This window comes from Ursus arctos, unplaced genomic scaffold, assembly GCF_023065955.2.
Source record: "Ursus arctos isolate Adak ecotype North America unplaced genomic scaffold, UrsArc2.0 scaffold_2, whole genome shotgun sequence".
In the NCBI taxonomy this organism is placed as follows: domain Eukaryota; kingdom Metazoa; phylum Chordata; class Mammalia; order Carnivora; family Ursidae; genus Ursus; species Ursus arctos.
This window is the reverse complement of record NW_026622874.1, coordinates 40144170-40214155: the sequence shown is the minus strand read 5'-3', so window position 1 is coordinate 40214155 and position 69986 is coordinate 40144170. Positions and strand designations below refer to the sequence as shown.

General features: G+C 41.9%; 1 protein-coding gene, 2 non-coding genes and 1 pseudogene across 7 annotated transcripts; 2 read left to right on the top strand and 2 right to left on the bottom strand.

Moving 5' to 3' along the window:
• Positions 1–17717: 17717 nt before the first annotated feature.
• Positions 17718–61112, bottom strand: MDM4 (MDM4 regulator of p53). Of its 5 annotated transcripts, none has more exons than XM_057314971.1 (11): positions 60949–61103; positions 45003–45115; positions 43445–43519; positions 38915–39048; positions 37626–37681; positions 33700–33767; positions 32871–32970; positions 30511–30671; positions 28896–29045; positions 27334–27414; positions 17718–25346 (listed from the first exon to the last, which is right to left on the bottom strand). In XM_057314971.1, exons 2-11 carry the CDS (start codon positions 45078–45080, stop codon positions 24771–24773), a joined length of 1479 nt encoding a protein of 492 aa, XP_057170954.1. In that variant the 5' UTR covers positions 45081–45115; positions 60949–61103; the 3' UTR covers positions 17718–24770. The 5 variants fall into 5 exon arrangements, with proteins under 5 accessions (XP_057170954.1, XP_044233612.1, XP_057170955.1 ...); XM_044377677.3 differs by lacking the exon at positions 60949–61103 and adding an exon at positions 60266–60773; XM_057314972.1 differs by lacking the exons at positions 17718–25346; positions 28896–29045; positions 30511–30671 and having other exon boundaries at positions 27333–27414; positions 60949–61112.
• Positions 60815–66519, top strand: LOC113242444 (60S ribosomal protein L10a-like; annotated as a pseudogene).
• Positions 66520–68887: 2368 nt separating this feature from the next.
• On the top strand, positions 68888–68960 carry TRNAK-UUU (transfer RNA lysine (anticodon UUU)). Its single transcript has one exon. It is a non-coding gene; the product is annotated as a tRNA-Lys (tRNA).
• Positions 68961–69235: 275 nt separating this feature from the next.
• TRNAK-UUU (transfer RNA lysine (anticodon UUU)) lies at positions 69236–69308 on the bottom strand. Its single transcript has one exon. It is a non-coding gene; the product is annotated as a tRNA-Lys (tRNA).
• Between the last annotated feature and the right edge of the window lie 678 nt (positions 69309–69986).

The following is a 69986-nucleotide window of genomic DNA, read 5'->3' as shown; positions in this document are numbered from 1 at the left end:
GATTTATGCAAGAGGATGTTCATTGCAGCTTTATTTATAATGGTGAAAAACTGAACCAACTTGGGTATCCAACCACGGCACATTGGTTACATAAATTGTGATACGTTCATATCACAGAATAATATATGTAGCACTTAAAATTATGTTTGGGAAGATTATTTAATAACAGGGAAATGCTCATTTGGTCAACTGAAAAAGCAGAATCTAAAAATTTTGAACTATATATAAGCACAGAAAAAAGGCTGCAGGGAAATTTATCTAAACTTCCGCTGTGGCCATCTCGAGGGAACAGCTAGCTTCGGTTTCCCAGCCTTAGAAATTGTTTTCTAATTTTTGTGTAATGAACACGTATTGCTTTTATAATCAGGAAAAGAATTAAGACTAAACAGGAATCCTAGAATCAGAATTGAAGATAACATAGATTTATTTCGTCATTCATCCAAAAATAAATACAGTAGTCCCACTCCCCGCCTTATCCGTGGGAAATATGTTCCAAGACCCCCAAGGGACGCCTGAAACCACAGATAGTACCAAACCCTATGTCTCCTATGTTTTTTCCTATAAATACATACCTTGATAAAGTTCAATTTATAAATTAGGCACAGTAAGAGATTAACAACAATAATTAGTAACAAAATAGAACAATGGTAACAGTGTACTGTAATAAAAGTTATGTGAATGTGGTCTCTCTCTCAAAAGCTCTTGGTGCGTTGTACTCACCCTTCTTGTGATGATGTGAGATGATAAAATGCCTTCATGGTGAGGGGAATGAGGTAGACACGGTGACCTGACATTAGGCTACTGTTGACCTTCTGGTGATAGGTCAGAAGAAGGATCACCTGCTTCCAGACCACAGAGAGTGAAACCACGGGTTGGGGGGGAGGGTACTACTGCATGTACATGAAGGGTCGACCAAGTGCCAGACATCACAGACAAAAGATAAGGCCCCTGCCCTCATGGGGTTTCCACTTGAGAAGGGAAAGCACTTTGGAATTTCCACCCACTTTCAAATTCATGATCACAGAATTCCTTTGAAGAGGCTTTACTATGAATAAACAGCTACATTCATTGACAGCTTGCTGTGTAAGTACTAGATACCTTACAGTTTGGATCTCGTAATCTCTGCACAACACCTCAAAGAAACATAGTTAAGTCTCGGTCAAGGTCACACGGCTGCGGGCAGTGGCCAAGCCCCAAATCAGACGACCCTAAAAACCACTCCCTGTCTACTCTGCTCCCTGCCTCAGTGGCTGAGGATCTGTGAGCATGAGTAGACATAGGATTCATTCCAGAACCATGTGAGGTGAAACATGGGGGTCACCAGGCAAGATTTTAGGGTTGACAGAGCCAGATGGCAGAAAGGGACATGCAGAGGGCAAAGTAGGCCACAGACGGGGCCTCCCACTGGAGGGCTGAGGGTTAGTTGTTTGTAGTTACAGGGAAGGTGGTGGGGTCAGGGGCCAAGGGCACCGTCCCAGTGGTGCTCTGAGCAACCCCTCGGAAGGAAGAACAAGGGAGGAAGAGAAGGAAAAGCAAAGAACACTTCAGAAACTGGAATTCGAAAGAAGAGGACTTTGATACAGGCTGGAATAGCAGCAGCTGTGGCCACAAAGAACATTCCCTCCCCAAAGTAAGTCCATTAGAGAAGGTTCAAAAAAGGGAGAAGAAGATGGAGAGGCCTGTGCTGATACCGCAGACCACAGCCCAGGGAACTGGGGGGATGGAAGGAAACCCTCCCCTGGCCTTCACCAGCCCCGGGGGCCTCCGCTGCACATCCTGTGGTTGTCTGTATTTCCAGCTTTTATTTTGTTCTGTCTCTTTCTCAGCCTCTTGCCTTTGCCCAGCAACACCCCCGCCCCACCATGAGCTCCCTGTGCAGACAGGGTGTCTGTCTTTGCACCCCGGATTCCAGGGAAGTCTAGGCCTGTTATTAGAGGCCCAGTAAGCGCGTGTAGTTTGAATGAACGGGCAAATAAGATAATGTACCTGAAATCACTTTCGACAGTCTTCAGAGAGATCACGATTAAGAGCTCATTCCACAAATACTCATTGATCACCGCTCTTCGCAGGGCCTCTGCGAGCTGCCCCCAGCAATGCGTGGTGAAGTCCCTGTCCCCAAGGAGTTCGCAGGGTAATGAGGGAGAAGCCCTGGTGTAACTTGTCTCCTACAAACTACAAGAACATAAACATTAACACAAAGATATGCTGTCAAAGAGGCCAGGGCGAGGCCCAGGAACTGCTCCCCGGGGGCCTTCGAGAAGGCTTCCTAGAGGAGGGGCTGGCTTCAGAGCTGCCTTGTCGAGGGGCCTTGGCAAAGCCTGGGGCAGCTCGCTGCCTTCCCCTTCTCCTCCCCCCGCCCCCGGCCCCAGGGAGCCCTGGCCCCGAGGCCTCCGCAGCGCCCTCTCTGGCAGGGCCGCAAGCCCAGCAGAGTCAGAGGGCGGAGAAGCTGCGGGGAGCCAGGCTTGGGTCGGAGGCCTGACTCTGCCGGTTCCTGGCCAGGTGACTCGACACGCTTCCATTTTCCAAGTCTCAGTGTCCTGGGGTATAAAATGAGGACAAGGGCAGTGACTAACGTTGGTGGTGACACTTCAGTGAACTGACATGCACGGAGAACCAGGAACATAAAGGAAGAAACCTCTCCATGAATGTCAACTCCCTTTACCTCTGGGATCCGTCACACAGCAGCGCCTCTCACATAGGGCGGGGGTACTCCCCGGCCTCACGGCTGCGGCCCTCAGCCAGCCCCTCCCTGTGGTCTTCGGGTCCTGCCTGGTTCCCAGAAAAATGATGGGGGTTTAGTGAAGCCTAGACCTCCGAAACTTTACAGGGAGAGTTCAGAATCTCTCCCAGGGGGCTGGGTGAAGAACGGGTCTGTAATCAAGTCGCAGATGTCTGAAACAAAAGCATGGTCCCATTTGAGCCTCTGACCCCATGAAGCACAAAAGAGCAGGTGTAATTACCCCAGACGAGGAAACCAGGCCTAGAGAAGGGAAAAGATTTGGCCAAGGTCACCTAGGGAACCAGGGGCAGAGCCCAGACCAAGTCTATTCTTGCCTCTGCTGTCTAGAGTTAACATCGAATAGGCTTGATGTCAAGGGCTGGGGGCCCCTGCCATCAGGAGTCACACCCGAGGGGCGCCTGGGTGGCACAGCGGTTAAGCGTCTGCCTTCGGCTCAGGGCGTGATCCCGGCGATCTGGGATCGAGCCCCACATCAGGCTCTTCTGCTATGAGCCTGCTTCTTCCTCTCCCACTCCCCCTGCTTGTGTTCCCTCTCTCGCTGGCTGTCTCTATCTCTGTCGAATAAATAAATTTAAAAAAAAATCTTTAAAAAAAAAAAAAAAGGAGTCACACCCGAGCCCCCCTACCTTATTCATGGACTGGTTAGGACTGGGGGAGACACTTCCGGGAGATGATCAGAAATGTCTGAACCGCTCAGTGAATAGATGAGCTCTCAGCTCCACAGTCCCGGAGCTCGGGACCTTGAGCAGGGCCTTCTCCCTCTCCTGGTCTGCCCTTCCTCATTGTGCAATGAAGCAGTTGTCCTTGAGGTCTCCAAGACCCATTCTCCCCGATTCTCAGGAGCTCCCAGGCATTCAGCAGAGGAGGTTAAGGCCAAAAGTCAAGCCAAGGCCTCCTTGTCTTTCACAGGACACAGGCCCCACAGATATCCAGCTGATGACACTGCTCTCTGGCCTGCCCCTCCCCTCCGTCTCCTGCTTTCCCGAACAGATCTGTCCCCTGTCCATCTGCCCCTGGTTGTTAGTGCAGCCGCTGGCTAGAGAGAAGGAAGAGGCTGTATTCATAGCATCTTTGTCCATATCTACCAAGTGTGTTGGCCCAGAGCCTCCCCTGACCCAACTTGTTCTGACACTGTATCCTCTCCAGTCTGCGCTCTCCTCCCTGCACCCATGCCCCAAACTCAAAGATGCCAAGTTAAACAGCCAGAAGCTACTCATAGCTGGACTCTTTGCTGGGGCAATGGGAGCCCTCTGACCTGCGTATCCTAGGGGGAAGACAAGCTGGGCCTCTCCTCACTGGCTGTCCCCTCTGTTCCATCTGTCCTGTGGCCACTCCCTGTATGCGAGGTTGGAAGTGGCAGTCACAGATCACCTTGCGTCTCACGTTAGAGCTGCAGAAGCCCGGAAGTTTCAATGGCTTGCTCAAGTTCACGTGCAGGAGCAGGGGAAGGAAGCCACTCACTGTCTAACAGGAGCTTGGCCGGGCCATTAGGCCACCTTGTCCCCTGACCCCCATGGCCACATCCAATATGGCGGTCGGGTAGATAGATATGCAGGAGAAGTGCTCTGTCTTCTAAGCCAGTTCACCGAGGAGATTCAGAGGAAACTCAAACTGTAAAACTGGCAGGGGTGGGAGCGCAAAGGGGAAAAAGATAAATTAAAGACCACAGCCCCTCAAGGAGGCAAGAGGGGGATGGGGTGGGGCAGGGGCTAAGGACATACATTCTGCTACAGCATCGAACAGCGAACGGCAAACAGCATCACGAATGTGTGAACCAGCACAGTCCGTCTCTCCTGCCTGGTTACTCGGTCAATATTTGCTGAATGAATGACTGCTAACAGCATGCGATTCTGTCTTTCCTGCTCTGGTAAGTTATAAAGTCCACGCAGCCAAATCAGCATTCAACCTGGCTTCCCCGCAGTCTTTGTTTTAGGACCCCAGGCCAAGGTGAAAATAATGTTTGAAAAGACGTGAGATGGTCCATTTGGGACCATTCAATTTCTATATTTGGTAGGGGAGGGGCTACGTGGTTTGGTGCTGGGATTGGAGGGCGAGCCCCCCCTCCTCCCCCTGCAGGTCTCCGGTTCCCAGACAAATCGGGGTCAGGCTGCTTTCCTACGTGGAACTGCCTTGGGACCTCACAGGCAGTGCCAGTGAACGACCGCCGTGCGGGAATTCGTGACTTTCTTGCTGAGGCCAAAACCGTGCAGGGGAAAATGGAGCCAGGCCTGCAGCGTAGATTCTGGCCTCGGCGGGGCGCTGCTTTACCCACTGCAGATACGCAAGTCTCTCGCTAGTGCTGTGATTGGTCTGTCTCTTCTGGTTTTGAATTCTGCAGGGGAATCACACGCAGCCCCTGGTCACCACCTGTACACCCAGCATGCTGAGAGATTCTAATTTCTGAGTAAATTACCTGAGTGCAGAAGGGTCCGCCACAGGAGCTGGGGGAGCATAGAGCAGGGACAGGAGGTGGGAGTAAATGACTTGTGCATTAATCACAAAGCAATCAGTGGATGACAAGGGGCCCTGGAGCCACTGGGTCGGTGCAGCTGGACTCAGCAGAGGGAAAGGTCACCCTTGCCGGGGAACCCCCATCCATCACCAAGACACCCACTTACCTGACTTCCGTGTGCCCAAGCCTCCTGTATGCCAGCTCGGCAGAGAGGCTGTACGGCCTGATTCATTGTCCTTCATCCACAGCGTCAAGGGCCATCCCAGCACCCTCGAGCCCTGCCACCCCTGGCCGGGGCCACGGAGCCTCCTTGGCCCAGCACCCTGCCGAGGAGGAGCCTTGGCTGGTTTACCTTTAGGAAACCACTGACTCGGTTTGGCCAGCTCCCGAGGCCTGCCGACTTCCCTTCCTACGCCCTGTATCTTCCCTAGTTACCAGGGTCCAAGGAGAGAGGGACTAAGTGCTCGCTGCTCTCCCATCAGCCTACTTGTTTGACCCTCCCTGGCTTCTTCCTCCTGTCCAATCTACCCTCCACTCCCCACTCCCGCCCACTTCAATCCCTCCTGAACACAGAGGCCCCGCTGGACCCAGCTCACCTGCCCCTGCCCTTCTCTGCCTGTGCCTTAACCCTGGGATCAATTTGTTTCTGAAAGTATTTTCATTGCACATGCGCTGTGCCTTCCAAGTCATTTCCATTTGAACGGGAGCAATGTCTTGACCCACGAGTAACACTTGGCAGCGGCTTTCAGCAGTGGTGATGGGTTTGGGGGAGGGAAAAACATCTTGACCAGACGGACCATTCTCTGGCCCAAATCCATAGCTCTGGATTCCGACCCTGGATTAAAATCCTGGCACGACCTTGGGCAAGTCATTTAACCTCTCCTAGCTCTTCGTCGAGAGCAGGAATAAACGCATCCACCTCACGGATGTGAGGAGAGGATGTAATACATGTATATTTTAAGATCCTGGTTACAAGGTTGAAACTACCCTCCTTAGCATGGTAAGGCTGGTGCTTCCAACACGGGAAAGGGGATGAGGGGCGGAAAATCAAACTGTCCTGAGCAGCCGAACCCTCGGCAGGTGATTTTAAAGGCATCTGGCCCTGAATATCCACAGCACCTGTGCACCCATCCCTCTGGGTAAAGGATTATTTTCTTTACATTTCTTTACCATTACAGCCATTCCTCTGGGTAAAGCATTATTTTCTCCCCCCCAGGGTCCTCTTTGGACATGTAAAAATCTTTGGGAAGTTAAGGTCACTAATATTGTAATGTGAAAAGTTTATTTTTTTAAAGATTTTATTTATTTATTTGAGAAAGAGAGAGAGCACGTGCGAACGCGAGCAGGGGGAGGGGCAGAGAGAGAGGGAGAAGCAGACTCCTACTGACCAGGTAGCCCAACATAGAACTGGATCCCAGGACCCCAGGATCACAACCTGAGCCAAAGGCAGATGCCCAACCGACTGAGCCACCCAGGCGCCCTGTAATGTCACTAGTCTAAGCAAAAGATTTTGTTTATTTCATCTGTGAAAACGCGGGGTGCCCTGGGGCTCTGAAACCAGGAGGAAGCATGGATTGTGTGAGCTATGAAAGGCCAGGTGTAGGCTTACCCATGACCTCATTCCACCCCTACAACTGGGGTAGTTACTGGTGAAGGACAACTGTTTCAAAGGTCAAATCAAGACCCTTAGGCAAATGTGGAAAGTAACACGTGTCAATGATTTCATCGCACTCGGCAGTTAATGAGGGACCTAGTGAGACGTCACAAGTGCTCAGAGAATCCAGACAGACACATACGCAAGCCATCAGGAAGGCTGCACTTAATTCACTGAACAGAGGCAAACTGGTCAATATCTGCAGGGCAGTGATCAGTTGCATTTCTGCTGGATACAGTTTGTATCGCTAAGGGCAAAATCATTTGCATTCTTATCAGTTTTCTTTCTTTCTTTTTTTTTTTTAAAGATTTTATTTATTTATTCGACAGAGATAGAGACAGCCAGCGAGAGAGGGAACACAAGCAGAGGGAGTGGGAGAAGAAGAAGCAGGCTCCCAGCGGAGGAGCCCGAGGTGGGACTCGATCCCAGAACGCTGGGATCACGCCCTGAGCCAAAGGCAGACGCTTAACCGCTGTGCCACCCAGGCGCCCCTCTTATCAGTTTTCTACAGTTTTGCTCAAAGACAAAGGAAGACAAAGTTAATCCAGAAGGAGACCAGACAGGACAGCCAATAATCATCTTTTCTGCCCATTTCAAAGTCTCTCGCAACTTTTCCTAACATGATGATTATCTTCCTCATGACAAAGCAGAAAAGACGAAGACGGGCACAGCATGCGGGAAGGGGGATTCTATCCAGTGCCGGCCCCTTCTGAGGGCGGAGGAAGTCCAGACAACAACGTCACACCTGGGATGACGTCAGGAAGATAGGAAGGAGGTAACTCTCCCCACAAAGTTCTAGGATGTCCTTCAAAGTCTGTCCTTTATTGGAGATTACATCCTTCATATATTTATGGCATTCAAACATCCTTTCTGAAAATATGGTAATCATAGATAGTACTACCACTATTGTTGTTTAAGATTTTATTTATTTGACAGGGAAAGAGCGAGCACAAGCAGGGGGAGAGGCAGAGGGAGAAGCAGGCTCCCCCATAAGCAGGGAACCCAATGTAGGACTTGATCCCAGGACCCTGAGATCATGACCTGAGCCAAAGGCAGACGCTTAACCGACGGAGCCACCCAGGCGCCCTTACTAGTTGTTTTTAAAATGTGCTTATTTGAGGAGATAAAGGCTAGCACCCCTGTTCTGTGTTTTTTTGGTTTTTGTTTTGTTTTGTTTTTTAATTCATCTGTGATAGCCGAAAGTCTAGAAACCCGATCCTGGTAACAATTCTGAAATGTTGTTCCAGGTAAAGTGGCTGAAGGGTAAGTCCTGTGCACCCGGGTCCACGTCCCCTAGCCAGTCAGAGGTCTGCTGGTCCTGGTGCAGGATGGGCAGCCAACCTGGACAGGGCCTCCAGACACGAGGCTGCAGCGAGAAGGGAGAAGAACATGAGACTTACAGACTGACTCCCCGGGGTGCCAGAGGGAGGCTGAGACAGTAGAGCTGGAAAATCACCCTGTCTGGGCCAGGCCTCCAAATTCATCGTGTGCGTTGTGCTACGTGGCTTGTCGACAGCCTTTCCCTACACCATCCTCCCTGTCCATAGCACAGAAGACTCTGAGACCCAGTAAAACCTGGTCTATGCCGGCACCTGGGCCAGAAGGACAAGCAACGGGGCATGGGACAACCTCCCTTCCCGAGAGCCAGCCCCAGTCCCTGGATGTAGGGATGCAAGCAGCAAAGCCAGAAGGAGAGGGGTTACAGACTCAAGACTGATTAGATCTGGAGAACTGGAACAGATGCTTCTAGCATGTTCCATATTAACATTTGCAGCCTGGCTTTTTCAACTCCTCCATAGGAGGAGTGGGGTTGGCAAAACCCTGCCCCCTCCCTCACATCTGACTACCCCCCTGCTGCGAAGGAACTGCTTCTAAAGGCACAGGGCCACCTGGCCCCCCAGAGCAAGACCCCTCCCCAGAGAGCAGGGAGAGCACGGGAGCTGGAGTTGTGTCATTCCAGCGAGATGGCCAGCCCATCCTGGCCCTAAAGGGGCAGGTGGGGTGAGGGCAACGAGGATCTCTGGGCACCAGCATTCTGTGTGTTAAGGGCTGCTCTCCTGAGTACCTGCTTTCTGCCGGATTAACGGGAAAGAAAATGAGCAGCAGGAAGGAGACAGCTCCCGACGGTTTTTCAGAAAAAGTGCGTTTAAACTTAAACTCAGTGTAGCAGAACAGCTGGGCTGGAAAATTGGTTGTTGAGCTCTGCAGTTGGTGTCAGGGACCCACTGACTGAGAGGGAATAAGAGCAGCTTGAATTTGTAAACTACAGGGACTGAGAACCAAGACAAAGGGCCTCTAGGGACTCCGGCGACTTCTCTTCCCCTGTGCCAGCACGTCCGGGGGAACGAAAGGGCTGAGCTAAGAAACCATGGCCAGGGCCCCAGCTGGTCATGCACTATAGGCATTGGCCGGGCTCTAGAGTTTTCGTGTTCCCAGCTCTGCCTTCAAGGAAACAACCCCAGAATCCCAGAATCCCAGGTCTAGAGGGACCAAAGATGGCACAGGAACCCCCTGCCTCAGCTCACCTGTGCCCCCAGGGAATGCCCCCAGTCCTCTGCCCAGCCTGGCCTGCTGTCTGCAGCTAGGATGGGGGGAAATGCCTCCTGGTAGACGCGGAGACCTGAATGTCTTCCGTCACCCAGCATGGTGGGTACAGTCTGTGGCACCTTAGATGGGAATGGCCCCTCAGAGATGACCTGACCCACAGGTCACAGACTACCCCAGTGCACCTGCAGGAGTTTTCTTCTTGGCCTATGTTAGAAGTACTTTTTAAGTCCAATATCTACAACAGAGACATTTCCTCCACAAATCTGGTGTGGTGGATTCTCTGGAAATACTAGAAAGGCTGGCAACAAGAGCCCCCCATGACCACATGAAAACACCCTTTATGGGGGCACCGCTCTCCAGACTATTCCAGTCCCAGCTCTCCCTACTGTCCCCTGACCCTGCTGCCTTCCTGGTCCACGAGACACGACCGGTCTCTGCAGGTATGAGTTTGTGAGGCCAGACTGCGCACACTCCAGGCGTTCGCAGTGACGGTAAGGGAAAATCTCTTGGTCTAGTGCTCATTCCCCTCCTTTGTAATGCAGCCTCTTCCCTTGCAGAGTTAGCTCACCCCCAGGGATTTCCTTCCTCTTGTCCCGTTATCTTCATCTAGTGACCTTCGTTAATATAAAAATAACCAGAGCAGCAGAGCAATTTTGTTTAATCCTCCTTTTCCTGTGGCCACGCATTTAAAGTCGGTGGTTCAGGCCAGTGGCAGGACCCCCTCTACGGTATCTTCCGGGGTTTCTGGAAGGTATGATTAGGACCTTAATGACTGGGCCACTTAGTGCTTGGGGGCCAGAGGTGCTAAATATCCTGCTAGGCAAGGGATCGTCCATAAAACAGAACGAAACAAAATTCGTCCTTGTGGAATGCTTCAAACACTGATTAAAATGGAACACCGGCTAATGTTTTCCTATCTCTCGTTCAGCTTCTCGATGCTTCTGTAAAAGGGCAGTAGTCTCCTTCAGTCACATAACACGACACTTCTCACACGGGATTGTTGTGGAGATGGACAGGACAGAAAACCAAACAGATAGCTGCCACATACTACACACACAGTAAATGTCAGCGATGACAACCAGTTTAGAAAAGGGGACGGGACACAGGAACTAGGGTGTCTGCCCACAGAGCTAAGTTCTAGTCCTGCGAGAAGAGCGAGTCTTCCGGTAACCAGCCAGGGGATCCGGGTCCTGTCGTTTCTCCTCTCCCAACAAGGAGGGGTTGCACGAGATTCTTGGGAGTCCCCTCCACCCACCCCAAATATTTTGTGGTTCTGTGTGCCTAAGATGATGCATGACATACCCTTTTGACTTTCCTTCAGGCTTTCCTGGTCTGGGCCGGCATTCCCAGGTACCAAGTTGGAAGCTGACCTGAGGCTGTATTTCCTCCCCCATCAAATTAAAGAACAAGGTTGACAGGTAAAGAGTACACTGGATATCACTGCTCCCCTAAAACCCGTGACGTTTTGAGGGAGGCTCTCATGACTGGTGGCCTCAGTTTTTCCAAGCTGCTCCCCTTCCTCAGAGGGAGAGGGAGCTTTCTTTCCGCAGAACACAGCCTCTTGTGAGGGGTACCTGCCCATCACTAGACTCTCACCCCAAAGGGATTCAGGGAAACAGCTGAGGCTCAGCGGTAAGGCAGGGGCTCAGAAATAGATCCCACCCAACACCCCCCACAGCTGGAAGGAAGGCGGCCATGATGGGGGAGTGCAGGGGAGAGGCTGCGCCTCAAAGGGAAAAGCAGTTCAGGTCATCGGAATAAACCAGGAAGAAAGGAACCGCAATAGCTTATTACTGAGAGAATAATTTGTAACTAGGTTACAGACAGTCTGAAGAGACGGAATGGAAGGTGGAAATGGAAAAAATTAAAAAAAACGGAAATAGAATTCTCGTGATGGCTGAGGTGGAGGAAGATCACCATTTACTCCAAACTTCTTACTCCAGATTTCCCTCCTGGATTTTAGAGGCATCTTGCAAATGGATCCTTCAAGCACCAGGAGTAAGAATATTTAAATAAAGACTCCTGGGGCGAATCAAGGGTTCTAAGGGCCCTGGAGCCTTCCTCTTCGATTTACGGGGTACTGGCGCCCTCTGGCGGACAATGTGGGTCACACCGGCGGGTTGGAGGCCAGAGACGCGATGGGCACTTCTGCCTGAGGAAGCTGCCGCCGCAGCCAAGACGCCCCCGCAACAGGAAGAGGCGACCTCGGGTGCCGGGCCCCTCACATGCGTTCGCTCATCTGCCCATCACGCTCTGTGTTCCAGACCAGTGAGCTGAGGCTTAGAGACACTAAGTGAACTGCCTGAGGTCACCCAGCAAGCAGCAAACGGGTAGTTCTGATTCAGTGCCGAGGATTCCAGAACTCCTGATGGTTACAAGTGTTTCTCTCTCCTCTCTCTCTCTCTCTCTCTCTCTCTCTCTCTCTCACACACACACACACACACACACACACACGCACAGAGAAAGAAGAAAGCGGATGCAATTTTCACCAAAATGTGTCCCTTATTTAGGTAGCAACTCTACCCAGTTTTGACCAGTATAAAGCTGGAGTTTTTTGAGTTAAAATTTCCCAATTTGGGGCACTAGAAGTTTCACATTTCTTTAACTTGACCCAAATACATGGTTTTGTTTCCCACTAGTGATTCTTTTAACGGTTAACGATGAAGGCAAGAGTCCCAGCACGCGAGGAAGCAAGATGGGGTTCTCCAGACCCCATGCGTTCGTCGGTCAGGCGGGGCTTGATATCACTTCCCCTCTGTGTGTTGAAAATTATCTTTAAAGACATGTTCAGCTAAAAGATTTTTTGTGTGTGTGCACACCTGGCCCTAAACCTGAAATGAGTCCTTGCTCCTTTCTCACTTCTTTTCTCTACCCAAGACGCTTCGCGTGTGTGGCAGAAACATTTCAGTATCTGCTTGAGATCTAGAAGTCCGGTAAACAAAAACCCGTCCTTAACAATTCCCCACTCTTCCTCTCCCTCCCCCAAATTTCAATCATAGTGTTAAACGATAGCAATGACTCTCAGAATATGGTTCCTAAACCAGCACCACCAGCATCGCCTGGGAACCTGACAGAAACTTGGACCTACTGAATGGAACCTCTGGAGATGGGGCCTAGCAACCTGCTGGCAAAGCCTTCCAGGTGGGTCTGTGCTTGCTGAGGTCTGAGAGCTACTGTTCTAGAACAGGGTTCTTAACCTAGGGTCTGGAGGAAGTTTTAAGGGGTCTAAAACTTCCTTGGGTTTGCATATAAAATTTTATAGATAGATAGATAGATAGATAGATAGATGATAGATAGATATCTATATCTTTTCTCTGAGGAGGAGGTCCAGGGCAGTCACCTCTTGACCCCAAACAAGTTATGAACTTCTACTCTATGAATTGTTTCATGGTAGACATCTCCCTGCCTGCACCCACAAACTCTTCACTTTCCTGTTTCTTTGCCTTAAAAGACACCTGGCTTTCCCCCAAAGAATCTTGTGGTCAGGGGCACCTGGGTGGCTCAGTCGGTTCAGCATCTGCCTTTGGCTCAGGTCATGATCCTGGAGGCCTGGGATTGAGTCTCCACTAGGGTCCCTGCTCAGCTGGGAGTCTGCTTCTCCCTCCCCCTCTGCCCTTCCCCCTGCTTGTGCACCCACTCTCTCTCGCCCTCTGTCAAATAATAAAAATTAAATCTTTAAAAAAGAAGTCCTGTGATCATTTTCACATACCCCATGTACCTTCAGTATAGGAGATGGGCCTCCCCTGTACTGTACCCAGACCATTATCCCTCCACACAGAAATCTCTGCTCTTTTGAGACTCAGACCCCCCCTTTATTGTGTCATCTGCTTACCTTCCAGATATTTCACTCATTCACTATAGACTTTGGATTCCTACAATCCTGCCATCATCCTGGGTGGTATCGATGTCATATGAATGACCCATCCAACACCCCAGCCTCACAGGACCCTCTCTCATTGACCACCTCAACATCAAGAAATCTCCCGTCCATGACACCTGAATTGCTCACTCTAGGCCATGCTGGGCCTTACCCTCTCACCTAGGATGGCTCCACCTTTGTATCAGTCAGCTCAAACTAAGTCAGTGTGGTAACACACCCCTAACTCTCAGTGGCTTCCTAGAAAATGTTTCTCTGTCCACTGTAGGACAGCCACAGCTCTGCTCCCTGTTCTTGTCAATCCTGGAGCCAGACTGAAGAAGCAGCCCCCATTCTGGGGTGCAATCGCCTCACACTGGCTAACGCCCCCAATGGTCCCTAAGCCTCTGCTCAGAAGTAGTACACTTGGGGCGCCTGGGAGGCTCAGTTGCTTAAGCGTCCGACGCTTATTTCAGCTCAAGTCATGATCTTGGGGTTCTGAGATCGAGCCCCGCGTTGGGCTCCATGCTGGGCATGGAGCCTGCTTAAGTTTCTCTCTCCTTCTTTCTCTGCCCCTCCCCCTCTCTCTCCCTCTGAAAGAGGGAGGGAGGGGAGCGGAGGGAGAAGGAAGAAGGAAGAAAAAAGTAATACACTTCATTCCCACTCATATTTCATTGACAAGCCTGGTGTCATTGGGGCAGGGAGCGTAATCCTCTCCAGAGTGTGGCAGAGAGAAGCGGCAGATGTTTTGACGATTCAATCTACCACGATCTTTGAAGTCTTTATTAGAACACCAATCCGTCTCAGAACCCAGCGGCCTGTCCTTTCTGCTCTCAGCCCACTCCTACCATACCATTCTTTCAACTTCGTTCAGGCTTCCCACTTCCCATGAGTCCCCTCCCAGAAACAACTCGATGATAGATAACCTTTATTGAATGCCACGTAGGTGCTGACTTAACATCTATTATCCCATGACGTATCTGCGACTTAGAGAAGCTAAATAACCAGCGTTCGCTTTCTTCTTCCTGTCCTCCAGGTTAGAACCACCCCTTCAACTATTAGGGGAGAACCAGGTAGAACTGAGAGCCCAGGCTGGGGACATGAATGCATCGTAAGAGCCGTCTGCAGGTTGTATGATTTTTCTCCTGGAACACGAAGCGCCTGGCCTATTGGTTCTCAACCAGGGGGGATTCTCTCCCTACGTGACATTTGGCAGTGGCTGCAGATATTTCTGTCATCTTGAGTAGAGGCCAGGGATGCCACAATGCCCAGGACTCTCCCCCGCCACACACAACAGAAAATTTCCCAGCCCCAAATGTCCATAGTGCTGAGGCTGAGGAGCCCCAGGTCAGGGACGGGGAGTGTCCAGCAATGGCCTCGCAGGTTTCCCTGGTCCGTTCTCTCCTATCCCCCAGAGTTCCCACTTCAGACCTTCTCCATTCTCTTCAAACTCTTACCCCAACTGCCTCCTCCATCAGACTCCACTCTCTCCTTCCCTGCTTTCGACTACACTGAACTGAACTTTCCAGTCTTCCAGATGCCATGAGCTCCTCACCTAAAGCCCCTTGCATGCCTGCTCTTATCTCAACGCTCCCCCCTCTCCCAACTCCCATCCTTCCTTGAGCTCTCAGCTTCTCGTCTCTTCAAGGAGGCTGTTCCTCAACCCTTGACTAGATCGAGCCCCTCCCTCTTCTCCATTTCCCACAGCAGCACGTGTGCTGCTAACAGAACACACATCACACTATGGGTTTAACTGGCCAGTGTCCCTAAGCCACGAGCACGAGGACCACGTTCCTCATCTTCACCACAGAATCCTCACGGCCTATGAAGTATAAGATACAGAATATTTACAGCCCAGGTCTCTCTAGTTCCATTTGCATCTTCTCATATCCCCAAAGTCAACATATCCAAAACAAACTTGTTTTTTTCCTACCTCACCACCACCACCGTCACAACCTACCCTTTTACCTACAATTTTTACCTCAGTGAATGGCACAGCATCCACCGACTGCCCAAGCCATCCGACTCTTCCGCTTCCCTCACACCCCCAGTGACTCTTTCAGGAAGTGTGTCCCTTCCGCCTGGGTTTCCCTCAAATCCATGCACTTCTTTGGGCTTTTGTCTCAGACACAATAGTTTTAACCAGTGACTGATTCTGTGACTCTGAATTCCCTTGGACAGGTTATTTGGTTCCTCTAAGCCTTAAATACCCCATGGGACAATAAATGCCAGGTCAGCACCTACTGTTTAGTCGATATAATAATAATAAAATTAAAAAAAAATAAATAAATAAAATAAAATAAAAAAATAAATAAAAATAAAAATATATATATTTTATATAAATAAATATATAAATAAATAAAAATAAATAATAAATAAAATAAAATAATAAATGAAATAAATAAAAATAAATAATAAATAAATAAATAAATAATAATAAAATAAATAAAATAAAAAAATAAAAATAATCTACTATTATTTTTTCCAGGCCCACTGCCATCACCTTAGGAATATCGTCATTTCCAGCCCGGATTGCTGCCACAACCTGTCATCCCTGCTTCTAGTCTGGCCAGCACTCTGGGCAATTCTAACAATGCAGCCAGAGTCTCCTAAAAATGCGAATGAGATCCTGTCACACACCTGCTTAAACTCCTTTAATGGCTCTCCGCTGCCTTTAGGATAAGGCTCACACTTCCCGGCTTGGCACAGCACACTGTCATCCGGCCACTCCAACACTCCAGTGCCTTTTCTCGTCACTTCTCCAGCCACAGCCCTTGCTCCAGTCACACGGAACAACGGAACGCTCGCCAACAAGCCTTGCTGTCATGGGCACTTCTTTCACTGCCCTTTCCGTGGCCCACGTGGCAACTGCCAGATGTCCCGAAGTCCATTGCTAGGCTGTAGGCAACTTGAGGGAGCTTCCTAATGCACTGTGCTATTCCCAGTACCAAGCAGGATCTGGCTCATATCAACACCAAGTAAGTAATAAGCTATACTGAATTGATTGAACTGCCATACTTTATTTTGAAGAGGAAAGAAAGCAAGTGAGTTTAGGGTTGGGAAGGTATGTGGTGAGATTATCCCTGTATCCCCAATCTCGTACCGACCTGAAATCTTTCTAACAGTACTAGATTTTAAGATACCTTAGAGAATGGATTGTGCGAATTCCGGCAAACAAGCACCAACTAGGCATTTGTCTGCTAATGACAATTTAAATCAGTTACTAGTTTCAGTTCGCCCTCCTCTGGCCTTAAGACTACATTCAGTAATGATTAATCGGCAGCACCAGGACTCAAGATGAGTAGGATGCAAAACCCAGAAAACAAAACATGTTATGCAGTGGGAATTGTTACAAAGTACCTTGAGAGGTCACAAAATATGGAAAGGGTTGTGTGGACACAGAAACTGGCTTCATCCTTGGCTCTAATGCTCCTCTCGCTTTTTTGTTTTAAAATCCAATCCCTGATGTTTCCATGTCACCCCCACCCCACCCCCAGGAGCTCCTCATACAGGTGCATAGTACTCATCGCTAGATAAGACAGCCTGTGAAGTGCGCCCCCAAAGGTGTGCAGTGTGCACCAATCCACACCTGCTCTGCAGTGGCCCTGAGCTCAGGACAAATGACCAGATGTTTCACTCACCTGAACGGTCTTCACTGTAAGGACATGACCTTTTGAAAATGTGGGCTAGCAAGCTCTTTGTGGGCAGGTTTTCTTCAATATCCCTCCAAAGAACAGAACCCTAGGGCCACAGATCAGTGGCTGCAATGAAGCTCCTCGGCGTGAACGTACATTGTGCTTTTGAAGAAGAGATCTGGTGAGTTTCTTTAGCTTCTCAGGGAGGGCTATCACCCACCTCCCAATTTAAGAACCACGGCTAGAGACCTCAGCAGACGGTAGGCAGATACGTGATTAATGTGTACTTTGTGACAAGCCCTCAGTCCCTCTTGAACTAGCCCCAATTCAAAACACAAACTAGAGCCCTGCACCTAGGAGCTCTCGGTCAAATCAACAGAGGCCAATCTGTCATCTCACCATTCGAAAGCTCTCCAGCAGCAAAGAAGGTGAACAAGATGGCAAACCCCGTGGGCTCAGAACACTTAGGTACAGACTGGGCCCAGAGAGAAGGCTTGCCTTCAATCACTCTAGACATGCAGGTACGTACGATAGAGTCTCTCATACTCAAGGGCTCTAGTTGGGGAAATTCCACTTGGCCTAACTAACTAGCTCAAGGTTAAAAAAATACTCTGCAAAATCTTGAGGTTCCCTTTCAGGATTGGGGACCTAAAAATGAAATACAATACTCTAATAGGTGATTGGAGGAAAATATCCAAACTCGCTGTTGATTTTAAGTACGTAACTCCTTTTCCAAGATCTGTTTGTCCCCAAATCAGACTAAAGATTACACATAGAAACAGAAAATGAGATTTTTGCAATATACACATTTCCCCAATAATGACACCACAAAATGGCAAAATGAAAAATATTTAATACTTAAGAAGCACAACAGAATCAAAAGGTATTAAAAAGCATTACGTAGTGCAAAAACCAGAAAGATGCAGAGCCATTAACTTACTGGTGCTTAAAAGGACTAGGCAGAAAGACACACAAACGTCTCCCTTCCTTAATTAGCGAGCTAGCCACTCTTCAAAACGTTACTTGACATTGCTTTTTTCTGTCCACTTTATGAAACAACATTTGCTACACTCCTGTTGATGATGCTTACCTGATCAGACATGTTATTTGGAAACCTGCATGTTTTCTGTACGCTGGCAGTCACTTTAGGCCACCCACTCAAGTGCAAGTAGAAAATCTGTGTCCGTCCGAACCACAGCAGAGCAGTTGTAGCTCCTATCCAAACTTCACACACTCCTCTCAGAACCTAGGGACAGAACTCTTTTCTAGTCAAGAGCTTCCGACCAAGAAAAGGCTATAGGAGTTCCAGGCGTAGGTACAAGGAAGCAACATGGGCTCTGCTAGGCAGGCACAAAGGGGAGCTTGCGTTCAGCTTCCAGGACGTGAGGTATTTTGAATATATACCCCGGATATCGGTATAACCATTTTCAACATCCTCAACTTCCATACCAAACTATGAGGTAGAAAGGGGAGCATGTGTGTTCATTTAACAGGTGAGAAAAATGAGGCTTAAGAAGGTGACAACTGGGACTGCAGATGGTGGAAGGATCTTATTCCTTATCTCTATCCAAAACGCACTGAACAGTGCCTACCTATAGACCAAGGACAGAGTCCTATGCAGAGGCTTACAACTTCTACCTTGCCAAGTACCGAGGAGGCCAGAAACATTTCATTCCCCTTTTAAAACATTTTCTATTATTTTTAAAAGGAGGAAAGAAAAAAACCAAAGGAGATGTTTTGATTATTTTCAAAGGAAGTGAAAAACAAGGCAAATTATCGGGGGGGGGGGGGCTCTTGTAGGAAGAGGGAAGGCTGGCCTCAGCTTCTTAGTGCTGAGACAACAGGGAAGCTCATTCCCGTTCCCCCGTCATGGACACAAAGGAGGCCTAAACTGCAAGCTGTTTTTTATTAGACAGTAGCTCTGGTGTCACAGCTTCCCTTTAGTGCTAGAATCCACCACCCACCCCTGCAAAAGAAACATTCCCCAGGACTGACAGGAAAAGAGGAATCGTATCGAAAGATACTGTAGTTCCAACCACCCAGAGGGTGATACAGAAGGCCTTTGGTATAAAAGCTGTATCTGGAAGCAGATCACTTTGAACTCTAAGGAAAAAAGAGCAATAGTAAGGGAAGAAGAAAGAAGAAAGGTATGACCTCAAAGTAGTTACTGTTTAAAACAAAAATGCCTGGGTTAAGACATTAGCCGCTCTAATAAATTATCAGTGTCACAGTGATGATGTCAATCTTCAAGAAAGCACGTGCCGAATTACAGCAACTGTTCTGAGAAAGGAACTGCTCTGACAGCACTACTGAACCCTCTTTAAGATCACTGATCCATTCTACCGCCAGAAATGAGGACTCTTACTTGCTGTCCTACGCTCCCAGAAGACATGAAGGATCCGGGGTGAAGGAGAACGTCTGCAGCAGCAGCAGCCTGGACTTCAGAGCAGCTACCTCTGTCTGCAGATACACGGATCTGCAACATTTTCAGTCACTCGAAAGGCTCTGATACAGACACAGTAAACCCAAGGGTTTTTACTATCTACCTCTTTTAACAATGCCACATTCGCCAATAATGGCGTTACTTGGGATTGCACATTCCTTCTACCAAAAGAGCTCAGAATGCCTGGGGGACTCGTTCCCACGGGAGAGAAGAGATTCAGTGGCTCCTATAAAGAAGAACGTAGCAATGGCGACCGAGGAAAGCGCTGTCCTCACACAGGACGTCTCAAAGCAATCTGGAGAAACGGTCCCCAAATTAGGTCAGGGAGTCACCTCAACTACTACCTCAGACACTCATTTCCAGTTTAGCTTTAGATCCTCAGTATCTCTCCTCATATGCTCAACTACAACTCCACTAATCACCATCTGGGAGACTCCGGCAAAGTAACCTCAGCATACCCTACGGCAGTGCAAAATCCCAGACATTTGTAAACATTATACATGTTGCTTTTGGCACAGGGGAGAGCCTATAGGTTCTTTATCTTTGCAGTGAAGATTCAAAATACAGCTAGTTCCGATCCTATAGCCATTTTCAGCAAAGGCATTGGCAGTCTTGATAGTATATGGGCGTACATATATAGCCGTGAATGAAGAGAACCATCAAAATAAATTCTTCAGGACACTAATCAACAATTTAAGTAGATGCTTGGCCAAATGGAAAACAATGGCTTCACAGTATCTAAAGACATGTACTTTCAGAAGTTCACACGACTCTCTGTGGGGAAAAAACCCAAGTATCTGGTTAACAAATTTCCTCCTTTCTAAAGAGAACAAAGAGAGAACACTACAATAGTTCTACAGAATCCAAGATCTAACATTCATCAATTCCTCATCAATGACTGTTCAAAGGAGCCAACAATGCACTGAACTGACATTTAAAAAAAAAGTTACAAATCATTGTGACCTTTAAAAATTAATTCTTACAAAATAATGTCCCACAAAGCATTATATACACCTAAATATACAAAAATTATTATTAACACACAACCGCATATTTCAAACGCTTGGCAGTGATTCCATCTTCTATTCCGTCTTCTATTAGAAAAGTTTGTGGCAGTTTGCAGGCTGGCCCGGCTGAGGCTGATCCATCATTCAAGCCTAGGACTGCAAACCTTTGACAGTCCATAGGTGGAGTGGGAGGAAATGGTAATATGCATCTGAAGGCTGGTCTTAAAATTTTTATAAAGTCTGATTTAAGTATTTAATACAAAAGCATAGCAAATATTAAACATATGGTACAAGTAGAGTGAGTTAATGAGACAGGAGACATTTTTAGCTACAAGCTAGAAATTCATTGTTTCTAAGGATGTGCTACTTTTGCTCTGAACTTTCTGCCCAGGATAACATGATCATAAATATTAAATGATAATTAAAATAAGATCTCTGGTGCTTGGGCACCTGGCTGGCTCAGTCAGTAGAGTGTGCGACTCCCGATATCGAGCCCCACGTTGGATGTAGAGATTACTTAAAAAAAAAGAGAAGAGGGGGCGCCTGGGGGGCGCAGTCGTTAAGCGTCTGCCTTTGGCTCAGGGAGTGATCCCGGAGTTCTGGGATCAAGCCCCACATCAGGCTCCTCCGCTGGGAGCCTGCTTCTTCCTCTCCCACTCCCCCTGCTTGTGTTCCCTCTCTCACTGGCTGTCTCTCTCTGTCAAATAAATAAATAAAATCTTTAAAAAAAAAAAAGAAGAGAAGACAATACAAGACAAGCCAAGACAAGACAAGAGCAGAGCAGTCTGGTGCTAATGTGGGATAATTTCATTAACCCTGAATCTATGACATGATACAGCAGAAACAGTCAATTCCGCCGGCACCTACTTTAGAGATCCTTTCCTCACAATCAAGACTTCAACTCAAGCAGCTGAGAGTGAAAGAGGAGAAAAGGAGAGAAATCAGATGGGCCGCTGCGAAAGAGGGGTAAACTGGCACTGTCTCCAGAAAACCAGAGCCCTGGTTCACTCTGACTACAACTAAAAGATAAATGGTAGTATGTAGAAATCAGGAGTTTATCTCAGAGAAGTAAAATTTCTCTGAAGTTTTGTGAAGTATGTGAAGACTTCACATACAAATCACGTATTGCTTTCGTGGCAGTGAGTAAAGTACACATGTACCGCAGTGGCATTAAGAAAAGAACAAAATCAAAGATGAATCAAGATGGTTTAAAGTCTCGCAGGTAAAGAATTGCTCTCATAGCACTATTTGGCTCTTTGTAGGATCCTCGACCCCTTCTACCACAAGAAATGCAGATTCCCCCTTGCTGTCCTACGCTCCCAGAAGACATGAAGCAAAGATCCTGGGGAAAGGAAAACACCTGCAGCAGCAGCAGCAGCAGCACCCTGGACTTCAGGTTAAGCGATCGAGGACTCTCAGCTCTTTCTCTGTAACAGTTCCGGTCACAACGCTCTTGCTAAAAGGACAATAAACCCAAGTGTAGGTTTATCCTAATACTCACAGCTCAAACACGCAGCTTGGGGTCTTCTAAGCAGAGGGATTTAGCAGTAATAACGGGGACAGTAAAAAACCCAGGTGAGAAAGGAGAAGGAAAGCTGGGTAGCATAAGAGGATCCTGTGCTGGGGAAGGATGTACCAAAATTAGCATCAAATATCTACAAACACAAATACAATTTTTAAATTTTTTCTTAAGTTTTTAAAAAAAAACTGCAGCTTTACCTAAGAGGAATCAGAGGGTGCAAGTGCAGATCCCCTACTCTCCCTGTCCCTCCTTTAAGTTATCACCTGCAAAAGCCCCTAACTGGCAAAAAATCAGACAAAACTGAGGGTTATCAAACTATTCTGAGAGGAGCAGTCGGAAGAAAACAGGGAAGACAGACATTTAACTTGCTGCATTCACCATGGTCTAACGAAACACTGAACTCCGAGGACTTGTTCTGCTTCGAGGGGAAAACCCTCATCCCTGATACCTAGAGAGAGCGAAACCCTTGTCCCTGATACCTAGAGAGAGCGAAGAGACCTGGGCTTCCTTCCCTAAGAAGGGACAATACTGGAGAAAGTGGTTTGGGTTCCTCTGCACCTTCATCTGTCCTCCCCCTGTGGGAGGAGTAACTTAATCAGTGTAAGAAATTTAGGAGTAACTTAATCTATACAAGAAAGGTTGACATTTACTGGACCTTTTCTCTTTGGGGAGAAAGTGTTAAAAGTCATTCTCTAGAAGTCCTACTTTGGCTGCAAGTCATATTCTGCAAGACTTTAAGATGACGAGCATCTTAAATCCAAGTTCCGTAAGCATCACCCTTTAAATATTTAACAAATAATGAGAAGAAAGTGAGCATGCTGTTGGGATTTACTACAAGTGACTTGGATTCTAGTAACAGCTGCATCACCAGCTATGACTCTTGTCTGTCATTGAACCTTTTAGCCTCAAGTGCAAAATAACAGGGGTTGAGTAGAAGAGTGCATTCTAGTTTTAAACTTCTAGAACTTTTAACAAAACGCCCCCTCAAGAAATTAAATATGATGCTAAAAGCAATCTCGTTTGTTATACTTCTTGTAACTGGGAAAACCTTTCCTTCTAGGGCAGGGCTTCCCAGAGCGTGGTCTGTGGACCATTTACAAGCTTGGAGAACACATGTTCTAATGGAAAGAAACCCCTCAATGGGGAAAATGAAGCTCTTGTGTGAGTTTCACTTTTTTTTTTCCTTTTTCTTTTCTTTTCTTTTTCTTTTTTTTTTTTTTTTTTTTGACTTGGGCTTTTCTTAACAAGCAACCCAGGTGATTTTTATGATCCATAAATTTGTTAATTCTAGGGCTGTGGTCTTCAAAATCTCATATGCAAACCCCTGGGCCTACATCAAGATTTTTTCCACGGGGAAAGCAAACGGGTATATGTGTAAGGATATCAGCTTAAAGACCTCCAATTTCCATACTGAAGCTCAGATAAGGCTTCTTCAGCTCTAACATTTTTCTTTATTTTGGTTTTCACAACTGCCATACTCCCTATTTCCAAAAGAAAGGCTGACTCACACCCATCAAGAATCTTACTACGGGGCATTGCCTCACAATGTAAAAAACCTCTAGAGGCATCAAACAAAAGAACAACAATAAAACAAAAACAAAACAAAACAAAAACAAAAAAAAAAAAAAAAAAAAAAAACCTCAGAATTCTCAAGGGACAATGAGGACAGAGTAAAGCAAAGAGAGCTTAGGTTAAAAACTCTGCACCTCATCTATCTCAGAACTGTAACTGAGAAGGTTGTACCAGAAATGTGTTAATGCATTTATTTGAATTAAAAATAAAGTCAAACATTTTCTGACTGAAAATGAAATCTGATTTGGCTGGTGAATTTTAAAATGAGAACAGGCTTTGCTACTTTATATGACAGGACTTTTCCTATCAATTTAATCAGCTAAATCTACAGCTCCAAGGCTTTGAGAAAAATATTTTTAAGGCACATATACAATATATTGGATACGGTATCTTTTGTAAGTACTTAAATTTGTTTTTAAGATTTAGCTGTCACATTAAACATGTGCAAAAGAAAAACTAACCTAGAATGAGAGCCATGACATGGAGGAGGAACTGCCTGGAAAGGCGCACAAGGGACAGAAGCCGTCCCCTTAGACTGGCTTGTTCTAGGCTGGCTACTCAGATGCCTACAGCTCACCAGAAGGGAACACTCTGTTTGCTAATCATACCCCAAGGTATAAAATGTGCAAAAGGTTATATATAGTTTTTCAAAATTCTTTCAGGGGTATGTTAGCAACAATGTTCAATACCAGTGTTCTAGGCATACATGAAAGGAATCTCCTGCTTTTCAAGACTTTTCTTTTGGCTTCTCTGAAGTGTGCGGCCTGACTGCAACCATAAAGTGACCTATAGCATTACACAGCTTGACTAATCAAATTACTTATGTTTTTTTCATTGTTAGCTCTAATATTTTTTCTAACAGCTACCTTGGATCTTGATGCCTAAGAACATTCCCTAACAGAAAAAAAGAATAGGGAATAAAATTAATTGAAGAAATAGTAAATCTTCAAGTAACTCGGTAAGTGAATGAATGAAAGTACTTTTGTTTGTACTGGCAGTTGCTTTCTCCCAGATCCTCATCTTTAAAGAAAGAATGAAGTGATTAACATATCTTTTCATGTTAATGGAAGTCCCCCAAACTGATAATATAGTTCTAAAGAACTCATTTTCAAATTCCCTCTAAGTGTAGAAGCAAAAATGTCATGACACACAGATGTTTACATAAATAAATTAACAGATGCAGTGGGTTACGGTGAGGAGAGATGCTCAATACTGACATTTTGATACATACTTAGCCCTGTTAATATTTCCCTGTAAGTCACTGAATCAGCTATGCTATAAAAACCTTAATTACCAACTGAATCCAGCCCTGTTAATATTTCCCTGTAAGTCACTGAATCAGCTATGCTATAAAAACCTTAATTACCAACTGAATCTCCTTCTTGCAAATAGGGCATGAAGCCCCAGCCTTTTTCAATCTTCTGGCACAGTGAAAACAAGTGACAAGATGCCCTGTCCTCCCATGAATAATGTTCCCGTCTCGTGGTCTTTTCTCACACAGACTACATGGCTTCAAGAGATTCTGGCAATCCTCCATGTTTTCTGTATCTGTTCTCTGTTCAAAAAGGTTATCTGATTGTTCTCCCATACTTGATATGGTTTCTTGGCTTTCAGAACTGTGGGCCAAATCCAAGAATTCCACTGAGTTGCAGGGATCAAAAAGTTTGGGGGTTTTTTCTTCCTTTGTATATTCACCTTTAGGTCTAACAACTGGAGCTGATATGGTTCTTCGGCAATCAGGGACATCAATTCCTTCATTTTCCTTCTTTTCAGGTATGGCAGTGATATCAGACGTGGAGAGAGAATGGGTTAACTTAGAACAATCCGAGTACCAATCCTTCCTCAACGCCCAGCAACGAAAACAGTACCTCTTGCTTGGAGAGTTAAATTTCTTGCACTCAGTACACTGCCACTCATCCTACAACAACAAGTGAGACCAATTAATACTCACGCAGTGAACATGAAGCTGAGAAAAACGGAGGGTAGGCCAAATCTCATCACCTCACCAAGCTAGTGAGAGTCCTGACATTCCACATCAGTGGTCTAGCCTCGCATGTGAACAAATTCCACAGCCAGGTGTAAGAAAGTCTTAAGAAGTTTTATAATGACAGTGATACAATCGCCATTTCAAGTCAAAATCTGATATAGCTATCTTTAAGAATGTTAAATTCATTATTCTGGCATTCTGTCTTGTCTGGGTGGAGTTTACACTGCATGCTTTTCCCTGCTGCCTTCTTTGTAGTTAATTTCTCATTGTACAACTTACTCTTTTATTGAGCAAGAGGCTGAAGAATGAAGAAAAGATAACACTTTCATTCCTTCCCACTAATTAAGAAATGTTATAAAACTTGGCAAGAAGGAAGCTAAAATTAAAATGAAGTTTGAAAACCACTACATCACTTATGTTCTCTCACTGCTCTCAGGATTGGAGGTCGCTAACTATATGCCTAAACCCTGCCCTCTGAAAAATGACTGTTCTCGTCCTTGGATGCTGGTAACTTTTTTCCAAGTTCTCCATATTCAAATTAGGAGATACGAGCACTCAGTTAATTTTAAATGCCCTGCTTACTGCAAAGGTAGCTACCTGGAACAAGTCAAAGAGTATTTAATGTGGACAATTGCCTGGCTTTGACAGGATCAATGATTTGACACAGGCAAACTTGATTACTTCCAGAATGAAGGCCGCACACTTCCCGTTTAGAAGGCATAACTCAACTGCCTAGGCCAAGAGGCAGGCCGAACACGACCATTTGTTAAGCTCGGCGGTCTTCAGAGAGCGTCAAAACATTCTTGCGGTTTAAGATCCTCAGATCTCATCTGAAATGCTATACAGAATCTCAAAGGGACTTCATAAAGACCTGGAATTCATAACTGATGGTGTGTCATAGTCTAATTGGCGTCACTTTTTCTTCTTTAGTAGTACATAAAATAATAGGGCTTATTAAATTAAATGGTGTCTTTGATTTGATGAAATACAGTCTATTTGCTTAATAGGTTTTCTGGGCCCAAGTAGCCACAGAAGTCTGATTAAGATGGAAACACTTATCTCTGCTATTTGTATTACGGTCAAGAACACTTAATGAACCAATATATTCCGTTTTATTACTTAGCTATCCACAGACAGATAATTTGCAATGCACTACCATAATGGTCAACAGTGGCAGGCTGGGAGTTGGGGGAGAATCAACACCAGAGACAACCTACAATTTCTCTATCCCCAAGCAGCAAACTGTAAAATCCCCTCCCTTCCCTATTCCCCATCACCCTTCTTCCCAGCAAGTGAGCTGAGGGAAGCGCTAAAAGAAAAATGGGGAACTAGTATGAAAAGAGAAAAGCAAGGTATACGTCTGAGTCTAAATCTCGGTTGTCACACTTGGTGACAAATCCACACCTAATACCTAAGAGCTTAATACTACATCTTCATTTACTAGCCCTAAATTTAAGTAAACCCGTGTGGAGATTAAGCCATTTCCTACTCGGTTTAAGAAAGCAGTGAAAATATGATCTTTATTCTTGACGAAGAATTTGAGCTAGCTTACAGGTCTATCTTTACGATTATGGAGGGCTGTTTAGTGGGGAAAGTAGTGTAGGACTATTTTAAATAACTCTGTGTACCCACTGACTCATGTCCAAAGAATTTTGTTAGCAGGGAGAAAGGCATACAGACAGGCATTTAAGTCACCCCTTTCAGGGTGGGGAGAGGATTAGGTCAACTCATCCTCCTCTTCTCCAAATTCCAATAAAAACCTCTAACAAGATATAAAGAAGCCAACGTGTCTTAACACCAAGGAAAGCAAGACGGGGGGGTGGGGGGAATGGGCTTCTTCAACACAAGTGCACTGCTGGAACATTCACACTGGAAGATACAGGTGGTGCAAAACAGCTCTTTGACTAGCTACTCATACCTCGGAGGTAACTTCCACATCAGTATCATCACTTAGGGACTTTGAGTCCTCAAGGTCATCATTTTTTCCCACTTCAGTCACCTGCGAGGGCAAAGACATCTCATTAGTAAGGTTTACCTACTTTACACGAGGCTATCACCTGAGAGCAAAGGAGACAGAAGATCTTCAATTTAAAGCTCACATTCTGCTTCCATCACTAGCACTTGAAAAGAAAATGGTTCACATGACTCGGTGCATGCCCAGCCGGCAGCTCTACAGTAGAAGAAACGACTGAAAAATACCCAGAAGGGTCACCAAATACAAGAGGGCGCCCAAATGTATGACTTCAATGAAAATAAACAATATCAGAGTAGAAAAGCTACAAATCATTAAATGTGGAAATTTTTTATCTTGGCAATTTAGGCAGGCATTCACAAGAATAAGGACTGCATGAGAAAATGAAGTGAAAAGAACTAAATAAAATAAGGGACTGAGATGTGAAGAACGGAAAAGTATTTTATGAAAAGTAAATTTCGTATTCCAGAGTAAAACGAGTTATGGGATACCCTGGTTGTCCTATAAAAACACGCCTGTGGACCAGGAAACAGAAAGTTATGAAATGTGGGAAGTGTCTTCTAAATTTTCAAATTCAGAATTTAAAATTCTAAAAATTGAAACCCTATTTTGTGAGCTAGTAAATGGAATAAAATCAATTATGATAAAATTAGGAAACTCAGTATGGCAACTTTCTCACACAAGTTCAAGTATTTCAAGTTCCATCTCTCTCAACGGAAGTTTCCAAATGTCACCTTTGTCTTCATTCCAGCCACTTGCAGTCCCTTCTAATGCTACCCATACAACTAGTCTAGCAGGACCCAAGCATCGATCTGCCATAAACATACCAAGATATCCTTCAGGAACCCAAATTACTATGCAAATCCCTCAAATTAAAAGGATGACCCTATTTAGATCTGTGTTTTGTTATATTTACTCAATAGATGTTTACTGAGAATCTTGTCAATGTCAGGCATTGGATCTGCTGTCCAATCTCTCCTGAGTCTTGAGCACATGCTTACATGACTCTTGGTGTGCTCACAGTGTATTCAGAGTTCTCTCTTCTTTCCCCTTATTTAAACTCTAACTTATGTAAGAAGAATTCACCTGTCTATTTCCATTTAGATATGAATGACTGTGGAAGACACTGAGATGTCCAAGAAGTAAGACTTTTTTTTCCCTACTTAGAGGGAAAATGGCCATGGCCATGGCCATTTAAAGCCTGCCTTGTTAGCAAAGCAAGGTGTCCAGGAGAAACAACTCCACAGTAAGAGATCAGACAAGGAAGAAAGGGCAGCTTCTTGCTTCTAAAGAAGGAGGAGTGTTTTACCCATGCAGTCCTATCCTATTTTCAAGACAGTGTTAGTTAATTTAATGAGAACCTGAAAACCAGATATGGGAAAATATTAAAAAGTAAAAGGGGGGGATTAAGTGAGTCATCTGTGGTACAAAGGGTCAGGACACCAGATCTGAACAGAATGTACTATGTGCACATAAATACAACCAACGTGAAATTTTTCCAATCATACCTTTTTGTCTCTTACTTTCCCTACTTCTTCACTTGTTCGTTCAGTGTCTGCAGCTTCAACTTTTATTCCCACACCAAACTGCTCTGATACAGACTCATTCAAAAACCACAAGTCATCTGTGGTGTCTGAAACAATAGCAGTACCTATATCCTAATAGAAAAAAACAAATGTAAGTTTTTGTAGTCAGAGGCTTATCAGTGACACTGAACCAACAGAAATGAACCCAAAACTCAATATCCTCACACACCTCCAAAGAACACCTAGCCTCTCTCTTCAGCGGACATCTATTCATTCAACAGATATCTACTTGGCACCTTTGTATAAACTAATGAATGGATATAGGGAGCCTGGCAAGGAATTTTCTATTTTAACAGTAAATCAGGTATAACACCTGAGAAACAGTACCAACAAGCTTAAAAGCTAAAGACTCATAGTTGCTCAACTAAACAGAATGCATTCCCTAAATTTCCTTTCCAAAGGTGACACTCTGATAACCTAGAAAACATTCTGTTAACTGTGATATATTACTTCCTTTATGGTCAATAATGTTTACTGAGGGGCGCCTGGGTGGCTCAGTCGGTTAAGCATCCAGCTCTCGATTTCAGCTCAGGTCATAAGATCAAGCCCTATTTCAGGCTCTGCACCCAGCACAGAGTCTGCTTGAGATCTCTCTCCCTCTCCCTCTGCTCGCTCGCTCTAACTAAACAAAAAAATAAATAAATAACACCTTTAAAATAAAAAAACGTTTAGTGAAATATGAGAAATACTGATGGGAACTCAAATCTTCGGTCCTGACTCTGAATTCCTAAACAACTTTAAATATAAGCTGCTTTCTGCATTCAGCTATGGATATTTTATGACATGCTTTTCTACACTATTTCTAAGAGAAAACTTATTATTTTGCTACTATTCTATATCCATTCATTTACTCAGCAAATACTCACTGAACTCTTAGTACGTGTCAGATACTGCTCTAGGTACTCGGTAACAGAATAGAGTGACGAATAATGCGAAAGCCCTGGACTTACATTTCAGGGGTAAATAGGCAAGAGATACATAAACAAAATAGAATAACCGTTTTTCAGAGTGAGAAGTGCAATAGAGAATACAAAATAAGATAAAGGAACAGAACGCCTATGGCTTGAATACGGGTATAACGCTGGAAGTAATGAAAGTCATTAGATTTTGGGTATGTTTTGAATAAAGAGCTGATAACCTGAATGTGGCATATGACAAAGAAAGAAATGAATGCTATCCCTTTAGATTTGGCTGGAATTACTGGATAGAAGGTAGATTTGTGAAAAAGGAAAGGCTATATAGGAATGTTCAGAAAAAATTAAAAATAAAATCAAGAGCTCTGGTTTGAACATGTTAAATGTCAGATCATCTAAGTGGAGGTGTGGAGCAGGCAGCTGAATATAGAAGTTGGGCATTTAGAGAAGAGGTCAGGGCTGCAGACACAGATTTGAGCAGCAGACACACGCAGATGGTACTTAAAGTCATAGCACTGAATGAGAATTCTTACAGAATGCAATGTGTGGTCAAGAGTAACCAAAAATACTACTCTTTCAAAAACAAAAAACACAGAAAGTTCCTGTTCAAATGTGACGTTTACCTGATTTGTCTGTAAATCAGTCGAGCCATTACTTCTAGGTGTATAGTTGTTCCTCAGGTTTCCTAAAAACCACCAAGGCAGCCCAGCTACATCCCACTCCTCAAACCCAAGGTCCAGCTTAGATGTCTCATCTTGGGTTAAGTTTTTTATGAAGTCTTCATCTACAGCAGTCAAATGGAAAGGACAGTAACTATGTACACAACACTAAGAATCAAAACTCACTTTGTAACATTTACAATCTCTTTATGAGACAGGTAAAAAGAAATTTCTATAGCCAGCATGAAAGAAACAGAAATCAAATATCTCAGTCACAGAGCCCAGACCTCCTCTCAAAGTTAGGCCTCATTCATTAGCAAGTAATGATACTAGAAGCAGATGATCATTTACCAAGAAATCTAAACTCTGAAAACATACAATGACATTGTTCTAGAAGGATTTCGAAATGGTCATTTACTACCACGTTAAACATTCATACCATGGCAATAACAAAGCAATGGCAATAATAAAGAAAGACTTGCTCTAGTACACGACGCCTGATAATGGCTCGATCCATGAATTGCAAATAGTGGTGGCAGGGCGGCCGAACCTGAAGACAGAAGCAAGGCAGTCCAGACCGAATGGGCATTCACAAGGTTGTCGAGGCAGTCTCACTGCTACATATGTAGGGATGTTTCTCACGAATTCATGTTTGGATAGGTAACAGCCATTATAAAACACTGAACTCTAGGTTGTCTAAGTAAATGTATACCTATGTCCCTTCTGGATCAATGGGCTCCTTTGGAGTTATCTAAGGTCTAGAAATACTGCAAACCCAAAACACAAGAAGGTGCCACATATTCCAAGTAGAAGATCTCCTGCTGTACATCCAAATGACATTCAAGGTGGCTACTAACACAAGTCTGCTGCTACCACAATATCCCATCATCCAACCTGTTTTCGTTGTGCTCCCCTCTTTGCCCACTTTCTCACTCTCCTCTACCTCTTCCCAATGCACCAGCCATGCCGATAGCAACCACAGGTGCTTAAATGTGTTGAGGTACAAGTGCTTGAAAACTTCTGCAATAAATGGGTCCCTGTCAGAACAAAATATTACCTTATCTACTTACAAATTATGTTGAACCCCGCCCACTCAGTTTAGGGGAAAGTTCAGCTTTTTACTTATTCATTACTAGAATTATCAAAACCCATATGCCTGAGATGATGCCATATTAAAGTTATCCTCATCTCTTCAAGCTCTCTAACCTCTTGTAAAGGAAACAGAAATATCCTTGCCATGTGTACAAAGTCTATCCTTTCTACTTACACACTTTCCTGAAAATACTAAGCTCTTTATTCTCAAAATTTATAGCACAAACTACATACAGTCTCTTCAATCAGCTATTCTTAGATTTCAAATAGCCTTCTGAGTAGCAAATAAGCAAGGACCTGCATTTAAGGAAAAAAATTACACATTTAATACCATACAGACCAGAATAAGCTCCAAGGTGACTAGCTAGCTCAAAATTCGGTTGCATGATAAACTGATTCAATTTTAAACATTTAAAACAATGACAGCAGCAGCATTTTCTGGGATGTTGCTAGAGGTCTAACCTGCCATTGCTCCAAGTGTGAGCCACTTGGAACTAGAAACTATCATGCCATAAAATACCTGAGTAATTTATGATTTTATATACCTGTACAGAAAAAATTTTGGCAGATACATTATAAAGCAGAGCTTGGGGAAAACTTTCAAAATATGGATTAACTCATTTAACCTGACCAGAGCCTATCCAGTATGGATGGCAAAGATCTGAGGCCTATCATCCAAGGGCAAAGGAACTACTAGGCTTCTGAGGTCTCATTCTTGGCTCTGACAAACTAAGTCTCTATCATCTTTACAAACTCCAAAACTCCACAAAAATTAGCCTTCTCCTCAAGCAGACAAATCAAAATAAAAATCCTAACCAGACTGAATATATACAAGTATGTCAAGATTTAAAAGGCCAAGGAAGCTGATTTACTAGGTGGCAAATTGATAAATCTGTAGCGATCTTCTATTAGCATGCATGCCAAAGGACAGGTCTTGCTCCATCCCAGTAAACACAGGTGGCTAAAAGAGAACTACCATCTTCTTCCTAATTAACAACGGTCACTAGGGTAAAGAAGAAGTTTGCAGAAAAGAATGGGAAGTAAGTATGACATATGCCTCTCCTACTTCATATGCAAAGAAAGCACATTATTATTTTTTGAGTTGTCTACAGAATAGTCTCAATTACAGCCAGTGCTTAATGTGAATAAATGCCATTTCTAGAAGTCATCAACAAAAGAAAGAAAAAAAGAAATAAAAAATTAAAAAATGTATAGCCTTCATCCAAACTTACCTTCTCTAGAATTCCTGCATTTATGTTGTGAGGTAGGCAGTGTAGGAATATTGCCTTCTTCTGTTCTTTTCCTGGAACTGGAACTTTCTTCTGCGCTTTGCTGGAAAAAAAAGGGAAAGATGTCTATTAGTGCAATAAAAATGACAAGACCAGGGGATGTAGCAGTTCCATTCTGGCTCACCAGTTAGTGTGCGGCACAATGGGTTACGCACAAGAAAGAGATCTCTGGAGTTCACAACAGTCATCAAATAAAGGCAACACCTCTCCTTAACTCACTGTGAGCAGAGCTAAGAGAATCCCAAACCTGGGGTGAAAATCATCTCTGCACAAAAGACCATAATCTACTGTTAAAAACAGGCTATCAATATAAAGCTTGTAGACTACAAAATTAGGCGTAATTCAGAAAACATGTGAAACCCTCAGCATATACCAAAATGATCATAAAGTTTTCCCAGGTCTGGAGAAGCTTTAAGAATGGCCTGACATGAACTTAACTGCAAAAAGCCTGTAAAAATCAAATAAAGTAGTTTTCTCAAACACCTATATACATACACCATCACACACACAGGCACACATAAACCCTAAAGAAAACGCAACTGGAGGAACTGAAGATCAGAAGTGCTACATCCCAAAGAAAGATTCAGAGACTGGAACTCTGTTATGGGCAGAACAGAGAAGTTTCACTCTGTCCCTGGTCTGTGCACTCCCAAGAACCTTTCTTATTAAATTCTTACCGCATTCAGAGAAAGGTCTTGGGAGTCCCAGATCCATAGGTACAGAGAAGGGGCCACTCTGTACAACAAAAGAAGTCACCGTGTGGTGATTTTACCTTCAGTTGGTCTTGACCTGGAATATCCATACTGTGATCCTGTGCGAGAGCGAGAGTCTGAGCAGCATCTGGATAGCAAGTAAAACAAAAGGAAAACCTTCCCTGGTAATAACCATTCTTTCCACATAAAAAGGACCTCAGCAAACAACCCTGGAGCCAGGTTTGCTCCCTAAAGATGTACTTCTCCATGTTGGCTGGACAAAGCTCTCACCCAAAAGGGAAAAATAAAAACTGGTAAAAATGGCAAAGACCAAGACAGGCTGTATTCAAAATGTATTACCAAAATGTTATCTGGGAGAAAATGGAAAATAACTAAAACATGTTCATGGCAAACGTTCAAATTTTAATAAGAAAGTGATTCCAACCAAGAAATAATAGAGAGTATTTTTTATTATCTCTTCCCACAGGTGTTTATTATCAAATGTGCCTAACTTGTAAACAACAGCAAAAAAAGTCTGGCCTTTAATTTTTATTTTCAACTGTTAGTTAAACAGGTTATGAAATCTGAAAATCTGGAATTCTCCCCACTTGCTTCATAACAATGAGCACCTCGTATAAACTTACATTCTAAAGTGTCAGTCATGATTTCCTGGTTTAAATTCCCATTACCTGAATATAGAGTAGTTTTTTTAATTAACAAGTTTTATTTTTCCCAGTTACGATAAACATTTCCTAAGAAGGAAGGGAAAGCAGATAAAGTTTTTCTCAAAGCCAATGAAAAGCAAAGAAAATAATAACCTGAGAGAAACTCTTAGTCTGAGAGAAATGTATTTCAAGGACGTGGAAATTTTTCAAACGGAACAGAAGATGAAAACTTAGCTACAAGAAAACGACAAACTGCGGAGAATTTAATAACTTAGACTGCTCATTATATGAGGTTATATGTTAACTGAAATGTTCCAAATAAGTCTACCAAGGGTTGGGTTCATTAGCTACTATCAGGTCCAGAGATAAGACACTTACGGAAAACCTCATCCTCACATAATAAAGACTGCCAAGAAAAGAATACGGATCCTACAACTGGTCTGATAATTCAGTTGTTTTGCACAAAGCAAACAATTTCAAAATTGTAATGATACAGAGCATGATTTCTACAAGCATTTTTATAGGTAAATGGAGACTGAGAAGTTCAAGAGACAGCATTTTCTGACCGCAGTGGTCTTCAAAGATCAACTAACAAGACAATGCAGATAAAGCATTTCTTTAATAAAGCAACTTGAGCATTTTATCATTTATAGTTCTAATGCCTTACTATCTTCCTTAGGTTAAAACATTTAGAAGCAGGGGTGCCTGGGTGGCTCAGTCATGATCTCAAGGTCCTGGGATTGAGCCCCACGTCAGCCTCCCTGCTCAGCAGAGAGTCTGCTTCTCCCTCTCCTCCTGTCCTTCCCCCTACCCGTGCACTCTCTCTCTCTCTCTCTCTCTCTTTCTCACGCTCAAATAAGTAAGATCTTTAAAAAAAATAAAACGCTTAGAAGCAAAAAGAAATTATCTGGGAAAACTACAATGTACAAAGGAACTTTAAAATAAAGCTTGTCATATATATTTCATTTTGTTGATATCCATGTGAAGATTTGGACAAATGATTCATAAAGAACCATCTTTACTTTAACAATGACATTTTCTCAACCATCAAAGTAAAAGGTTTAACTCACTTGCAAAGGTGTGCAATAGATGATATAGAAAACATTTTTCTCATTTGTCCTTTCAAATAAAACACATGCAACCCAATTTACTCAGATCAACAGAGATAACCAACCACAAGCACCAATGCAAGTGCAAGTCAAGAGCAGACAATCAAAATTACTTTGGGGCACTACTCTGGTTTTGAACATTGTACTACGGTTACATAAGATGTGACCATTTGGGGAATCTGGGTAAAGAATATTTAGAACTCTTTATTCATACTTTTACTACTTTCCTGTAACTAAAATTATTTCAAAGTGACAAGTTTAAGGACAAAATGTTTTAAGGATTTAATGTTCAGAGAGAAAAATGTGTTAAGAAAAATTAATTGGGGCAAATTCTGTTATGACATCAATGTGTGGCACAAACGGTCAGTCAGAAATATCTGGTCTACCAATTATCAGTGGCAACTAATCTTGGACAAATCACTCATTCTATTAAAAAAGCAAAAAACAAAAACACAAACAAAACAAAACAAAACAAAAAACCCCTCCATTTCATCATCTCCAGACCTTCCTCACGGGGTTGTTGTGAGAATCAACTGAAATGTTATCAAAATGTTCATTTTAATAGATGGCATGTTAAATGCTGCAAGTGCGAGAGAGAGAGAGAGAGAGAGAGAGAAGAAAAGTGAGAACTACACCCATTCAAGTTATCCAGAGAACAGATCAATCAGAAGACAAATTCTTCTCAAAGAGTAGATCAGCAAATATAAAATCCTCTGTGTATTTCAAGCCTGCAGTGAGTATCCCAGGAAAGTCCTACAATTTCACCAGTGACTGAATTTCAATAAAGCGCCATATTATTTGCAAGACCTTCCCCCTCAACAGAAATTTACAGTTGGGTGAAGTGGGTGAAGTGGGCAAAGTGGGCAAATGGCTCAATGAAGTCAACAGGCTCCAAAATTCAACCTAAGTTCAAAATCACATTTCAATACGAAAGCACAGTCTCTCTGCTCTCACGTTAAAATCCTAAGTCTTTATTAGGAATGGATTCTTTTCAATTATTTGTTTCACTAAACTCTTGAAAGATAACCAATCTAAAAGGATTACACACTTCTTTAAAGGATACGGAAACCGAAAATCTAATTTGAAGCTCACAAAAGGGCTTCACAGAGGAATGAAGAAAAAAAAAAGTTTCATTATTTGGAAAAGAGTAAAAAAGAGGGTTACATTTCAGTTGTATCCAGTTGATTCACTGATCTCTAACACGCCAGACTCCAGACCCCAAAGCAGCCCACTTCCTGCACATACCTAATAAATTAAACTCCAAGGGCAGTATTTAAAAGACACGCAATCAAGCAAAGGGTGTTAGACAAATTGGCATTCATGTAACAGAAAGCTAAAACCATTAGGTGAAAGGTTCTCGGGGGACCCTGATAACAGATGGATCAGAGTAACACCACGTGAGCCCACGGAATCAACATCACTGAAAGGGACAAGGGACCTTATATGACTCAGATGTGACGCAACAGATGTACAAAGCACCACCTACGACACCTTCTCAGCAAAAATTCAAACTTGAAACTATGCAAGCATTACTAGTTTACCGAAAATAGAAGAAATGGACAAATACGTTAAACAACATCACAAGGATACCACTTGCAACCTCCAGAATGTGGGAATTTCTATAGGACAAAATAATCCATTTCTTCAACAAATAAATGACATAAAAATAAAAGGAGGATTGTTTTATAAAGATACTTAGAGGCATATCAACCAAATGCAACGTGTGGACTTTGTCTGGATCTTGATTTCAACAAGCCAAATGTAAAAGACATTTCTGGGATAACTGGGAGTAAACTATACATACACTGGCTATTGGTAGGATTACAGAGTTATTATTTATTTTATTATTATTAATTTTGTTGGGTGTAAGAATGACACTATAGTTATGTTCAAAGGAAAAAGGTCCTTATCTGTTAGAGATTTTAAAAGTATGTCCAAATGAAAAAAATAAATAAAATTAAGTAAAAAAATATGTCCAGATGAAGCAAATGTGGCAAAATGTTAAAAATTACTAAGCCTAAGAGATGGGCATTATACTAATATATTTTCTGTACATTTGAAATTTTTCACAATGAAAAGTTAACATCCTAGTAACATTCTGTATGACAGGTATCCCTCCCAGTCATGGCAACACAGCATTTCATTTCCATCTTGATCCTCCTTGTTTTCCCATCATTTGCCCCCTTGAGCTCAAAGCTGTGATACAAACTGAAGAAATAGGATGTGACGTACCTGTAGCAGCAGAGGCTAACGAGACAAGATTCTTTCTTAGCATATCATAAAGAGGGCTATCAGAGACAAAAAAAAAAAAAAAAAAATTAATAACGCCACGGTTTTCCATTAAAATGTTATGTTTACCTGATACGTGATCTTCCAACTTTCTCTATAACACATGGAGAAGCAGAATGTTTTCCCCAGAATAGATTTGTTTGTAATTATTTAAATGTCAAGATATTCATGTCCAAGTGCTTGTGTTACTTTGCCCTCATTAAGAAACTAATTAATTTACATATTATTTAATTAGCTAACAGTAACACAAGCTTTCCTTTGGAGACCATTCCTTCCCACTAGGAATTAAGTTTTACAATTTTAATTGGGGAAGGAGTGGAAGGGAGTCTTACCAAAGTAACACAAATGAGCTCAGAAAAAGAGTCCTCACAAAGCTATAGAAAGAAAACATTGGCTTCTCAATTACTAAATAGTTTGACTCTAAAACAACCATATACACCCCACGCAGCTGGAGAAAGTCACACAACAGATCAGAGAAGCTCTACTGTGATTCTTTTTTTTTTCTTTAATAGAGAGAGAATGAGTGGGGTGAGGGGCAGAGAGAGAAGCAGACTCCCTAAAGAGCAGGGAGCCTGATGCGGGGCTCAATCCCAAGACTCTGAGATCATGACCTGAGCTGAAGGTAGATGCCCAACTGACTGAGCCATCCAGGCGCCCTCTACTGTGATTCTTATGAAGCCCCTCATCAACCCCAAACTGCCCAGCAAGGCACATTTCTCTCATCAGCTCACTCTTCCTCTCTGTAACAGGTGCTTCACAAAATTCTAACCTAGCCCCACCAAGCTCCTCCTCCCCAGGCCTTTGCACATGATGTTCAATCTGCCAGGAGCTCGCCAACCCTCTCCCGGAGCACCTCTCTCCCCTCACTTACCCTGCAGCTCTCAGCTCAAATTATCACTTCCTCAAGGAACCATACCTTAACCCCTAAGACCCTAAATCCCACCCCCAACACAGCATCATGCACCTCCTGTCTGTCACACCCACAGTATAATTTTACCATGTGCTGGTGTGATAACCTGATTAAGAGCATCTACTGTCCCGCTGCTCTTAAGCTCCACAGAATCTGAGACTGTTGCTCAGTAACATGTTCTCAGGGCCTCACAGGCTCCCTGACATGGGCAGGCCTTTCAATATTGATTGACTAAAGGAATAAATAACCATTAATATCCTATGGAGACTGAGTGGTTAGATATAAGCACCCAAAAAGATAAACGAACCCTCACTCTTCTTACCTTGGATCTTTCACGGAGAAGCTCTGACGACCTAGCAGTTCTCCCAAAAGATCTCCACCGCAATACACCATATGCTGCTCCTGCTGATCGTAAAGCTGCTTCACCATTATGTACTGGCCTAGATAGTGCATGACCTGCGGGACAATAAAGGTATGACGAGCGCTGTCCAGTGGCTCCAAAGAACACAAATTAATTATGAGAAGACCCGGTAAGTTCATTTATTAGAAAAAGAGAAAACATACATGAGGATGACTGTCAGTGCTTGTGTAAGGAGTCCTACAACAAGATGGTTGCCCCCAACGACTAGGTTCATCCACTTACTATCATGCTGGCTATCGAGAGACTTTTTTTTAATAGAAATGTAGTGGTCTGACAATGAGAGAAAGTGTTGAATTTACCTAGTATCCCCTTAAAAATTTTTTCACCAGTCCAAATAAAGAGGTCTGTTCTATGACTAGAAGTAATAAACTTAAAATGTGTCTGGGTCATAAAAATATTTTCCAAGTCCAGGGACACATAACTACAAGACGCTTTTGATGCACGTTCATTTAATTCTTTTTTGACATCAGCCAAAAGTAAGAAGCCATCAGCACTGTAAGTGCATAAAACACAGAATCTGGTGTCTATCAAAAATTTAGTCTATCTTGCTTTTTTCAGAGTTCACAAAAATGGAAGGAACTCAGACAAGTTCATGATTCAAAAGTTTTAAATTATCTATTTTTTCCTAATATTTTCTCTATGCAGATTTTTTTAAACTGCTTAATAATTAAGTTCACTTAATGACAGTAAGAACTTTGTTGTAACAGATTCTAAGCAGACCAAAGCAGCTATCTTTATCTTTAGGCAGCGACTTCTCAGGAATTGTTAGATATCTGCACAGAAGATTTTTTCCAACACTGTTCCCATTATATTGGTACAATAATGCTCCTAAGCTCCCCTCTATACCAAGCAACATTTCACCCCAGCTGGGTAGGGGAAAATTAGATGGGAAAGAGCATCCACTGGAAGAAAAAGGAGGAAATTTTATATCTGTCCAACTTCCAGAAGAAATAAATTCACTCTTAAGTATACAAAGTAAGATCTTCTAAGACAATACAGCGTTTGCAGCCACTGCCGCACCATCACCATCTCTAGCTCCCCGAGCTCCTGCTGAAGAAGGGGGAGTAAGTAAGGTCTCTATTCTATGTCTTATACAAAGCACACCACTCACAAATCAACCAGTGGTAAAGCTCTGAGGAAGTGACTGACTACAAAAAGCCACTTCTAAGAGTGTGCCCTCTTCTGGAGGGGTGAAGAAACCTCATCGTTACAGCCCCAGTACTGCTGCACTCTGTGAAACTAGACGTTATCAGAAGTACACTGAACTTCTGATTCGCAAACTTCCTTTCCAGCATCTGGTGCAAAAAATTGCTCAGGACTTCGAGAGAGATCTGTGCTTCACTGCAGCTACTGGTGCTCTGCAGGAGGCAAGTGAGGCCTAGCTGGTGGGCCTTCTTAAAGACACCAACCTGTGTGCTATCCACACCAAACATGTAAAAATTATGCCAGAAGACACCTATCCAGCTAGCACGCCACACACAGAGAATGTGCTTAAGAATCCACTATGATGGAAAACATTTCATTCTTTTAAAAAAAAATTTTTTTTGTCTTCCTGCTGGTAGTTCTGAATGTTAGGTATTTTTTTCCCATGGGGTCAAAAAGTACCTAAGAAAATGATTACAAGCGGAAAAATAGGGAAAAGAAATCAGGGATTGGTAGTTTTTCCATTTTCATTCATGTGTGAATTTCTTAATATAAATGTGGGGACCGAAGGCATTCGTGAATGCAAGGCAAAACGTTTCAGTGAACAAGCCTCAGCAGCTCAACTTCATAACAATTATAAATAAACCTCCTATATTTTTCTGGACAACTTGGAGCTTAAAAATTTTTTTCATTTTATTCATTTACTTGAGAGAGAGAGAGCTCACGTGAGAGAGCAAGCATGAGAGGGAGAGTGGCAGAGGGAGACAGAGAAGCAGACTCCTCGCTGAGCACAGAGCCTGACACAGAGCTCGATCCCAGGACCCTGAGATCATGACCTGAGCCGAAGGCAGACCCTTAACCCACTGAGCCACTCAGGTGCCCCTGGATTTTTTTTTAAACAAGTAAATTTCTTACTGACAGTAACTGCATGGTGTTGGTAGCATTTTTTCACACGGTAGATCCATCCGGTCACTACTCTAAGTTGTCCTACATGCAAGTCCATGTATTTAATGTTGTCTGTCTTCTACGCTGTTCCTGAAAGTCTCCTATTAAAACGCATTAAACAGGGCGCCTGGGTGGCAGTCAGTTAAGCATTTCGGCTCAGGTTGTGATCTCAGGGTTGTGAGAACGAGCCCCACACTGGACTCCGTGCTCAGCACAGAGTCTGCTTAACACTCTCTCCTTTCCTCTTTGCCCCCTCCCACCTACCTGCATGTTCGCCTGCACACTCTAATAAATAAATCAACCTAAATAAATGAACAAATAAATAACACATTAAACTAGGAGAACCTGGCTGGCTCAATCAGTAAAGCATGCAAACCCCCCCCCTTTTTTTTTAAGATTTTATTTATTTCTTTGAGAGAGAGAGAGAGAGCATGAGAGGGGGGAGGGTCAGCGAGAGACACAGACTCCCTGCTGAGTAGGGAGCCCAATGTGGGACTCGATCCTGGGATTCCAGGATCATGACTGAGCTGAAGGCAATTGCTTAACCGACTGAGCCACTCAGGTGCCCAGCATGCAACCCTTGATCTCGGGTTTGTGAGTTTGAGCCCCACATTGGGTGTACAGATTATTTAAAAATAAAATCTTAAAAAAATAATAAAATAAAAATAAATGCAATAATCTAAAAAAATTAAAAATTAATAATGTGTACATAATTACTATTCCTATTATACCGTACTGCCTCAATGCATGTATTAAGAACCAAGATTTAAAAAATAAAAAATTAGGAAATTCTTCTTTATGCACGAGAGAGGGTCAAAATTCATAATAGCCTCATGTAAACAAACTCTGTCCAATTTTTCCCCCCGTAAAACATTCTCTCTGACCAATATGTACTTAATTTCTTCTTAACCCAGGAAAACTCTACCATGTGACTGAAGGAGATAGCATAACTCATTGTAACAACCTTACTGATATAAAATTCCATACTTCAGGGCACCTGGGTGGCTCAGTCGGTTAAGCACCAACTCTTGGTTTTGTCTCAGGTCATGAGATCATGGAGCCCCACAACGGGTCCCACACTCAGCACGGAGGCTGCTTGAAAATTCTCTTCCTCTGACCCTCCCCCCATGCATATGCCAGTGCGCTCTCTCTCCCAAATAAATTTTTTTAATTTTTTAATTGATTTTCTTTTAAGATTTTATTTATTTACTTGACAGAGAGAGCACAGCAGGGGGAGCAGCAGGCAGAAGGAGAGGGAGAAGCAGGCTCCCCGCTGAGCAGGGAACCCGATGCGGGGCTCAATCCCAGGACCCTGGGATCATGACCTGAGCCGAAGGCAGACACTTAACCAACTGAGCCACCCAGGTGCCCCACAAATAAATTTTTTTTTTTTAAATCCATACTTCAGGATGCCTGGGTGGCTCAATGGGTTGGGTGTCTGCTTTTGACTCAGGTCATGATCCCAGGGTCCTAGGAATAAGTCCTACTTGGGGCTCCTTGTTCAGTGGGGAGCCTGCTTCTCCCTCTGCCTGCTGCTCCCTCTGCTTGTTCTCTCTCTGACAAGTAAATAAAATCTTTAAAAATAAAATAAAATAAAAATCCATAATTCAATAATAGTTTCAGAATTCTAGAAATATAGTCCAAAATGATGCACTTCATTTAAAATGATAAAGGAACTATGAATATTCTAGAAAATCTAAAATGCTTCCAATTTGTTTCCTTGAGAGATATAACGGCTCAGGAGTACAATGTTTCTTAAGTTTTGCAGAAAGTTAAAAAAAAAAAAAACGCTTGTTTCTTCCAATTAGAAAAGGTTAGATTTTATCCTACTAAATCCAAGCAGTTCAGAGAGATTAACATTTTAATATAGAGTCTTCTCCATTTAAGGAATTCAATTTGTTTCTGTTAAAAAACAAAACAAAAAACCTTTAGATGCTAAACAAGTTATTTAAATGCATAAGTGTTATTTTAATAAGTGCTCAGAAGAGTATCTGACACATTTATAACGAAAAACTACTGCATTTAATTCCTGCTTGCCAGTACATCCTATAAATCATAGACAGTGTCATTTTTTAATCTTGTACACGCTTTGCATTTTAACTCTGAGATCAATGAATTCACAGTTAAATTTTATGTTTGGCTGACAACATACTTCAAAAGGAAATGTAAAGGATATATGAAGTTCAATTTAGCTGGATGGTCTTTAAAACAAGCAAACGCTGCCTCTCTAGTACCTCAGGAGTAGAATTTCCTTTCTTGGACCTGATTTCAGAACTATATATTATTCATCAGCTTCTACTTCTCAGCTGTTCTTATAACCAAGAATTCTCTTTGATGGCTTACCTCTTTAACAGTGAACATTTCACCTTGTGCACCTGCTGCCTGCAAAATCTTCAAAAGTGGCTGTTTTGGTCGTACCTGATAAAAACATAAAATAAACCTGCTATTTACATTCCAACTAGATTGGTTTCTGAAACCCTACGGAACAAGAAAACCTCCTTAAATATATTTTTTTAAACAAACCCTCATAGACACTTACCATCTAACAACACACAATCTTCCAATACATACAATAATAGCAGATAATCAGACTACTACTTGCTTCCTTCCTGAAAAATCACATTTTCATAAGACAGCACATTCACACCTACTAGGATGGCCATAATAAAAAGAAAAAAGAAAGCAAAAATAAATATTGGCAAGGGTGTGGAGAAACTGGAACCCTTGTGCACTGCTGGTGGGAAGATAAAATGGTTCAGCTGCTGTGAAAAATAGTTTGGCAGTTCCTCAAAAAGTTAAATGCAGAATTACCATATGACCCAGCAGTTCCACTCCTAGGTATATATACCCAAAAGAACTGAAAGTAGAACTCAAACAAGTATTTGTACACCAGTGTTCACAGGAGCATTATTCACAAGAGCCAAAAGATGGAAACAACCCAAATAGCACCGACAGGTGAGCAGATAAACTAGATGTGGTATAAATACACAAGGGATAGTGACTTTGACATCTCTTGCCTCTGACTGTGGAGTCTGTCTTTAGCCACACAATTTTATATTTAAAATGTTTATGGTCAAATTTCTCTCTCTCTCTTCCTCTTATAGCCGCTTTGGTTTTGTCTTAAGGCCCCCCTCATCCTAAAGTTTCCCAAGCATTTTTTAATTTTTCTTCTAATATTATTTCACTTTTTACATTTAAATCTTCATCTATCTGGGATTTGTTTTTGTACAAAGTTTGAGGTCTTCATTTGTTTCCTTCCAGAGATGGAAAATTACATCAAAACCATCTATTATATAAGCCACAGTTTCCCCCATCAAATCCAAATTCCAACTTTATCATATACTAAGGTACATAATACTAGACATTGTACAATGTTTTTATATGTGAGGAAAAGATATGGAACGAGACACACCAAATTAATAATAGTGTTGTCTTAGGGGTAAGGGACTTTGGGGGAAGAAGGGAAAAGATGGTGAAGGAGTCCCTATAGATAAAAACTTTATAGATAAACACATTATAAAATTGAATTTTTTATAAGAATACATTTGCTATATTTACAATTTAAAATTAATTTTTAAAGTAAACAAGCTTGTTAAAATGAAGTGAGATGGAAAACAAACATATAACTTGACCCCAAATTCTCCACTAGCCACCCATACCCTAAAACACAAGTTTTCAAAATGTACCATATTTTAAGCAATCTGTAAGCTCCCCATCTTTATTTAATCAATAATCAATTCAAATTTTTAGCACTGACACCATTTACTAGTTTCCCTAAGATGACATTTAAAAAATAATCCTTTCTGCTCTACATAAAATCCTATCAGTGAAGTCACCTACATGCTCCAACTCAATTTTTTAAAAGCTTACAGAAAACTAGGAATGCCTAAAAATTCTTTACCTGATTGGTTTGTTCTGGAGAGATTCTGCAAGCACTGTCAGAAGTTGAACACTGGGCAGAAGTGGAAAATGATGTCATTTTGGCAGTGAAGAAATTACCGTCTGCTGATAAATCTAAAAGGAAAAAAAAATTATGAAATCTCTTCTAAAGCAGAAAATTCTCACTTTAAGATTTACAAAATAGCAGCCAGCAGAAGTTAAAAAAAAAAAAAAAAGACACGTATCAGAGCGCCCTACACAAATGCAATATATCCATATGAGGTTCTTGATAGTCTTCTGATCCCTAATCAGATCCTACAAAAAACTGAAGCACTTAATCAAGAGTCAGAGCCATCTACGCCTTCCCTCAGGTGAAGCCTGAAACAGAAACAGGTTCAGGCATGCTCCAACCTCCACAGTGACGAGAGTGAGTAAACTGTTTTAGCTAAAAGTCAAATTTACAATTATTACCTCCCCAATGGATATCAGGGTTTCAGTAACTCCTCCTCTCTTGAACAGTGCTCAAGAGCACCCCCTGGAAGACAACAGATGTAGAGCTGGGGGAATTACCAAGATTTAGTAATAGATTTAAGGTTCCAAGAGCACATCAAGAAAAACCTCTGCAACATGTTGAAACGTGTCTTGGCAAGGAACCGCAGGAAAGTGAGAGTCAAATTACTCTCTAACAGTTAAAGCAGCTTTTATTTATTTACTTTTAAAGACTTTTTTTCTTTATTTGCCAGAGAGAGAGACAGCCAGCGAGAGAGGGAACACAAGCAGGGGGAGTGGGAGAGGAAGAAGCAGGCTCCCAAAAGAGGAGCCTGATGTGGGACTCGATCCCAGGACTCTGGGATCACCCCCTGAGCCGAAGGCAGACGCTTAACGACTGAGCCACCCAGGCGCCCCAAAGCAGCTTTTAATACCTGCCAAACCCAAAGAGTACAGCAACTAAATACCTACAAAATGGGTTAAGCCAAGGTGGACATTTATCGTCAAGCAGATACAGCATGAAATGAAATAGAAAGTAAGGTTTAGTTAAAAATTTTCACCTTCTACCATCTTCCAAAAAAAAAGCTATAAGAGGGAAAATAAGATTTTAAATAAACTTGAAGTTTACCATCAGGCCTTTTTCTAGTAAAAAGGTGATAAATGATCAGTGAAATTTATGACAAGCCACATCAGGGAAAGGGTGAAAGAGGCCTGGAAAAACTGACAAACAGTCTGGCTAAAAGTAACAAGATTCCTTAATCTTGTGAGAATACTAACTGTAACAAAATACAAATTCCTCCCTCCCCCATCTGCTTCCCTCGCTACAAAATGGGTAGTCAAACAGATACAAGCATAATTTACAATTTTAAAGCAGCTAGCTTTTAATTAGCATTTCAAACCTGATTTCCCCAAACCTGCCAGTCCTGCAGTCTTCCCCATCTCAGCTATCAGCAACTCCATCCTTCCAGTTGCTCAGGTCAATGACCTTGAAGACATCCTTGATTCCTTTTTCTTTCACATCCCACACTCAGTTCATAAACAAACTCTTAAAGCTGTATCTTCAAAACATACCCAAACTCTAACCATTTCTCACCACTTCCATTATTACTGCACTAATCCAAACCACCTACCTCTCAACTACACTACCCTTCTAAGGTTTTCTTGCTCCCACCCTTGCCTCTCCAGCTCCTAACTTCCTCCTTTTGTCTGCTCAAATGTCAGTTTACCCAGGAGGCCTCCCATGACTACCCATTTTTAAAACTGCAACTCCCAACCCCCAGTATTCCCTATCTCCTTCCTTGCCTTATTTTTCTTTACTGGCCTTGTTACCAATCAACATACTATGCATTTTAATTATTTGTCATGTAAAACATAAGCAACAAGTGGGCAGGGACTTGTATTTATTCATTCGTGACTAAATTCCTGGTGCCTAAACTGACAATTACATACACTGTAGAGCAACATGATGGATACAAATACCAGTAACAGGGTGGATGGGGGTGCCTGCCTGGCTTAGTTGGTGGAGGACACGACTTTTGATCTCAGGATTTTAAGTTCAAGCCCCACATTGGGTCTACGCTTACCTACAAATAAAATCTTAAAAAATAAAATAAACAGTGTGGATGGTTTCCAAAATGGTCCCAATGAACAGCACGTCCCAAGCAGCTCTGTGACATTTATCAACAGAATACAGCGAAAGTGTTAAGTGCCAATTCCAAGCCTGGCAGCTTCATTTTTTGTGCTTTTGGAGACCACTAAAATCTGACTACTCTACTGGAGACCACATAAAAGGGCCATGTGGAGAGGATGAGTTGTCCTGTTGAGCCCAGCCTTCCAGCCATTCCCTCCAAAGCACCACATACTACAGGACATCCCAACTGCAGCTGTCACCTGACCACAGCTGCATGACAGACAAGAACCATCCAACTCAGCCCATGGAATCGTAAGAAATAAATAAAATGGCTGTTGTTTTAACTCAGTTGTTGGGTGGTTTATTACATAGCACTAGATAGTCAAAACAAATGGCACAGGCTTATGAACAGCTTACTCTGTACCAGGCACACATATAAACCCATTTAATATTTAAATAACCCTATGGTGTAGGTTAGTATAGTGTAATTATTATTATTATTGTTTTACATCTAAGGCAAGAGAAGCGTACAGATGTTACTTGCCCAAGATAATACAATTCAGTGCACTGCTAGAGTCAAGATTTCAAACTCAAGAGTTCTGAAGTCCACACTTAGTAGTATTTTTCTGCCTGTTAGACCTCAATGTACAGAATTAATCATAATCCTTTCCTTCAACATACTCATTTTTTATCCACACATGGCCCACTTTTCCTTGATTCTTCCTGATGCAATAAGCATCCATAAAGCAGTACTCTTGACAATAACCTATATTTAACTATAATATCCCCTCCCTACCCCATTCCCCTGCTTCTCCCCAACAATTATCCTTATTAACTGTTTTGATTTTCTTCCCTTCCTTTTTATGCATTTTACGGCATCAAAATGGAAAGCTAAAGAGTCAATATTTTTAGTTTAGTTGCTTTTAACTTAAAAAAAGCAGGTATAGTAATTCACTAACATTAATTCCTACTGTCGTCTCACTTTATTTTTATTTTTTAACATGTATGTTTCAGAGACAGAGATCAGTGATTCATCAGTCTTATAGCCAGTGCTCATTACATCACGTGCCCTCTTTAATGTCCATCACCCAGTTACCCCACCCCGACTCCCCTCCCCTCCAGCAATCCTGTTTCCTGTAATTAAGAGTGCTTAGTTTTTTTTCTAATTTTTATTGTAAACTAAATAGAACATAAAATTTACCATTTTTAAGTGTACAATTCAATAACATTAAGTACATTCACAATACTACACACCATCACCACTATCCATCTCCAGAACTTTTTAATCACCCAAACTGAAACTCTGCACCCATTGAACAATAAACTCTCCAATGACCTCCTTTCCCCAGGCCTTGGTAATCACAATCCTACTTTCTGTCTCTATGAATATGTCTATACTAGACACCTCATGTAAGTGAAATCACAGTATTTGTCCTTTTGTGTCTAGCTTATTTCCCTTAGCATAATGTTTTCAAGATTCATCCATGTCATAGCATACTTTTCATTTATTTTGACTACTGTATAATATTCCAGTGTGTGATGAACATCTGGGTCGTCTCTAGGTTTTCACTATTATGAATAGTGCTACTAATATTCTTGTACATGTGCAAAAAAAGTGTCTCTTGGGCATATCTATAAGAGAAATTGCTGGATCATAGCATATATGACTACTCAACTTTAGGAACCGATACCGAACTGTTTTCAAAGTATTTGCAACAATCCACAATCCCATCAAGAATGTGTTAAAATATCCTGTGAATCCACCTCCTTTCCATTATTTGATGTCATAAAACTTTTTAATTTTTGCCAAACAGGTATGGGCTTGATTTTTTCTGTTCACTAATGATAATGATGATAAATCTCTTCATATGCTTAGCAGCCTTGTGTTTCCTCTTCTATGAAATATCAGTTCATGTCTTCTGGACATTTTTCTAATTGATTTTGTCATACTTATTAATTTATAACAGTTCTTTATATATTTTTAACATTAGCCCTATGTCAATTGGGTGTCCTGCAAATATCTTCTCCTAACTTGTAACATCGTCTCCATTTCCTAGAAGGTGCTTTTACAAAAACTTAATTATAATAAAATCAAACTTATATTTATCAATCTTTTTTATAATAATTTTTATTTTGTTATGTTAGTCGAATCTTCTTTTTTAGTCAATGACCTCTCTGATTTAAGCAATCTTTTATTCCCCAAGGTCTCATATTCACCTATACTTTCTACTAAAATTTGTGAGTGTGTGTGGTGAAAGGATGACATTTTTTTAATGACATTTAAATTCTTAAACCATCTGGAGTTTACTTTTTTCTTTTTAGAGATCAATTTTACTCTTCTTCTCTATAGATAGCCATTTTTTCCAGCTCAGTTTATTGAACATGCATTTCTTTCCTGACTGCCAGCCACCTATTTTGTATACCAAATTTTCCTTAAATACATGGGTATTCATGAGTTCTGTTCTATTCCACTAATCAATCTCCCCCAGCTTTCACATTCCCACTGTTCAATCTATGTTCATTCAATTTAATACTGTCTTAATTCCTATCTTATAATGAATCTTGCTATCCAAAAGCAAGTCTTCTCTTCCCTGTTCTTTTTTAGAAGTGACCAGCTATTCTTAACCCCCTAAGTTTTCAATTTTAATTCCAATTCCAATATAGTTAACATAGTGTTCTATTAGTTTCAGGTGTGCAATATAATGACTCAACAATTCTACACATTACTCAGTGCTCATGATGATAAGGGTACCCTTTAATCCCCATCACCTATTTCACCCAACCCCCACCCACTTTCCCTCTCCTCTGGTAACCATCAGTTTGTTCTCTATGAGTCTGTTTTCTTACTTTGTCTCTTCTTTTTTTCCTTTGCTCTTTGTATTGTTTCTTAAATACCACATGTGTGAAATCATATTTGGCTTTCCTCTGACTTATTTCTCTTAGCATTATACTCTCTAGCTCCAACCATGTTGTTGCAAATGGCAAATACAAATGACTTCTCTTTTATAGCAGAATACTCCAATATATTGCGCATATATACCAATCTTCTTTATCCATTTATCTATTGATAGACACTTGGGCTGCTTCCATAATTTGGCTATTGTAAATAATGCTGCAATGAACATAGGGATGCACGTATCCCTTTGAGTTAGTGTTTTGTATTTTGGGGGTAAATAGTAATACAATTACTGGATCATAGGGTAATTTTATTTGTAACTTTTTGAGGAACCTCCATACCATCTGCCACAGTGGTTGCACCAGTTTGCATTCCCAGCCCCTTATCTCTTCCATATAAATATTAGTATCATCTTTACCCAAAGTTCCATAAAAATCCCTGTTGGGATTTTGAATGAAATTACACTTTACATACAGATCAAACTGTTTTCTAATCATTAACATCATATATTTCTCTATTTATTAAAGACTCATTCCTTTTAGTAAAATTTTGTAATTTTCCCTTTAGAGATTTAACATGTTTGTGTTAGAATAATTTCTAAAGTTGGTATTTTTTTTTTTAAGATTTTATTTATTTGACAGAGAGACAGCCAGCGAGAGAGGGAACACAAGCAGGGGGAGTGGGAGAGGAAGAAGCAGGCTCCCAGCAGAGCAGGGAGCCCGATGGGGGGCTCGATCCCAGGACCCCGGGATCAGGCCCTGAGCCAAAGGCAGATGCTTAACGACTGAGCCACCCAGGCACCCCTCTGAAGTTGACATTCTACTACTACTGTGATGCCTCCCTTTTCATTATGATTTTGCTTTTGCCTATATACAGAAATACAATGACTTTCATTTGTCTTCTATCCAGTCACCTAAGTTATGTAATTATTTCTGTTTGTAGATGCTTCTGTTTTCTATGTAAATGATTATATCGTCAGGAGAAATCTTAACCCCTCCTTTCTAATTCTTACGCTTCTAATTTCTTCTGTCTTACTTTACTGCTTAGGACTATCAACACAATGTCAAATACACCTGATAGTGGGCATCTTTGTCTCTGATTTTAAAAGAAGTGCTCCTAATGTTTCCCTGTATGTTTTTTTGGTAATGTTTGTTGTTCTTTAACAGTTACTCTTTATCAGTTTAGAAGGGTTTCTTTTCAACCTCATTAATTTAAAATATATCATGGAAAAGTAGTTTTTATAAAATATTCTTTCTGAATCTATTGAAATGATCAAGATTTTTTCTTTTAGGGGCGCCCGGGTGGCTCAGTCATTAAGCGTCTGCCTTCGGCTCAGGGCGTGATCCCAGAGGCCTGGGATCGAGCCCCGCATCGGGCTTCTCCACTGGGAGCCTGCTTCTTCCTCTCCCACCCCCCCGCCTGTGTTCCCTCTCTCGCTGTCTCTATCTCTGTCAAATAAATAAATAAAATCTTAAAAAAAAAAAAAAGATTTTTTTCTTTTAATCTATTAATGTGGTGCCTTTTGAATTTCATTTATGGATTTTCTAAAATTAAATCTTTACACACCTGAGATAAACCAAACCTGGTTTGGGGGTATTATCCTTTTTTGTACACTGTTGGTTCTGATCTGCTACCTTGTTTAGGTTGTAAAGTCTATATTAGGGAGTGAAATGGGTCTACAATTTTCCATGGTCAAGTTTTTGTCTAGTTTGGATGTCAGGGCTAGCAGGCCTAATAGAATAAATTGTTGAATAGTCCCTATTTTTCTACTGCCAGGGGAAAACAAACTACAAAATTGAGATGCTCTGGTCCTTGAAAGATTGGTAGAATTCACCTTTGAAACATAAAACTTGGTGTTTTGTGGGAAGATTTTTAATCACTATTTTAATTTAATAAATATTAGATTATTCAAGCTTTTTATTTCTTCTTCCGTTTGTCTAAGTTTTCAAAATTACTGGCATATAGTTGATAATATTCTTTTAATCTGTGTACAGACGCATCTCCTTTCCATTCATGATACAACATCTTTTCTTATTACCTCTTCTACTTTTAAAAAAATTTATTCTGTTGATCATTACCCAAATTCTTAAGTTGGACATTCAGCTTACCCCTTCTAATCTGAATATTTAAGGTTACAAATTCCTTCCCCCTGCCATCCCTGCAGTATTTTTTAATCTAGCCCACAGGTTTTGCTATATAAAGTTTTTATCATTCAGCTGTAGGTATTTTTCAATTTCCATAATTTTTTAAATCCCTGAGCTTGATAGCGATGTCAATGCATACTGTATTTTCTAAACCTACATTTTTGTGATTAACTCCTAATTTAACAGCACTGTTGGGAGATATCCTCTCTGTAAAACCTGTTCTTTTAAATTTTTAAGGCTTTCACCTGGTCTAGTTGGTGATCAATTCTATAATGTATGCTTGCAAAAGTCTATGTTATTATGTTGAGCCTGTTGGCTTTTTATAATCTTATATATCTACTAATTTGTTAGTCTGACCTATAAATAATTGAGAGATGTAATGAAATCTCCCACTAGAATGGTGGATTTGCCCATTTATCCCAGTGCAGTTCTATCAGTTTTGCATCATTTATTTTAAGGACTTCCAATCAGAGGCATACATGCTTTAAATTGCTATATCTTCTTGCTGAACTGAAATATTATTGTCATTATACTGTCATTATACAGGGATTGTCATTATATAGTGATTCTTTCCATCCAATTAAGATATTCGGTCCTCAAGTGCTTAAATTTAATCTAATATTAGTGAGGTCATGCCAGCTTTTATTAATTCCGGTATGTATTTTCCCAATCTTTTACTTTCTATTTTACATGCCCTTAAACTTTTGGTGTGTCCCTTGTAAAAAACATGTATTGGGACTTTGAATTTTTTAATCCAATTTGTCATTTTTATCTTTAGTAAATTTAGTCCATTCACTCTAATTAGTATATATGGATGTTTCCACCACCCTGATATAGCATTCTAGTTTGTTCTATCCTTCCTATGCTTAAGATGTTATTACCTTTCTTATTCTTTCTCCGTCTCTCCGCTAGTAAGAGGTTCAGTATGATATCTTTAAATATCTTTAAATGCTAGGATATTTATTTATTTATTTATATTTATATTTATATATATATATATTTTTTTTCTTTTTTTGGCCTTAGCCTTTACAATAAATATCAAGGAATAAGGGCGCCTGGGTGGCTCAGTTGGTTAAGCAATTGCCTTCAGCTTGGGTCATGATCCCGGGGTCCTGGGATCAAGCCCCACTGCTCAGTGGGGAGTCTGCTGCTCCCTCTCCCTCAGCTGCTCCCCCTGCTTGTGCTTTGCTGCTGTCAAATAAAATAAAATCTTTAAAAAAATATATCAAGGAATTACAATCATCTTTACTTCATAGATCTCTTGTAACACTTCCTGGATTTCAATCTCTTAGTACTTCAGGCAGAACTGGGCTCAATGTGGGTCTTTGTATGGCAAGGCTTCCAAGACTTCATACACCTGAGAATATTTTTATCATCCCCTCCTATTTAATTGAATGTGGTTGGGTATAAAATCCTAAGTTTCTCTTCAAAACGCTACAAACACTTTTTTGTTTTCCTGCATTTAGTGATGCTGGTCGAAACTGATGTCAATTTAATGTTTGTTCCTTGTAATCTGTTCTCTCTGAGGCTCCTTTTGCTTTGTTACTCTTAAATTTCACTATAATGTTCCTGGAAGCACGTTTTTCCTGATTTCTCATCTTCAGCATTCTAAGGAAACTTTCCCCCTGAGGACATTCTTTTTTTTAATTCTTTATTTTTTTTTTAAAGATTTATTTATTTTAGAGAAAGCACAAAAGTGTGGGGGGAGGGGCAGAGGGAGGGAGAAAGAATCTCAAGACTCCCCACCCAGCACAAGCCTGAGACCATGACCTAGGCCGAAATCAAGACTCAGATGCTTATCCGACCGAGCCACCCAGGCACCCCCACCCTTTTAATTCTAAAAGAGAATTATTTTTCCCATTATTTCTTCAAGCATGTCCTCCTTTACATTTTTTTTTTTTTTTAATGCAGGCTCCATGCCCAACGTGGGGCTTGAACTCATGATCAGAAGATCAAGAGTCACATGTTCCACCAACTGAGCCAGTAAGGCGCCCCCTACTTTTCACTTTTAAAACTCCTATTATTTAGGGGTGCCTGGCTGGCTCAGTTGGTGGAGCGTGCAACTTCCAATCTCGGTGTTGTGAGTTCGAGCCCCACACTGGGTGTAGAGATTACTTAAAAATAAAATCTTTAAAAAATAAAAGAAAATGAAATTTAACAAAAAGATTCCTATGATTTAGATGTGAGTACTTCTACATTTATTTTCCTTACCTTTCAGTTTTTCCTTTAGATTTTCTTTTTATCCTTTATTTTTTTATTCTGGGAGATTTTCTCGATCTGGAGTTCTAATTCATTCTTCAATTGTATCCATTCTGCTATTGCATCCATTGCATTTTTCAACCCTACGATTTCGGCTTGGTTCTCTCAGCCCCTGCTTATTCTCATTTCAAGTTCTTAAGATGTTCCCTGTTTCTTTTAGGATAATTATCAGTCTAACTTTAAACTCTAAGTCCATCTGTTTTACTATTTCTGTTCCAAAGAAACTTATACATTATTCTTCTCTTGAAATACCTGTGCTCTTCAACAGTCTTTGTTATTTTTCCCTAGAGGATAGGAGATACTCTGACAGGCAAAGAATATGGGGCAAGACCAGATTCCAGCCCACATTAGCTCAGTAAGCTGGAGTTAGGTAGAAAACAAGTAGTAGGGGTGCCTGGCTGGCTCAGCCAGAAGAGCATGTGACTCTTGACCTCAGGGTTATAAATTCAGGCCCCACGGTTAGGTGTGGAAATTACTTAAAAATAAACTCTTAAAAAAAAAAAAAAAAACAAGAAGTACAAAAGTAGAAAGCCCCAAGCACCAGAAAACCACAATCACTCTCCACCCCACTCAATCACTACCCAGATCAAAAACTCATCCTTTGTTCCCCAAGAAGAAGCACTATGATAAGATCTGGGGAGACTAAGGACTTAGAAGGTAAGAGACAGAGAAGTGATGTTTAAGGTCATCACCTATTTTTCATCAGCTTCTCACAAGTATACGCTTCTGTAATGCCCTGATTCACTCTTGAGGACAGCTGGACTAGGGCTCTGAGTCACAAGCATAGAAAAAGGTAATTCCAAGGTAACGAGGCAGGGGAGAAACTAGAGCAGTATTCCAACAGTTGCCTTCCCCCTGGTTTTATCCTCCTAAAGCCACACCTGGTTGACTTCTGTCCCAGACCAAACACCGCCTCCCCATGCAGACACACACAGGTTCAAAACAGCCCAATCACCCATCTGTTTCTCACACCATTTTCCTATTACCATTCCTGTAGGGATGATTTTGGGAGGGAACCAGCAGTCATGCTAATTCAGCATCTTGGTAGGAACAGGAACTGACCACTTGGGGGGGGCTGAAGAATTTAAACATCAGTAAGGTTTTCCTACTTTGCTCTAACACCTGGTAGAAAGTGTTGTGCTATAAAAATAAATAAAAATAAAAATAAAAAAAACACTGCTTTAAGGGCTATGGAAGTTAAAAGGACACGTTATCTGATTGCAGGGTAGAGGAGGAATGGGAGGGAATGGAGACAGGAGTGGAAGGATTTTAAAATGAGAGAACAGTGAAAAGAATGGGAGGGGAAACATGAGCAAAGGCACTGTTCAAGGATGTATGTGAGAAATGAAGTCAGTTGACAAGCTCCGAATCCAAAGCAAGATCTTGTCCCTTTCCCACTTGTAGTCTCTTTTGAATGCAGCAGGGTTAGGTATTTTACTTGCTCCTTAAAAGAGGAAACTGAGCCTAAAAGAAGTCAAATAACTTGCCCGAGTCTAAAGCTTATTCTTTCCCACTATGCTATCAGTGAGCAGTTACATTCAGTCGCTCAAACCAGAAAGTTGAGGGCACCTGGGTGGCTCAGTCGGTTAAGCCTCTGACTCTTAATTTCAGCTCAGGTCATGATCTCAGGGTTGTGAGGTCGAGCTCCATGTCAGGCTCCACACCGGGCAGGGAGTCTGCTTGGTCTCTCCCTCCACCCATCCACCCCCAACCCCATGAGTGCGCTCTAAATAAATCAGTTTTCTTTATTTGTCGGAGAGACACAGAGCACGCGAGCAAAAGCAGGGGAAGCAGTAGGCAGAGGGAGAAGCAGGCTTCCCACTGAGCAAGCCCAATGCAGAACTCGATCCCAGGATCCTGAGATCATGACCTGAGCCAAAGGCAGATGCTTAACCGACTGAGACACCCAGGCGTCCCAATGAATAAACAAATAAAACCAGAGAGTTAGAGGAGTCATCTTATCTCTCTCTCCCCATTATCACATCATCAAACCTAACCAATTTTAACTTCTAAATCTTTCAAATCCACCTCTTTTCATCTCCATGACTATTTCCCCAAACCAAAAGTATTATTCCCTGCATCACTGAAATAGACTCTGAACTGGTCTCTCTAACCCCCTTCAAACCGAATTCCACACTATAGCTAGGAGGATTAAAAAAACAAAATAAAAAAACAAACCCACTCCTACAGTGCCAAGCCCTGCTCTAAAGCTTGCTACTGCTCTAAAGATAAACACAGAATCTAGCCCCAGTCTTGCCAGTCTTTCCTCTTGCACTTCATGTTCTTCTCCATGCTCCCTGCACCTCACCACACTGATCTTTTAGTTTCTCAGAGCATTTACTTCCTGCTTCAGGGCCTTTGCACACATTGTTCCTTAATTTGTAGCACTATGAGGTCTGCACAAGACTGACTCATCCCAGACCTTCTAGTCTTAGGTTAAATAATCAGTTCAACAATCATTAATAGATGATAAACCATTAAGTGAAAGGCTGGGGGAGGGGGAACTTCAAAACACATGGAGAAGGCTGAGAACACTCGACCACTGACAAAACTCTCTAAAAGGCGGTCATTCGCATCATGTACTTCCTGATGTGAAGCAAGAGGAAGCACCCAGAACCTCCTACCTCCTATGAAGTATTCTTGACAAAAAAAAAAAAAAAACTAACCAAGCTTCTACATCTAATTGCTAACTACCTGCTCGTAGGAAAAATGGAGGGTAAAGGAATAAATAATACCAAAAGCAAATAATTAGCCAAACCCAGAATGCAGGAAATCCTACAAGATCTCAGATGGGGGGAGGGGGTGGAATATGGTTAAGTGGGGAGACCATTATTGAGGCTTAAAAAAACATACACTTAATACAGCGTGTGGACCTTGTTCATTCAAGTCCTGATTCAAAGAAACCATCTGTAAATGCCATTTTTCTCTTAACAATATAAAAATTGTTTAGAGAAATCTCTAAACAATCATAAAATTTTTAATTATGTACTAGGTAGTAGATATTAAGAAACTGTTAACCATAGTAAAAAGGCACTGTGGTAATTTTTTTAAATCCTGACCTGATAAGAAATACATCCTAACATATTTAAAGGTAAAATGACACATCTGTGATATGCCTTAAAATATCTCATTAAAAAACTGAGAAAAAATTGGGGCGCCTGGGTGGCTCAGTCGTTAAGCGTCTGTCTTCAGCTCAGGTCATGATCCCAGCGTTCTGGGTTTGAGCCCTGCATCTGGCTCCCTGCTCAGTGAGGAGTCTACTTCTCCCTGTGCCTCTGCTCCTCCCCCCTGCACCCATGTCCTCTAGCTCTGCTCTCTCTCAAATAAATATTTTTAAAAAGCTTTAAAAAAAGCTGAAAAGAACTTGACTACTTTTAAATGAATGAGAGAAGAAAGTTCTTTTTGCTTTCAAAAAAACTCTCCCTGGAACAAACTGACGGTTGCCAGAAGGGAGGAGGTGGATGGATAGGCAAAATGGGTGAAGTGGAGTGGGAGATACAAGTTTCTGGTTTGGAATGAGTAAGTCACAAGGATAAAAGGTACAATACAGGGAATACTGTCGATGGTATTATACTAGCGTTGTGTGGTGACAGACAGTAGCTGCACTTGTGGTTAACGTATAGGGCTGTCAAATCACTACATGTACACCTAAAATCAATGTCACGTCGGGTGTTAACTGTATTTCAACTTAAAAAAATAATAAATAAAATAACCCAAAGGACTCTTTCTCAAGAGAGATTTGTTTATTGACAGAGAAGCCATGGGGCACCTGGGTAGCTCAGTCAGTCAAGCATCTGCCTTCAGCTCATCATGATCCCAAGACCCTGGGATCAAGCCCCAGGTCTGGCTCCCTGCTCAGTGGGGAGTCGGCTTCGCCCTCTCCCTCTGCCCTTCCCTCTTGGCTCTCTCTCTCAAATAAACAAATAAAATCTTTAATAAGAAAAAAAAAAAAAAGAAAAGAGAAGCCAATTCCACCACTTCATTCCACAATACAGCAGAACTAGGGATATCCCAGGCAGGGCAGGCCAAAGTACCCTGGTTTTTCAGTGCATTTGAAGAGTGAAGGACTATCACACATGGGCCTGTAGAGCTGACTCAGGAGGCACTTCCACTTCCAGACTCTCACTCCCCTCACTGGGCATGTGTGCATGAGCTTATATGATTGGTCTCCAACTTACTGTCTCCATTCCTGCTTGGTACTCTTCTCCAAGTTTCCACTTCCACCACTCAATCCCCACCATGACGAATGATGAACTCAGTTTCTTCAATGTGTCAAATCCTCTTACCACTTACCTGCCAGGTGTTTTTAGTACCAAGTTTTTCAAACTATAAGTTGTACCCCAGTGAATCTTAACTGCTCCCCTCCATTAATGAAATAGAACAGAACAGAAAAGAAAATAACAAAGGTAAGTTTTGTTCTGAGGAACCTGTTTCTGTTATTGAAAATAGCCAACACAACACAGTTAAGCACCTTTGTATCAGGCACTCTTTAAAGCAATAATTTTTTTGCAATAACTCATTCAATCCTTACAGAGATCCTATTAGGTAGATATATTATTGTCCTCATTTTCAAAGGGGAAACTGAGGCACAGAGGAAGATAACTTGCCAAAAATCATGGTTTTAGGGTCCAAGCACTCTGGCTGCAGAGCCAAAGTTCTTAACCATTCCCCCCTCCTATGCGTACTGGGTCACAATATAAAACTTATTTTTTACTGGGGGTCATGGTTGAAAAAGTTTGAAATACAATGCCTTTGGATTTCAGACAGTATCAGGCACCTGTCCTTTCTCCTCTTCTGTGATCTACTTTCTACTGAAAATTCTTATTCTTCTACCTAGGTCCAAAGTCACTTCCTTGGTCAAGGCTTTCTGACACCCCAAGGGAAGCTGATGACACCAGAGCCCCTCTATTACCACTTACCACATTATATTTTTTGTGTCCTCTACTGGACTGAAATCAGAGAGCAGTTTATTCATCTGTCAGTGACGATGAAAGACTGGTTTTTACCCTGCACTCAGTCCAAGAGACTCCTACACTTCATCTTCAAATCTCTACCTTTGAAGACAACTGTGAGTGTTAAGACTAATTAAATTAAAATTTCTTGTCAGAATTTAGCAGAACTAATCATTCGTAATTGTTTAAAGCCCTAAGGACCTCTACTAAACACTACTGTCTGATTCTCTTTCAGCTACATACTTGAGAGTAATAAAAACTTAAAAAAAAAAAAAGAAAAGAAAAGAAAACTATTTTACTATTCAGATGTTTAGTTCTTACCAAATCTGTTACACACCTACACAGGTAAGTTTGTAGCAAGAGTATACTCCCAACAGTTTGCAAAACAATGTGGCAGGAAAAACCCACAACTCCATCAGTCGGGAAATGGCTAATGAAACTGCTGTACAGACCTCTAAAGCAGTACTAGGCAAGTGTTTAAAAGAAAGTATATGTATACTTGATGGAAAGCTGTCCCTGATATTATCTAAAAAACTTAAGGTGCATAACAATGCATACAAAATGATCCCACTGTTGTTTAAAAATATAAGTACTGTAGGAAAAAGGAAGGATGTTATCAAGCACTTAATAGTAGCTAGCCTGAGGAGAGAACCGGTTAGAGTTAATGAACAGTTAAACTTTACACACTTCTGTATTATGTGCCTTTTTTTAACTTCAGGCGCACGTCTGTTTCTTTATAAACTACACAAATTTGTGATCCTGACCAGTACTGTGTGAAACAAAATATTGTGAAATAAGTATTTTTAAATTAAATTATCTTTTCGAGTCAGGAAGGTACGAGGAGGGAAGAGACAAAACCTAAATTGAGATGTAGGAACACTTAACACCAGAGTACCAAGTACCTTTGACAGATACCTGTTCGGGGTGGAGGGGCTTCCTAACCAACACAGCGCTTTCCTGGTGACGGGAAAAAGCAACAGCATGTTATACGGGTGTCGCTTTAAAAGAGTGGTTTTCAAAATCCGGGGTGCACAAGAATCAGCTGGAAGGTGTACCGTTTAAAACACACAGTCCCGAGCCCCATCTCCGGATGTTCTGCTTGGGCGGGTCTGGGTGTGGCCCAGAAATGAGCCCTCTTCAAAGAAGCACTCATGTGCCTCTGACACGGATGGTGCGCAGCCCTGAAAGTTACTACCTTCAAATCTTGAAACACATCAATGTCATTCTTCCCCCCCTCCCTCTCTGGCCACCTCTTTCCTCCAAAGGGCCTCAGCAGGTTTCCAGGGTTGGGTCCAGTTAAACATCGTCCACCGACCATTTCGACTCCAGGTTTGCAACCTGATGGCCGAACGGCAGCAAGCACGTCACTCCACCTCCATTTTTACCTTCCGCGGGGCCTCACGCATAACCCTTCCCCCACCAGCCCTTCTTCCGCCCGGCGCGACCGTCCCAACGCCGCCACCCATGCCTCAAGCTCCACCCGCCCGCTGCCCCAGCTCGGAGGCCAGCCGAACTGGCCGCGCCACCGCCCGCTCCCCGCTCTCCACCTCCTGCCCCCAGCCGCCGGGGACCCGGCCGCCGAAACGCAAGAGCCACACCTTAAGGCCGCTCCAAGAGTCGCTCCCCCGCCGAGCACGGGGGGGGAGGGGGAGTCAGTCACAGGCCGTAAGGCCTCAGCAGCATTTTGAAACGGCGAGTAGTGAGGGCGCAACTTCCGGCCTCCTGAACCCATCCCGTAGAAGGGCTTCCGGTGAGGCCTCCGGAAACCACGGAGGCTCCACTGGAGGGCTAGAGAGGTGGAAAGGCTGAGCTCTTCCTGCCATAGAGTAGAGCCCAGTCCGGAGAGAGAGTCGCAGGTCCTGGACGACCGAGTTGTGAGGTTTCTAGAGAAAACGTTTCAGGAACTCGTAGGGTCTGATGGTATTTACAGCCGTGTCCTAGGAGATCAAAAAATCGAAGAAGGGAGAAACCTAATGGCATAGCCAGAGGCAGCCTTTTGCTCTTCCGAAAAACGCCCTTACCTTTGTTCCTCAAAGTTAACTTACTCTTAACTCTCCAGAGGTTGTGGCTGGAAAAGGCAAACAGCATGTTACTCTTGTCGTTAATTGAGGGAGAGGACTAGAATATACACGAATAACTCAAGATACGTGGTAAATGAGGAAAGAGGTGCGAAGAACCAGGAGGTGGAGCTTTTTGGATCAAACAAGCTGATGTCCCAATTTAAAAGCACCTGCAACAAATCAGCTTGGCCGAGTTCCACCTCTGCCGGTGCCAGATGGTATTTATCCCTCCCAAGTACCTCATCTTATTTCAGAACGATTCTAAATGTTAGAGGATTTTCTGAGCTGAAGTATGTTACTTTGCAATTTCTAGTGGTTTCAGTTATACACTTGGGGGAACAGAATAAGAAGTCATTCTTCGTAATATGAATACTATTCAGTCATTTGAAGACAGTTCCCATGTTCCATCCCTAACCCTGCCCCTTGTTTTTCTGCAAACTAAAAATCCCCACACAGCCTTCAACTGTTTCTTACTTGACGTGGCTTCAAGCCACCCTGGTCACCATGTTCTGAACAAGTACTTGTTTAACTTGTTTAAAATGTGGCTGCCAGGACCGGGTACAGACCCATGTTAAATAAAATGGGGCGATGACCTCCCTTAATTTGCACATTGCACCTTGCTCTATTTCTGGCATATCCTTCCGCATAGCTGAGAGATCTAGATTCTGTAAATGAGCTGAAGAATTAATTCCTTTTTCACAGTTGCTCTGAAAGGGCCTGAAGTCAGCAACCACCTCTCTCAAAAAATAGAGGGGAGGGGCTTTTTTAGGTGAACCACTCTCAACTGTTTCTCCTCTCTTTTTTGTGCAATTAATTTTGGTGTAGTTTTTTAAAATTCCCTAATAGTGATTTGTACCTTTAAAATAGTATCCAGTTAGTTTAGGCCTCTTCCTCCTGTCTTCCGGACTCTTGGAATTATGATCCTCTCCAGCAACTCATTTTAAGATCAACAAACATTTGTTGAACACCTACTGTGTGCCAAGCATCAACCTAGAAGACTCCAAAGCAAACTCCTGGAATGTGTCTAGTGGAAAAGTCAGTCCAGATAAAGAGAGTGTGGTAAGTGCAATTAACCTTGCCTGGAAGGTTGAGAGAGATTAGCTCGTTTACTTTTGCATTTTGCAAAATTTTGATCAACATATTTAATTTGTCTTTATCGAAAGTCTTGATAAATATGTTGAATAGGACATGGTTAAGAATAGAGTTTTTCCCCTCATGGTTGACACTGATTCGTGATTAATCATTCATCTTCAAATGTTGTTCTTAAACCTCTAATGATCCTACCTAATATCTGGCAACATTTCACTATCCTTCCCCAAGGAGTTCATAAAACTTCATCAAATGACTTGCTCTAATGAAAATAAAACATAACTAGAACATTTCTTCTCCTCATCAAGTAAACTTACCAAAAAAGAAAATGAAATTAGCTTAACAAGCTCATAACTCAGTGATCACCACTTCCTTCTCTAGGAACTGTACTCAAAAATCGTTTAATAAAGAGACAGGAAATCTGGGTTTAGTCTAGCTATTTCTAGAAACCAGAAAGTTACACAGTTCTTCAGTTTCCCAGTCTGTAAATAAAATGGCTAAATCAGATGATTTTTCTAGAGCCCCTTGGAGTTCTAAAGGAACTAGAAGTCAATGTTATTGATCTATAGCCTTTCTTAAAAAATCATAATGAACTACTTCACACATACAAAAAGGTATAAAGAAGAATATGATCTCCTTTTCCCCACCACTCTTCCTAAAAGCAATACTTTACCTATTACAAAAAAAGTTTCCTATAGTCCATTCTCCTATGGCATCTCCCTCCTTCAACTCTAAAGGGAACTCTTCTATATTTGGTATTTACCTCTGCTGTGCACCTCTTTAGATTTTAGGATTTATATATGTGTATATTCCTTAAAAATATTTTGTGCTTTTAAGATTTTTATAAATGGCATCAAACTGTGTGTATTCTACTGCAACTTGCATGTTTGCTGATCATTGTGAAGTTCCACAATGTCAAATCATGTATAGTTAATTTTCAATATTGTTCAGTAGTGTTGTATAGTAATATATTGAATTGTGTAATTAATTGTTATATAGTAATTACGCTTTTCTAGGGCTGCCATCACAAGATACCACAGACTGGGTCACTTAAACAATAGAATTTGTTTTCTCACAGTTCTGGGTGCTAGAAGTACAAGATCAAAGTATTGGCAAATTTGGTTTCTTCTGATATCTCTCCTTGGCTTGCACATGGCTGCCTTCTTGTTTTGTCCTCACCCCTTGGCTGGTAGGTTGTCTGTGTCCTAATCTCTTCTTATAAGGACACCAGCCATAATGGATTAGGGTCCATCTGTATGACTTCATTTTATCTTAATCACCCCTGTAAAAGGCCTGCCTCCAAATAGAGTCACGTTCTAAGGTGCTCAGGGGTTAGGACTTCAACATTGTAATCTGGAGATGGGGGGGCACACAATTCAGCACTTAACGGTAATGAATGCGCCACAATTTTTTATTCATCTCCTTTGATAAATACTTAGGTGTTTCCAATTGTTTCCTGCTACAAACAGTGCTGCTATAGACACTTTTGTACTTTGTGCACTCTAGGGAGTAGAATTAGTGGGTCCAAAACATCGTCAGCACTATCAGATCATAGCACAGTGCTCTCCAACGTGGTCGTAGAAGTAGACACTCCTGGTGGATGTGTATAAGATGCTATTGCTCACATTCTCGACAATAGCCAAACTATGGAAAGAGCCCAAATGTCCGTCAACTGACGGATGGATAAAGAAGATGTGATCCTACACACACAGACACACACACAGACACACACACACACACACACACACGGGAATGCTATTCGCCCATCAAAAATAATGAGATCTTGCCATTTGCAACAAATTGGATGAAGCTAGAGTGTATTATGCTAAGTGAAATAAGTTGGTCAGAGAAAGACAAATATCGTATGATTTCACTCATGTGGAATTTAAGAAAGAAAACAGATGAACATATGGGAAGGGGGAAAAGGAAAAGAACGAGAGAGGAAAATAAGCCATAAGAGACTCTTAATGTTAGAGAACAAACTGAGGGTTGATGGGGGGTAGGTAGGCTAGATGGTGATGGGTTAAAGAGGGCACGTGATGTGATGAGCACTGGGTGTTGTATGTAAGTAATGGACCACTGAATTCTACTCCTGAAACCAATATTATACTATATGTTAACTAACAAATTTTAAATTTAAAAAAATGAATAAAGTAGAAGTGCAGCAATAAAAAGAAAAAAATTCTGTGGCTCCACATCTTTGCCAATCCTTGTTATTGTCAGATTATTTAAAAAAAAACCAATCTGATACACGTGAGAATTTCTCATGGTGGTTTGATTTACATGGTGGTCCATGATTATTAGTAAGGTTGAGCATTTTTCCATATTCATTGACCATGGTTACTCACCTGTGAATTGCCTGTCCATATCTTTTGCCCACTTTTCTATTGGTTTGTCTTTTCCTCAGTGATTTGTAGGAGTTCTGTATGGGATATTAATCCTTCTTGATTATATGTATCACAGATCTTCAAATCTATAACTTGTTTTCACTTTTTTAATGTCTTTTGATGAACAGTTTTTAAAATGAAGTCAGATTTATTAATTATTTTATGTTTCACTTTCTTTTCTTTTTCATTTAGAAGATTCTCCCTGTTTTGAGGTCATAAAGTTACTCTCATATACTTTCTCCTAAAAGTTCTAAAGATTCACTTTTCTCATTTAGGCCTTTAATTCATCTGCAATTGATTTTTGTGCATGTGACAACATGGAGATCCAATTTTATTTTTTCCATTTGAAAAATAAATGTATGGCTCTATTACTGAATCTATAAGCTGAATGTGAGCCTATCTATAGTCTCTTGAATTAATCTTTCCTTCCTATTTAACATAATCATTGAAGGTTTTGTAGAAAAAGAATCATTTGAGTGGGACCTTAAAAAATGAATAGGATTTCAAGAGGCAGAAATGGGAGAAGTTCATTTGAAGAAACATGACACAAATAATGGGGAGAGGAAAGAGATGAGGAATTTAGAAGAGACGGTCTTAAAACTGAAAAGAATCTACTTTGATCAAAGTGTTGGTTACTGAGTAAAAGATTGGCACGGTATTGAATGCACTGTCCAATATAATATCCACCTGCCACACGTGGCTTGAAATGTGGCTAGTCCAAATTGAGATTCGAAAACTTAGGAGGGCTTTTTTCCAGTTAATGCGGCTCGAGGAACCATGAGCAGCAGATCCCCGAGATACCCCGTACGAGGCAGGGCGGGAAGTCCTGCAGGGGAACCAGGGCAAGCGCCGGAAGTTTCTGGAGCCGGTGGAGCTGCAGATCAGCCTAAAGAACGATGACCATTACAAGAACAAGTGCTTCTCGGGCACCGTCAGGCTGAAGGCCACTCCCCACCCCAAGTTCTCCGTATGTGTTTTGAGGGACCAGCCGCACTGTGATGAGTCCTAGGCTGTGTATTCCCCACATGGACATTGAGGTGCTGAAGAAACTCAACAAGAATAGAAAATTAGTCAAGAAGCTGGCCAAGAGGGCGCCTGCGTAGTGCAGTCGTTAGGCGGCTGCCTTCAGCTTAGGGCGTGATCCTGGCATTCCAGGATGGAGTCCCACATTGGGCTCCTCCGCTGGGAGCCTGCTTCTTCCTCTACCACTCCCCTGCTTGTGTTCCCTCTCTCGCTGGCTGTCTCTCTCTGTCAAAATAAATAAATAAAATCTTTAAAAAAAAAAAAAAAAGAAGAAGAAGCTGGCCAAGAAGTATGATGCCTTTTTGGCTTCAGAATCTCTGATCAAGCAGATCCCATGCATCCTGGGCCAGGCCTGAGTAAGGCTAGCAAGTTCTCCTGCTTACTGACCCACAACGAGAACATGGTGGCCAAAGTGGATGAAGTGAAGTCCACCATCAAATTCCAGATGAGGAAGGTGCTGTGTCTGGCAGGGACCATTGGCCACATGAAGATGACAGATGATGAGCTCATGTACAACATGCACTTAGCATCATTGTTCAAGAAGAATTGGCAGAACATCCAGGCTTTATACATCAGGAGCACTGTGGGCAAGCCGCAGGGCCTATACTAAGGCACGGTTTAATAAGCCCTAGTGCCACCATTAAAAAAAAAAAAGACTTAGGAAAAAAAATACTGTAAAGTATCTCATTAATAATGTTTTATATTGATTACATATCAAAAGGATGACATTTTGGATATATTGGGTTGAATAAAATATATAATTAAAAATAATTCCTTCTGTTTCTTTTTACTTTTTTTGTTGTGGCTACTAGAAAATTTTAAATAACAACTGTGGTTTGCATTATATTTTTATTGGGATGGGTATGGGATGCCAGCAAAGTCAGCCGGGGCCAGATTGTGGAGGATTTTGAATGCTGTTATAAAAAGTTCCATGTGTCACTGAATAAAGTAGTAGGGGAGAATCAAAGAGTTTTGAGCAAAGGAAAGGCATTCTAATATGCCTAACTTAATGACTAAGCATCCTGTCTGCACATCTGCTAATTTTAGAAACCATTTTACCATTAGCTCTGGACAGATGATTAATTCTGGAAATGTGATTCTTACAGAGAATATTTGATGTGGTGGTCCTTGTCATTGTTTTTATTGTAGCACGAATGAAACAAATCTAATGTGTGCCCCTTTGAGTGAGAAATCGAAACATAAATGAGCCAAACTTTTAATAATTCCCCGTTACTCAGGGGATAAAGTGATTCTTTTTGTCTGGAATTTACTCAATATGGTCAGCTTTCAAAATTCTCTGCATCTCCCCCCAGTCCAGTCAAATATGTTAAGCCTTATATACAGCACGGTCACTATAGTTAATAATGCTATAATGCATATTTGAAAGTTGCTAAGAGAGTAGATCTTGAAAATTCTCAACATAAGAAAAAAAACTTGTTACCGTGTGTGGTGACACATTTACTAGACTTATTGTAGTGATCATTTTGCAATGTATACAAATGTGGAATCGTTATGCTGTGCACCTGAAACTAATGTTATATGTCAATTATACCTCGATAAGAAAATAATTGTTAAAACTATTTGAAGTGTTGAAGTGTAGATAGTGTTAGAATGCTAGAAAGAGCAGAATCTGTAGTCTGTGCTTGTTACGTCTTTGCCATTGTCTTTCTGTGACTTCATGATTGCTTATTTCTTGTCAGACACCATTCTAAACAATTTATATAAACTATCTTAGGAACTCTCACAGTTTCTCTTGTCCGGAGACACGGAGAAGTAGCCTGCTCAAGAACACACGGTGGAAGTGAGGTTGTTTTTTGTTTGTCTGTTTTTGGAAGTAAGGTTTCAAACAGGGGCACCTAAATTCAGAACCCAGGCTTTATGTAGAAACATTCATCCTTTCAGTTTTTCAATGTACATATATGCACCTTTTTTAAAAATTGCTTTGAAATATGTCCTAACTTAACAATAGTTTGCAATTTTTCCCAAGTTGTATTCTTCTATAACGTGATTATTAATTAGCTACATAATATTCCACGTGTTAAGGCTGTACCATAATTTGTATAGCCATTATGTCAACTGCAGTATTTTCCAGTTAAAATGCCACGACGATCTTTCCTGTAATCAAATCTTTTTATACATCCCTGATTATTTCTTTAGGACAAATTCCTGCAAGTGAAATTTCTGGGCCAGAACAATCATTCCTAAAGCGTTGGAGTTAAGCAGATGGAATGAAGGGAGAGCAACATCAGCTAACAGAAATTCTTTAAAGTCCCACCCTAAGCCCCATGGTGCGTGACTCTCAAGGCCAGCTCTGTAGCAGAAGGCAGCGCTCAGGTTGCTGATGGCTGTGGAAGAGAAGAGCCTCCAGTGCTCTGATCAATGAAATCTCTGCCGGCACATTTAACTTTCCTGACTCTCTGGCTTGCAGGGCTTCTGCCCCCGGGGGTCACGGCTGGTGACTTCCTCCAGGGTTTGCGTCACTTAAAAATTACTTGGATGTCTTCAAGGGGCATACAGGACAATCACACCGTCCCTCTGCAGGGTCCTTTCTCCCACTCCAAACTACGCAGTTCAATCCAGCAGTTTCCGAGCAGTTTATTTATATTCTCTCTTAAACTCTTTTTGTTGGGTCGGTTTTAGAACTGATAGCCACCCTATTATCAATAGTAAAATAGATCTGATGCCACTATGCTTCAAAAGTGGTATACCTCGCGTCCTCTTAATCCTGGAGAGAGATTACAAATCAAAGAAGCCTACGTAATAATGGTTATTGGGCATATAAATACCTCGCAATTCTGAAGTAGCTGCTAACGCTAGAGAAAAGTGCACGATTTAGTTTTTCTGTTTCTCTTTGTTGCAGGGATCCTGAGCTTTCTCGGGTCTAAAACAGTTTCACAAAATACAGGTGAAAGAAATCGATTACACAAGGTTCTTTATTCTTATGTAAGGTATTATAGTAGAAGCTGTCTCTTGTGAGAGCCCGGATAGCTCAGTCGGTAGAGCATCAGACTTTTAATCTGAGGGTCCAGGGTTCAAGTCCCTGTTCGGGCGCTTTGCTTTAACTTTCACGTTTATTTTTTTCTTCAATTATTAACAAGCTGAGAAAGAAATTCCGTCTCAATGGGAAACCACAGTGCAAAAACCTCCATATTTGCCAAGAAATTGAGTGATTTTGCGCAGTTTTTTTTCTTCCCTGAGAACACATTTACCTTGCATATTCTAAAAGCAATGAAAAAATGAATTTAATTTGAAGTGGAAGCACGTTTCATGACAAGAATTTCGTATGGTGATACTTAGTAATGTAAGTAAGGGGCAAAAGCCACACACGCCCGAACGGGGACTCGAACCCTGGACCCTCAGATTAAAAGTCTGATGCTCTACCGACTGAGCTATCCGGGCGCTCTTAGAAGGGGTTGCTCTTCTATTTACTTGATATAATTCTAATAAGTTACTTCTCCAGTGAAATACATTTAAAGTACATTTTCTGACACGATAAAGAAAAACGTTCGCTTTTCTATCTTTTTCTCCATTTACTTAAGATACGTGTTCTTCAAGTTGTCTCATATTTCATGTTTGCTCAATTGCCAATATCTACAAAACTGAAACGAAACAGTAATAGCTTACAAGACAAGGCAACCAACATCAAACTTCCAGACATAGAGTTGCGACCTCTTTTTCTTACAATTCTTCTGTCTCCTATCTATCACTTCGCTGGTAGGACCTCTTAATTTTAGTTACTCTGCAGAACCAGATTACAGTATCTTTCCCCTTAATGAAAAATACATTTCCATTCACTAGATGATGTAGCTGTTAGATAAGCATTCCTCAGCACAAAAGAAGGAAAGACGCATTTGATTCATGAATAGAGGAGCTAATATAAGACGATAAAAAGTAATGGTGGGAAGGTGGGTCCAAGTATTAGATAGAGAGAAAATGAGCTTAGACTTTTAATTTAGGTTTTGATCGAAGTTTTGCCTTTCCCCGCCTACCAGGCAAGTTGCAGTTTTCCGGTCAGGCTCACAAGAGTAGCCCTCTTCAAGCAGTATTAGTGTGCACCCGTGGGAGCAACATGAAGAA

What these genes read in the sequence shown, in the direction of transcription:
- MDM4 (XM_057314971.1), bottom strand. Translation starts at nt 45,080, where the DNA reads ATGACATCATTTTCCACTTCTGCCCAGTGTTCAACTTCTGACAGTGCT. An exon ending in ATGCAGGAATTCTAGAGAAG is followed by an intron (nt 30,672 to 32,870) that starts GTAAGTTTGGAT and finishes TGACTGCTGTAG; the next exon opens with ATGAAGACTTCATAAAAAAC. An exon ending in CTGATTTACAGACAAATCAG is followed by an intron (nt 29,046 to 30,510) that starts GTAAACGTCACA and finishes TTTTTCTATTAG; the next exon opens with GATATAGGTACTGCTATTGT.